Source organism: Equus asinus, chromosome 17 (genome assembly GCF_041296235.1).
Source record: "Equus asinus isolate D_3611 breed Donkey chromosome 17, EquAss-T2T_v2, whole genome shotgun sequence".
Lineage (NCBI taxonomy): Eukaryota > Metazoa > Chordata > Mammalia > Perissodactyla > Equidae > Equus > Equus asinus.
The window spans coordinates 41,591,328-41,662,436 of NC_091806.1; the positions used below are offsets into that span (position 1 = coordinate 41,591,328).

The 71,109-nt window shown below is 46.4% G+C and overlaps 2 protein-coding genes and 1 long non-coding RNA gene across 6 annotated transcripts; 1 reads left to right on the top strand and 2 right to left on the bottom strand.

The window, feature by feature from the left end:
• Positions 1 to 4,123: 4,123 nt before the first annotated feature.
• LOC139040806 (uncharacterized) lies at positions 4,124 to 13,488 on the bottom strand. Of its 2 annotated transcripts, none has more exons than XR_011495139.1 (3): positions 13,417 to 13,488; positions 6,600 to 6,685; positions 4,124 to 6,053 (listed from the first exon to the last, which is right to left on the bottom strand). It is a non-coding gene; the product is annotated as an uncharacterized lncRNA (long non-coding RNA). The 2 variants fall into 2 exon arrangements; XR_011495140.1 differs by lacking the exon at positions 13,417 to 13,488 and adding an exon at positions 8,668 to 13,395.
• Positions 13,489 to 17,260: 3,772 nt separating this feature from the next.
• On the bottom strand, positions 17,261 to 32,437 carry PLAAT4 (phospholipase A and acyltransferase 4). Of its 3 annotated transcripts, none has more exons than XM_070488051.1 (5): positions 32,181 to 32,437; positions 29,227 to 29,335; positions 27,158 to 27,426; positions 18,861 to 19,010; positions 17,261 to 18,348 (listed from the first exon to the last, which is right to left on the bottom strand). In XM_070488051.1, the coding sequence occupies exons 1-5, from the start codon at positions 32,187 to 32,189 to the stop codon at positions 18,202 to 18,204; spliced, it is 684 nt and encodes a 227-aa protein (XP_070344152.1). In that variant the 5' UTR covers positions 32,190 to 32,437; the 3' UTR covers positions 17,261 to 18,201. The 3 variants fall into 3 exon arrangements, with proteins under 3 accessions (XP_070344152.1, XP_044605748.2, XP_070344153.1); XM_044749813.2 differs by having other exon boundaries at positions 18,861 to 19,094; XM_070488052.1 differs by lacking the exon at positions 18,861 to 19,010.
• An 858-nt stretch (positions 32,438 to 33,295) lies between these two features.
• LOC106827942 (phospholipase A and acyltransferase 2-like) lies at positions 33,296 to 51,286 on the top strand. The gene is made up of 5 exons (XM_070487460.1): positions 33,296 to 33,348; positions 33,448 to 33,596; positions 37,914 to 38,021; positions 45,511 to 45,779; positions 49,787 to 51,286. The coding sequence occupies exons 1-5, from the start codon at positions 33,296 to 33,298 to the stop codon at positions 49,898 to 49,900; spliced, it is 693 nt and encodes a 230-aa protein (XP_070343561.1). The 3' UTR covers positions 49,901 to 51,286.
• The last annotated feature ends 19,823 nt before the right edge of the window (positions 51,287 to 71,109 follow it).

The window sequence follows — 71,109 nt, forward strand, 5'->3', positions numbered from 1 at the left end:
ATACATTATAGTTCACATTTAGATCTATGATCCATTTTGAGCTGATTGTTAATTATGATGTGCAGTTTGCGTTGAAGATTTTTGGTTTATTTTGTTTCTTGATTTTGCATATGGATGTCCAATTCTTCCCATAACTGTTTTGAAAAGACTATCTGTCTTTCTCTGTTGAAGTGCTTTTGCAACTTTGTGAAGACTCAATTGGCCATATTTGTGTAGCTGTATGTCTGCACTCTCTATTTTCTTCTCTTAATCTATGTATCCATCTCTTTGCCAATACCACACTGTCTTGATTACTGTACGTTTATAGTAAATCTTGTTATTGGATAATGTAATTCCTTCAACCTTATTCTTCTTTTCAAAATTATTTTAGCTATTCATGTCCCTTGTGTTTTCATGTAAATTTTAGAGTCATCTTGTCCATATCTACCAAATAGCCTGCAGGATTGTGATTGGAATTGCATTAAATTAATAGAACAACTTGGGAAGAGTTGACCTCTTTTTTATGTTGAATCTTTCAATCCATTGGCACCATATATCTTTCCAGTTACTCAGATCTTTGATTGATTTCATCAGCATCTTGTAGTTTTTGGTATATAGATCCTGTATATGTGTTGTTAGATTTATAGCCAAGTATCTACTTTTTTTAGGGGATTGGAAATGGGTTTTTTTTTTGAGGAAGATTAACCCTGAGCTAACATCTGCTGCCAATCCTCTTTTTGCTGAAGAAGACTAGCCCTGAGTTAACATTCGTGCCCATCTTCCTCTACTTTATATGTGGGATGCCAGCCACAGCATGGCTTACCAAGTGGTGCCATGCCCTCACCCGGGATCTGAACCAGGGAACCCCAGGCTACCGAAGGGGAATGTGCGAACTTAACCACTGCGCCACCTGGCTGGCCCTGGAAACGGTATTTTTTAACTTCAGTTTTGAAGTTGTTTACCGCAATTATATAGAAATATGATTGATTTCTGTGTGTTGACTTTGCATCCTGTTACCTGTTCATTCCAAGGGCAGGAGGGAGACTAGAGAATAGCTGGACTCAGAGTGACAGGATCTGTGCTGATGAACCTTAGGTAGATCATGTGACTCCTTTGAGCCTCAATTCCCTCCACCGTAGACCAGAGATGATAAGTCATTTTCTGATCACCCCCAGGGCTGTGGGGACAACAAGCCGTTCATAACAGCGGCCCACATATGAGCAGCACTCTCACTTTTCCGGGACTTCCCATACACTTCATTCTCGTGAGACCCCTGGGATGCAGATGGGATAGAGGGATGAAGGATGGCAGACTGGCTAATAACGGCTCAGAAGTCACACAGCTGGGCCGTGGGGCACCAGAGTCAGAACCAGCTCTTCTGCTTGGTCAGTGTGTGCTCTCAGGGTTGCCCACTGACCATCCTCGTGAGCACAGTTCCCCAAGCAAGCAGTGCTGTCCTGGGGGAAAAACACCACCACCACACCTCAATGAGCTTAGATTTCATGGGTTTAGGTGAATTCAGGGTGCTCACATGGGAAGGTGTGAAATGACATCAACCTAGCGGGGTGGTTGTGAGAACCTATGAGTTTAAATTACTAAAAATGCCTCATACTGAGTTGGAACTCAATAAATAGTGGCTCTTCCCAGTATTGTGAGAAATAATGTGTTGGTCCTACCGTTGTTGCCAGCGCTCCCTCCCCCAGCACGAGCAGAACCCTAAAAAGTGAGGCCTCCTGCCAAATGTGTCTCACCTGTGGGCACCTACCGCAGATCAGTGAGAAAGAGCTCACCTTGCTTTCCACATGGGGGGGGGGGGTACTCCATCCATTCAACAAACTTCTCCTTTGCAGAACTGATGCTCACAGCTGCGGGCCGGGGTCTGTTTTGTACATAGTCCGGGGGTTGTTGACCTGGTTGCTTAAGGATGAAGAATTCACCTGGGAATCACAGACTGAGAATCTCTCAGCTCTTGACAGTATCAGGGTGCAGGGCAGAAAGAGGGGGGAAGGAGCAGGACACACCAGTTGTCTGTCAGTGGCCATTCTGTGGCAGGGGCTCGTATGAAATAAAAGAGGAAGATTGGCAGCAGATGGTAGCTCAGGGCGAATCTTCCTCAGCAAACAAACAAACAAACAAACTCAAGTTCTGCTATTTAAGCTGAAAATCCTTCCCTATTCGCAGGGGCCAGATGGACCATATTCTCATCTCCCATGTAGAGGGCCCAGTGCTCATAGCCACTCCAGAGTCTCCACGAGCCCTCCAGGTGTGGCGTTTGGCTTCCCTGTGACAGAACTACCAGATGTACATGAACTGGAGCCCCAGCCCCTGTTCAAGAGAGTGGCTCCTTTTGGGGAAGGGGTGATGCTACAGCTTCATCGCTGCATAGGAAACCAGGGAGATGGGAGCACTTGTCACATGAAGGAGGCCAGGCCCTGCTGTCGCTCTCACAGCATCTCCACTGTGCAGGCTCCGGGGACCTGAGCATGGGGAACCCCTCTTCCTCCCTCCCCCTACCCAAGATGTGGGAAAGGAGAGCGGGTCCAGGGAGTGTGTCTGATTCATTCAGATGTGTGTTCACATGCTTGTGTCTGTGTTTCTGCACATATGTTCTCACGAGGTCGTATGTGCCACATCTTTCCTATATGTCCACGCTCCAGGGCCATCCAAGCTCCAACATTGGAAAGTCGGTCTTGAGTCTCTTCTCTCCTTGCAGACTGGCCCTGGAGCCCAGCACCCTCTACTCATGGTGTCCATAGTCACATCGAGTCCTCTCCTTAGATCCCCTTGTGGCCTTGGGATGACCTTCTCTCACAGCTGATGTTCCAAGAGATGCAAATTGAAGGGATCTTATTGTGACCCAACGGGCAGTCTGGCCAGGGACCAGGATCTTGTGGGGTCACACAGCTGTCAGCAGTTGCGTAGACACCTGCCATCTGGCTCTTCAATCCACACAGCAACCTGAAGAAGAGGGGTTATTATCCCCTTGTACAGGTGCAGGAACCTGGGTTCCAAGAATTGATGATTTGCTCAAGGTCACTTGTATGAAGAGGCCTGATTGGCTCTTGTCTTTGCCCACATCTCTCACCAGTCACCCCATAGTCTTGCCTTCCTCCCTTTCCACACCCCATTCCTCAATCTTTTGGGGGATCAGACTTGGCCATCTCAAAATGTGTCTCTCTTCCTTGATTATTTTTAAGGACAAAAGACTCTGAAAGAAATTTTGACCTCTCCTACAACTGCCTAAAAGAGTTTAAGATAGAAGGCCTGTTCCAGGAAGGATCTAATACCATAAGATAACTACAGTATAATGTAAAATAGCTATGATAGACAGAAAGGCACCAGTAAGCCCTTTTTTATTAAAGTTCTATCTCTCGGGTCGCGTTATCTATAGATGGCTGAGCAAACACTTGTTAACAAACACTTAGGTTTCCTTCTCTGTGTAAATTTTATTTCTCCCCTTTGAAGTCCCAAACCACTACCTCTCACATCTTCCTTTGTCTTTAGCTGAAGATGGTATTTAAGGTGGTGACTTCAGCCATTCTGGCAAGCTACTCAGTTTTCCTGGGTTTCTCCCATATGTACATGTTATTAAACCTTGTTTTACTCTGTCCTCTTATTCTGTCTCACGTCAGTTTAATTCTAAGGCCAGCCAGAAGGACCTAGAGAGTAGAGGAATTGTCTTTCTCCCCTACAATGTCTATGGGCCACTGCAGGTCACCCAGGTTGCAAGAATTAATTCCTTTTCTGACCCCCTTTTCTCTATGTTCTTGATCTGGGGAATAACATCCCCTGCTCCAACCCCTCATTCTAGGTTTCCCAGCCCCAAAAGAGGGCCATCCTATGTCCTCCAACTCCCTCCCTCATCCCTTCCCTCTGCCCCACCTACCCCCAGCCACTGCCACCTGCAGCCAATCACAAAGTCCAGTCAATGCTAACTCTAGAAGTTTCTCCTGACTTTACTTCCTCTCCCATCTCCCACCCACTGACTTTGATCAGGGCAGTCTGTTACTGCCTCTGTGACCCCCGTGGCCTCCCAACTAGCCCCACTCTTCCTATCCCTGCCACTCCACATCCAGTCTCCCTGATGCGGGATCGTTGAGCCGAGGAGTCGAAAGAAAGATTTCTTGAACCCTCAAGATCTGGCAGTACTGCTCTTTTATTTAGAGAATAGTGTGGAATAGCATGGGGACAGGGCCCAAGGGCAGTCAGAGCTGCTGCTGCTGCCGGCATGGAAACAGGACCCATGGGCAGCCAGGCTGCTGCGTGGAGACAGGGCCCACAGACAGGAGGAGCCACTGCTGCTGCCCCGAGTTGAGGGTTAGGGCTAATTTTATAAGGCATGGGTATGTGAGTCATCTCTTTACAAGACAAAGGAAAGAACATGAAAAAAGTTAAAATGGTATCAGTGCAGGTGGGGTCTGGTCATTGGGTGATCCCATGACTTTTAGACAAGAATCAAATCGGATTAAGTAAAGGTCAGAAGCCACCACCCCAAATCAGTTACATGAGATTGCCAGACAGCAACCAACCCAAGTTCTTGCCTTCCCCATTTAGGGTTTCTAGGGACAAGGTCATCTCTCTTCTTCTTCCTGGTACAGAGAGGGAGGCACCTTTTACAGATAGAGATTTACCTTACAAATGTAAATGTGTCCCAACAAGGGCAAGTTCCATTCCCCAGAGCCTCCCTTCCTGTCCCAGTTTATCAAAAGCAATCAGCCCCAAACAATCCCGATGCCAAAGAGACAAATCCTGGGGTGGCCAATTTCAGGTCCCTACAAGGTCATCCCCCCTTCCTTCACAAATGCAAATATCTCTCAAAGAGCAAGCAAATTCCAGTCCTCAGGGCCTGCTTCTCATCTGTAGTTTTAAAAGTAACCAGCGTAAAATCCTCATCATAAACCCCCCTGAATCCATTTGGCCCCAAAATCTTTTGGCGATATGGACGATGGTCAGTCTTCAGTAACTACTTCCAGCTGTACAAGGTTGTAGAGCTGTCCCTAAATGGGGCCATAGGTACAGGTAGGAGGTTCAGCGGACCAGAAGACTGCGCCCGTGGAGCCCAAGGCTGACAAGGTATACAGAGCCTCTGGAGACAAGAGAATCATTTGACAAGAGGTGGTCTAGGAGGTGAAACTTTGTTGATAGGCAGAAGACAAGCAACGAAATAGACAACAAGTTATAATAAGAAATACAAGCAATATGATTAACCCAACGAATAGGGTTTTGATATTAGTCCAGAAACCTGGTTCTGACCAAGAGTTCAACCAATCATTTAGAGATAGGGTAGGGTCAGACATGGACTTAATTTGGTGGTTCATATCAGATAGGAAGCCAGAGATATTTTGATGGTAGTCAGGAATATAAACACAACATTCAGTTTTTATAATGGCACAAGTGCCCCCTTGCGCTGCTGTCAAGACATCCAGTGCCATTCGGTTTTGGAGGACCGCCTTACGCATTTGGGATACGTCTAAATCAAGCAGCAAAAGGCTATGTTGTGTATCATTTAATGCTTTCATAGTAAATTTGTTTAGAGCTTCCATGTGCCAGATGACACTTTTGATTCCTAATTGAGGAAGGAAAATTGAGGCAACGTGGTCATACCAGTGGAAGACAGAGCGGGTCCAGCGCTGTTGCAGGTTGGGTAGGTTAGCAGGAGGGGATATAGTAAATGTAGTTCTACCCTGCATCCAGACGAAGCCTAGGGTGCATCGTCCAATCCATCCAGTTGGCAGCCAAGGCCAGAAGTTGGAGCCACATAACCACTGAGTGCCATTAGGGGCTAACCAATGTACGCTGGGCTGTCTATTCCAGTCAGTCCCAAACCAATTGGTATTTCTTAAGGCTATGCTGTGAGAACACATGTAACGGGGAATTTTTCCCATAGGTTGGGGGCTATTAAGCCATGTATCACGGGTGTGATGGGTTTGTTCCCAACATAGACTGGCCTTTTGACTGAGTTGACCACTAGTTGGAGTGAGCTAAATATATTCGTCCCAAATTTGATATTGTCCATCCTGTGTGTATCGATAAGTTGGGGACTTTACCTCTGGAACTTGTTGTTTATGATCCACCTGTGATAAGGCAAATCTAGTTAGTATTTGGGCAGTAGTGTTTAAGGAAAAGGTTTGATTGTGGCCAGGGAACTCCCAGGTGTCAGAGATGGATGGCCACAAGGAGACATTATGATTAGTAATAGATGAATCTTGTAGAAAAGAAGAGCTAGAATCTAATATCCATGAATGCATACTATAGCTTCTACTGAAACATAATTTTTCTCTCTAAAATCACCCTCATTTTTACAAAAGATAGCCAAATTAAGATTAACTGGTTTGAAAATAAAGTGTAGTTTCAATACAACTTGGTCCAATTATTTACATAAGTGCAGCAAGAATAGCAATTGATTATACAGGCTCTTTTAAATCTGCTTTGCTGGAATTTTTGAGGAATCTCAGATTGAACTGTAAAGGCCTCTCGAGGCCAGAAAAGCCAAGCCAAGGACATGCTGTCAGATTTTGCCTGCGGCACCTACAAATTTGGGTGGATTTCTTTCTTCTCGAGCTCCCCAAAATATTCTGAGGTTCCTTGCACCTGCCAGATAAGCAAGCTTCCTTACTTACCGGGTAAGATTGCCAGAATCTCTGTAAACAAGGTACCAGGCCCATGTTTCCAAGTGGCTGTATTCCAGAAAGTCCAATCTTTGTTCCTGAATAAAAAAAAGTCCAGTCTTTGTTCCTGAAAAAGCTGTCTTGTCATATCTGAGCCTGTATGTTTCAAATATGACATTCCAGTCAAAGCCTTAGTAATATAACCAGTGTGTCCTGTTATAAGGAGAACAGATTCTTATTGAACTTATGCAAATAACTATATTGCCACGAAATAACCATACTCACAGAGTTTCTAATTCTGGAGGGATCAGGTAGGAAGAAAAAGATAAATGTTTCAGTTCTGCTCATAAAGGTATAATTTCACCAAATTGCTATAAGTCATAGTTAGCATAAGAGAAAAGATTTCCTTAAACCTGAGAAAACAAAACAACACTTCAAAAACAATATTTCAAAGTCATAAAACATTATAATCATCCTCATCAGTTCACACAGTCCTGTATAATCTTCTGTTAGCAGATCCATGATCTCAGTTTCTGTTAGAATTCTGTAATTTCTTACCCAGTTCAGTTTTACACTCTGAAAGTTTATCAAAAGCCTGTAGTTTAGAATCTTGAGTCAGAATCCTTTCCGGGAATTTCTCTGAAGACGAAACATATTTGCAAAAGCAAAAGTGCATCACAGCAACTATCTGCAAATGGACAAGTCTCAAAAGGGCAATTGACAAAGAAACTTGGCTACTTCTGTGACATATAACACTTCAAGATAATAACTGGAATTATGACCGATAACCAGGACAGATCAGAATTTTAGAAATGTTATATAATTTTAAGACACATATATCAATAACATTTACCCACATAATACCACCTAAGAAAGTTTATCATCACTTATTTGACAATGCTTCCCACGTAATTTAATAGACCAAATAAGCCTAATTAGTTTAGTATTTTCCTCCTTATAGGAAGAGAGAGCAAATTTCTTTGAGAAGTCTCAGGGGCCCTCTGAAAATCCTCAGAGAAATTTTTCTTCCTTCTACCAGGTCAAAAGAAAGCCTTCATCCAGGATTTGAATATTTTTGAGGGAGAAGCTTGTCAAAAAATATCAAAAGTTTTTAAAATGCTTGTTCAAATAGGAAACAACGCTCACTGTTAAACAATGCTCAGGTAACCATTCAAAGTGACAACAGAGACAGTGAAGAACAAACAACACAGTCAAAAAATTTTAGAAGAGACCTCTTTCTTTGTGAATATAAGAAATTGTTTTAACAAAACATAGATTTTTGTCTTTTAGGTAGAGTTAGAGCAGGCCAAAAGTTCAAGAAAATTATCCTTTGAGAGAAAACCAAATTTTAATTTCTGTACCAGCTTATTTTTAACATTAAAACTCATTCACTTAATTGGATTTACTTTAATCTTAGTCTACTTGACCAGGCATAAGACTCCTTTCAGAATTTCTCCTTCACAAACCTTCTACAACTTTCTTTTTGCCTTCAGAATTTGTCCCAAAGTCTTTCTTTTTCCTTTCTAGTACATTAGGACAAATTTATCTTTCTTAACCCATCAAACAAAACATTTCCATTCTTTATACCTTCTTTACTGAAAACATACATTTTAATTTTCCTTGAATACAGAGCTGTTTTCCTTATTAATTCCCAGTAGCTTTAATCATATAGGTTAATAAGAACTTTTAACCCTTAACAGACCTAGTAAACACTAAAAAGGTAAGCAATTACGAATTGTCTTTTATATAATTTCAGAAACACGTCGCTTTACAGTAAAACACAAGGCATGCTTTTTAATAGACCCAAACGCTTTTAGCCTCTTTACAATAAGAAGCCAAAAGTAGATAACTTATATACGTTTAGCAATAATGTTTGTGTTCTATCCAATCCAAAAATGACCCAGATACTCAGACTTTTGTCATTTAACTTAACTTGGCAAAACTCAAGGTTGCTATCAAAAAGAATTTGGAAGCTGTTTTTCTTTTTTTCCAAGTATACACAGACAAAACTGTTATTGTACCCACTTTTATCTATTTAAACCGTTTGTTTCCAACAATTATGTTCAGATTACCTACTTACCTACAAACCTCATGAGACATTAGACAAAACCGGTCATCATTTAAAGCTATTATTTTGCTGATGAATTTCTAAAAGACAACATGAACTTTTTTGACTAGGAAACCCAGGCTGCATGCCTGCATCATATGCAAATACCGACAACTCTGACAACAAGACTATTTTTAATCAAACCAACAAACTTAAACAAGCTTTCATTTACCAAAGGTTAATTCACATCACGTTAACTTGAAAGACATTGGATTAATTTCTACTACATTTAGAATTTATGTAAGCGCTTACTTTAAGCCAATTAAACAGAGCTCTTAATTTTGGCAATACCATCCGGAGGTAAAATATCACACATATAACGTACACACAGACACACGTACACAGAGACTGCACAGCTATTGTGTTTTTTACCAATATTTGTGGAGAAGATACTCAAGATGCTAGATTTTTTTTTGACAAGGGCACGCTTATGGCCGTTTTTCCTCTCCCCTCCTCTTTTCTTTTTTTCTTTTTTTTCTTCAGTCTTAGGAATTAGTGATGGGCTAGATAGTAGTTCCTGGAGAGGGGAGATGATAATCCTTTTCGTGATAAAGGAACTAGGTGGAATCTGAACTGCCTCTAGAGCTGTATTTCCAGTCTTGCAAGGATTTCCTAAGGACAGTTGCTCTTGATTTCCCAGAAACTGGATTGTAACTCAAATTACATTCCAGGTTGATCTACCTGTCCAACTGCATCACAAAGGCACGGAGAAACCCCTCAAGTTTTCTCCTGGCTGAAGTTTCTGGGGCATAACCCACCCAATTGCAAGTGTTTCCAATTGGTTAGAATGCACCAAGCGGTTAGTCTCTGGGGATGCTTAGGGCATTCCCCAGGGCAGTAAAGCCAGTGTCTGACTGACAGCACCTGGAGAAAGGGTGCAGAGGCCGATTGCAGGTGTTGACATAGTTATAAGATTTAGTTAAGTTTCGCTCAGCCTGGGCACTTTGTCTCCAAGCCAGCACGGTTGAGGCAGGGAAGCAGGAGGCAATGGCCTGGAACTGGCTGGAGGCTGGGGCTCCCAGCGCCAGGGTTGAGAGTTAAGTCCCTGGCAAAAGGCTTGAGTTTTGATTTGACAGAAAGTCCAGGTTCTGCTCAGGTCCAGCCTGAACTTAACCTCCCTTTGGTGTCAACAGAGGAGATGATGAATGAAACAGACAAAGAAAGGAAAAGAAGAGATCAGACCTCGCCCTCATGGCCTCTTCCAGAGGGTTATCAAGATAAGAGTCACACAACAGTTCCCATGCTGGGGCACACAACCCTAGCACCACAGTTCACAGAATGAATCACAGGTCTCCTACCCTCATAACTGACTCAGTAGGTGACTAAAATACTCAATGAGTCAACCGCCAAGAGAGAGCACCCCACTTGGGGTCACCGGGATGATCAGGCCCAGAAACCCAAAGTTGGGGCTCCCAGGGGTGGAGCCTTTGACTCTTTAAAGATTTCTTTGTTTCCTGGTTGCAAAGCTCAAAAGGAGACGAAAATGGCCATTGTAACTCCAAGAGAGATGAAAGAAACAGGTCCATTACCTTGAAAATCCTCCCTGAACCTAGGGCAGCGTCCTACCCGTTGTTCCTACTGTGGGGTTCCTATAGCAAGGGGTGATGGGGGCGTCCCCCGGCATTGCAGCCCTTGTATACCTTCCCTGCTATGCCTGGCAGTAACAGGTGCCTGGTGAATGGTCCCCGAGAAAAAAAGAGAACTTTAAGAGAGATGAAAGAAAGGGAGCCAGTACCTTGAAAATCCCCCCATTGGGGTTCCTGTAGCAAGGGATGATGGGGGCATCCCTTGAACATCTTCCCTATTATGCCTGGCAGTAATAGGTGCCTGGTGAATGGTCCCCAGGATAAAAGGACAAAGACAGTGAGAAAGAGAAAAACAGTGAGGAATTTTCCGCCAGTCTGGGGGACATTCTACCCAATTGCATCCTGGAGCCATTCTCCCAAGAAGGGGTTCCCATACTCAGCCGAAGGTTAGAGTTTGGTACTTTCCTTGAACTGGAGTCCTGATTGGGACTTTCCTGCAGTTCGAAGAGTGGTCAGGTGCCATGGGAGGGATACCAGTCCAGCCTTAGGAAAAGAAACCTTCCATGGGAGTCTTGGAGATTGGCGACCGTCCTAATGATTTAAGTGGCAGACCCGTGCCCACGTAAACTTTGTCTATTAGAGATAGAGTCAAGAAGGAATGGATTAATTCATTCTTCATCACCCTGAGGCTTAAGTTACTGATTCTCTTCAAGCTGAATGCCACGATTTGCCCCATAGAGTAGCCATGGGCAGCAAACGTGGATTCATACAGCCATCCAAGAAAGTTCCCTATGCAGAAGTGAATTTAGATCCATCCCCGAAAAAGAGAAAGGCACAAGGAAAAAGGGCACTGACCAGAACTCGAGCTAACAAGCCGATGAAGCAAATCCCCGTATGGGCCACCAGAAATGATGCGGGGTCCATCAGCCGAGGAGTTGAAAGAAAGATTTCTTGGACTCTCAAGATCTGCCAGTAGTGCTCTTTTATTTAGAGAATAGTGTGGCATAGCACGGGGACAGGGTCCAAGGGCAGTCAGAGCTGCTGCTGCTGCCGGCATGGAAACAGGACCCATGGGCAGCCAGGCTGCTGCGTGGAGACAGGGCCCACAGACAGGAGGAGCCACTGCTGCTGCCCCGAGTTGAGGGTTAGGGCTAATTTTATAAGGCATGGGTATGTGAGTCATCTCTTTACAAGACAAAGGAAAGAACATGAAAAAAGTTAAAATGGTATCAGTGCAGGTGGGGTCTGGTCATTGGGTGATCCCATGACTTTTAGACAAGAATCAAATCGGATTAAGTAAAGGTCAGAAGCCACCACCCCAAATCAGTTACATGAGATTGCCAGACAGCAACCAACCCAAGTTCTTGCCTTCCCCATTTAGGGTTTCTAGGGACAAGGTCATCTCTCTTCTTCTTCCTGGTACAGAGAGGGAGGCACCTTTTACAGATAGAGATTTACCTTACAAATGTAAATGTGTCCCAACAAGGGCAAGTTCCATTCCCCAGAGCCTCCCTTCCTGTCCCAGTTTATCAAAAGCAATCAGCCCCAAACAATCCCGATGCCAAAGAGACAAATCCTGGGGTGGCCAATTTCAGGTCCCTACAAGGTCATCCCCCTTCCTTCACAAATGCAAATATCTCTCAAAGAGCAAGCAAATTCCAGTCCTCAGAGCCTGCTTCTCATCTGCAGTTTTTAAAATTAACCAGCCTAAAATCCTCATCATCCCCAAAACCTACTTGGCTTTCCCAAAGGACACGTCTGGCAATGACCTTCCTCTGGCCTTAGGGCACAGGGCATACCCTTTGGGCAGCTCACAGGCCCTTTATGACTGGTCCTTCCTCACCCCTCCTTGCCTTCCCTGTGCTCTGACCCCCAGGTTCACTACATCACTTCCTTTCCCTCATCACAGAGCTTGCTCTTGTCTCTGATGCTCTGCACATGAGTTATTTTTATCCCCAGCCATCTTCCTCATACCCACTCTTCCTTTTCTTCCTCCATCAGACATTCCTTCTCTGAGAAACTGCCCTGAAGGCCCCACCTGAGCTCAACTTCACTCTCTTGGTCCGTAGGCCACAAATACCTCTGCCTCTCCCTGCATGGGTCATGTGTTGCAATTCTCTATGCCTGTCTGCACCCCTCTGGGCTTTGAGCTTCATTCAAGCAGGATCCTGTATGCTCTTCTCCTTCTCTCCCTGTATCTCCAGGATACAGCAAAGGGCCTGGCTTGGAAAGGGGGACAAAGAAATATACATGGAAGAGGGCTGGAGGACCAGTGGGGCCAAGACTGCTGCCTAGCTCCTCCTCCATCTCAGCCAAGGCAGGGCAGGCTCAGAGACCATCTCCACTTTGGAATCACAAGGGAATTTTTTCACTCTGAAACTGTCTAACTAAGGCAAGGCCTGGACCCTGTCGAAACAGCTGGTGATAGATGAACTATGAGCTTGATCCCTGCCTGGATAAGGAGACAGGTTCCCCAGGCAACAGAGCCCTGATTCATTTTGGCAGCAAGGAAGCCCTTCTCAGAACCAGGCGACACACAGGGCAGACTGCCCTCTGGAATGTGCAGTGTGTCTTGCCACAATTGCCCCGTTTCCAGCAATAGCCCAAGTTAGGTGGTTTCTTTTCAGCTGCACACTGCTGAACTCTGTCTGCCCCTCCCTGGAACTTGCATTAACCTGGAGATCAGGGCTGATAAGAGGGGAGGTTTAAGAGTCAGAACGCTGAAGTTCGAATGCACTTAGTAAGGGAGGACAAATGCCGTGGGGGAAAGAGGAGAGAGACAGGACTGGAGCTCAGAAGGCCCCAAACTCCAGCTGGCAGCTGAGGCAGACAAGGTGGGGGTTCACTCACATCCAAGTTCTGGGTCCTGCCATGGCCCACACTCCAGCTTCTTTCTCAGCTCAGCCAGCCACAGCTCCAAGACCCCCACAGTTCCTCCCACACTGGGGTCCCTGCGCCCCCCTTCCCCATACTGTGCCAGACACAGAGAGGAGGCTCACTCTGCCTGAAGAGCTCACAGCCCTGTAGGAAAAGGGACTTTTAAATCACAAATACAGTTTTCTGTGAAAGCCTTCCAAAGCCTTTCAAGCTCTAGAGTCAATTGTGTTCAAGGTCAGCAACCCAGACTGAGCTCTCTGTAGGAGCAGAGTGGCCCCTCCACTGTACAGCCACTGATGGAAATGTCCCAGGGACTGACCTGAGCCATGGTGTCCGGGGGTTCTGCTGCTCATGGATCAGCTTCATACCAAAGTTGGGAATTTCACTTTCACTTTCCTTCTGACACTCTTTAAAAACTACTCAATACTAAACTTTTTTTAGAGAGAGACTAAACATTTGCTCTAGATGGAAAGGCCAATGACTACGTACCTCCAAACATGGAATCACTGGTGGCTTTAAGCACTGGAAACCATCAGAGCAGGAGGGGAGCCTGATAATCTGCCCCTGCTTGAGAGACCCCAGGTCTCTTCCAACAGAAGCCCTGGGCAAATGTTCCTGCTGCTCGAAGGGGCGGCATTTAGAGGCACAGAGGTGTCAACCCCTCATGCACTACTCCAGAAAATATTGGGTCAGGAGCCAAGAGGCAGGCCAGATGGCTACTGTGTTCCATGGGGAAAGCCTTCAGATGGTGGGCACCTTGGATCATGTGGGGCCCAGGAGCTCATTTTCCCCACAGGATGCACGTGGCTGCAAGAAGCAGAAGAGGGGTTTCAGCAGCCAGAGTGTTCACTGTCTCTGTTACAGGAAGTCAGGAAGCAGGTAACTCAGGTTCAGTTCAGCAGCTCAAAGGCCGCTGGGGACCCAGGCTTTTCCCTCACACAGGACCTGTGTCTGTGGTCACACCCTGCGTGGTCCACTATGGCTGCAGCAGCCTCAAGTGGCACATTTTCACCTGGCAATGTCCAAAAGCAGTAGAGGGAGATATTTCTCATCAGTTGTCCCTTTTTCTCAGGGAGTCACATCTTTTGCATAGTCCCCTGGCTGTCTTGATCCCACCTTTCACTGTCCAGATCTGGGTCACATTTCCCAAACCAATCGTGGGCAAAGGGGAAGCAGCTTCCTGGCAGGCTCAGACCATCACGATGCATCGGCTAGATGTGTGGAGAGACTCCTGCTGCCCTGTGAACAGCAGGGCTCTGTAGCCTGGGAGGAGGTGAGTGACACTGGTGTGGATATGGGGGCGGGGCAGTGGCTATTGACCAGGCAACCAGCACATAAGATGCACTCACCTACTTCCCATCCACCATAACTAACAGCTTTATTATAAGGCGGCAAAGAGGATGAAACCAGTTCTCAAACAATCAAACTGGTTCTCTATAGGATCTGGCATGAAAGTGGGGGTGATTGACTCACTGTAAGAGACTGTAAGAGTACACAGCAGGCTTGTGGATGTCGGCAGAGCCCCCATCAGAAAGAGCTTGCGCCCAGGGCACTCAGGAAGGGAACGGCCTCTCCCAGCATCAGCCCCTGCCCCAGGTTCCTTTGACCAGACAGAGCTCCAGACACAGTGGTCCAAAGTCCCTTGGCTCCTCTGTTCTTGTCCCCAGGCCTGGCACTGCCCGTTCTGTTTCCAAAAGAGCTTTATTTGTAAAAGAAGTAAAAGGGTCACTGACTGTTCACCTCCTTGCATTAAAGTCATGTTCAAAACGGAAAAAGAAAAAAAAAGCAGCCAGTCCTTGTCTCTTTCAAGTAGTGTCACTTTGGGTGGTCGCCTCACCTCTCCTGGTCTCAGTTGTCTCCTCTTTAAAGTGGGGGCTTCATCTTTGTCAGCAGAGAGGCAGCTAGTCTGTGGACCCGGAGGTCCAGAAGGTGGTGACTCGAGTCATTGCTGGCCCAGCTGGAGCCACCTCTGTCACTGGGCTTCAGTTACCGAGGCCCATCTTCAGGGTAGAAGCCGTCAGGAGGATTCTGCCGCTGAGCTCTGTGCCTCTCCCCTCAGCTGCTCCTCTCGTGCTTCCCACATCTGGGATGTGACTCTTGCCTCACCTTCCAGCCTTCTTTCCTCCTCAGCGGCTCTGCTGTCAGGTTGGCTCAGCTCTTGAGCAGTTTGGGGCATTGTTCGTCCCTGAAAAATGTTAAGCTAGCTCTGGGATTTATTCCACATCTTATTTTTGGATTGAGGTAACATTGGTTTACAACACACAAATTTCAGACGTGCATCATTATTTTTCACTTTCCGTGTAGAATGCATCATGTTCGCCAGCCAAAGACTGATTACCATCCATTCACATTTGTCTCACAGATATTTCTAGGGTCATCCCTCATGGTAGCCAGTAACAGATGCAAACATAACCTCCCATGTCAACCAGAAGGGCAAGGAGGACAAGGCATTGAGGGAAGAGGTAGGGCTAGTCATCGAGGTTGCACTGTTCCCCAGGTGAGCAAGTGCCGGGGGTTGTCAGGGGGTCTAACTCTGAGATGACCACCTGATGCAATACCCAGCACTTGGTGGAGCCTCACCTTGGTCCTTTATTCAACAGGTATCAACTGAGTGCCTACTGCATGCCAAGCACTGTTGCAGGCACTTGGGGATGCACCTGTGAAGAAGGCTGATAAGAATAGGTGCCATTGTGGATCTTATCTTCTTGTCCAGGAGACCGACAAAAATATAGTGAGATGGACACTATATGAGATGGTCAAAGCTGAGAAAAATGGAGACGGGAATGGGGATGCGGGTGGTGGGGAGGTGCAGGTTCAGATAGTGTGTTTGGAGACGGCCTCACCGAGTAGGTGACTTTTGGGTAATGAACTCAAGGAGGCAGGGAATGAGCCCTGGGCAAATATGTAGAAAGGTGTCCTGGGCGGGGAAGCAGCTATTGTCATGGCCCTGAGGCTGCACGTGTCTGCCAGGGTATCTGGAGCCGGGGAGTGGGTCATAGGAGATGACAGCCGAGAGCTGACAAGAACCTGATGTACATGGGGCTACAGGCCATTGTAATGGTGTTGATTTTTACTCTGAATTAAGTGGGAGCCGCTGGAGGGTTGGAGCACAGCAGTGACATGATCTGACTTATGTAGTTTTCGTAGATTCACTGGTTCCCCTGTTGAGAATAGTCTGTGGGGTCAAGGGTCGAGGCGGGAAAAGCAGGTTGCAGTCTTCCAGGCAACAAGAAATGATTCGATTCTTGATATGTTTTGAAGGTAGAGTGTATTGCTATGGCTTCTGTAACAAATACCGCAGACAAGGTAGCTTAACCAAAAGAATTTTATTTTGTCATGATTCTAGAGGCTAGAAATCCAAGATCAAGATGTCAGCAGGGTAGGTTCTTCTGAGGCCTCTCTCCTTGGCTTGTAGATGGCTGCCTTCTCCCTATGTCTTCACAAGATTGGTCCTCTGTGTGTGTCTGTGTCCTAATCTCTTCTTCTTTTAAGGACACCAGTTGGATTAGGACCCATCCATGTGACCTCATTTTAACTTAATTGCCTCTTAGAGACCCTATCTCCAAATATAGTAATATTCTGAGGTACTGGGGGTTAGGACTTCAATATATGAATGGGGGGCACAATTCAACCTATAACACTTCCTTTATGTTGTAGCAGTATAATCCAGGTTTGTCTTGTCCATTGATCCTACTAGTAGGTATTAAACCTAGAGAAATGGAAAGTTATGTTCATACAGAGACTTGTACATAAATGTTTTTAATAGCTCTATTCATAATTGGCAAAAACTGGGAACAACCCGAATGTTCTTCAGTGGGTCAATACGTAAACAAATTGTGGGACAATGGAACACCATTGATTAATAAACAGGAACAGGTCGCTGATACACACAGCAACTTAGATGAATCTCAAAAGGATAATGCTGAGTGAAAGAAACCAGTTTCAGAAGGCCACGTTCTATATGACGTCATTTACACACCATTCCCAAACAGGCAGAACTGTAGTAATGGAGAAGAGATTGGTGGGTCACCTGGGCTCAGGGAGGAGGTGGAGGAGGTTTGACGACAAAGGGGTGACTAAGGGCGTTTTTGGGCTGAAGGAGTTCTTACACATCCTGATGGTGGCGATGGTTACACAAATCTATATATATGTTAAAACTAGAATTTTACACACTCCAAAAAGTCAATTTTATTGTGTTAATAAAAAAATAAAATATACAGTAATGATAACCACCAGAGGTGTAAAACCATATCTATAACTTACAAATCAGTCTAAACAAAAAGCGAGGATGATAAAGAGATCTCATCAATCCAACAGCAAGCAAGAAAGCTGAAAATATAAGCTGAAAAAATAGCATGGTAAATAGAAAACACACAATAAGAGGGTGTAAATAAACCTAAAGATACCAGGAATCGCAGTAATAGAAGTGTGACTGGGCACCCGCCCTCCCCCCAGAGAACATTGCCAGCCTCCCTTGCAGACAGCATGCCTATGTGACTGCGTGCTCACCCCTGAGAGAATGAAAACACTGTGTGCCAATCCCAGGCCCTGGGCTTAGGAAATCAGGGGCCTTGTCCACATTCCCTGTTTGCATTCCAGTGGCTGAAACCTAAACATGGCTGCCACTGAGCATCAGCCTGGGAGATGATGCTGATGCTCTGGGAGTGGCGGGACGATGACCAGGATGACCCTGAAGGTCCATGGGGAGCAGAGCTGCCTCACTGACCTGGACCATTTTCTCCTAAACTGTTAGAGGAGAATGAAATAAACGTCTAAATTCTTTAGGCTACTGTATTTTTGGGTGTCTTTGTTGGGCTACAAAACCAGCCTCCTGCTCTAGGTCCTGAAGGCAGATGAGACACATCTCAGGCTCCTGGTGGAGGGAGGGGCAGAGTTTGAGGAGCCTTCACCCCCTTGTGCCTTCCTTCTGCTGTGGGGCCCAACACTCCTGCAGACATAGGCTCATGGTCCCAGAAGCGAGCCAGGCGTGACATGGTGGTGACAGGTGGACAGTCCAATGAGAGGAGGAGAGCCATGCCATACTGTGTAGCTCCAGGCATAGGTTGGCCTTCTTCTTCCCTGGTCAGGCCCTCTGGATCCCTCCTCAATGGTGGACACAGTAGAGCTGCACGCTGCCACTGATCCGGAGCTCCCGCAGCCGCTCCAGGGTTGGCTGGTCCAGGCTGGTGGTCCCTATGCCCTGTCCATTGAGCGCCAGCTTCAGCCCTCCCTCCTGGCACAGGAGCAGCACCTGGAAAACGAGGCCATGATGTGCTGCAGGCTTCCAGATAGACCCTCCATCACCTGCCTGATTCCCCACCCAGAGAGCCCCTCCTTCCCTCAGAGGACACAAGGACTGGACCCATGTGGTGCAAAAGCACAGGACAAGAGGCCCAGCTTGTCACCAGCCCACTGGGACCTTCCACAAGGATCTTCCCAGCCCTGGGTGTCAGTTTCACCATCTGTGACAGGGGTTGCTTCCCCTGGAGGAGTGATTCTCAACCCTGGCTGCATGTTGGAGTCATCAGAGAGCTTTTTAATAATGCTGTTGCCAGGGCCACCTGATTAATTAAATCTGGGTTTCTGGGTGTGGACTCCCTGGTGCCACCATGGAGGGTTGAGAGCCATGGCATGGGTGTTCTCTCCCCCAGTGGGTTCTGGCTTCCCCACCTCCCCAGTGACTCCCAGTCTCCAGGATGGGAATGCTGCTTTGCACTCCACCCCTGTGGGGCGAAGGGACGAGGCCACTTGCTTCTGACCGACCTCGAAGAATCGCTGGGGGTAGAAGAGGAAGGGGGCCGAGATCAGCTCCTCCGTCCCCAGGGCGAGATCCAGGCCAGAGTCCTGTCTGCAAAGGGAGCCCTGAGTGTCACAGGAACATGGGCGGCCTTGTCCCGCAGGCTCAGTGTGAAACTGTGGAAGGGCCGAGAAGGGACTCAGCTTCCATAGCTGCCAGGCCATGTCTCCCTGACTCCACTGGGCTGTGGCTGCTGGACCCTGATGGGAGGATGGAGGTGGGAGAAGGGCTGGAAGATTTGGAAGATCCCCTCGCAGAAACAGGCAAGCCCTTGGACACCTAACAGCTCAGAGGGGTGGCAACCGCTGATGGAGTCTTAGGATGAATCCCCATGTTATCACCTTCTGGCTGGAGGACCACTGGGAAGCAAATTACCTTGCCTGAGCCTCAGTTTCCGCTCCTCAAAATAGGGATAATTATGATAATAATAATAGCTAACATCTGTTGAGTGCTAACTTTGTGCCAGATATTGTCTTAAGTATTTTGCAAATAGTCTAAGTGTTAGAGCAAGGCTGCCTGCGTTCAACCTGGCTCTGCTACTTTCCAGTCCTTTGACCTGGAGCAAGTGACTTACTGTTTCTGTGCCTCAGTTTCCTCATCTGTAATGTGGGGATAACAACAGTACTGTACCTACCTTGTGGGGTTGTTGTGAGAATTAAATGAGTTAACAGGAGTAAGAGGCTTAGAACAGCACCTGGAATATAGTAAGCACTCAAATCAAATCATACCTATTTTAAAATATATATTACTATAGCAAGAAATAAAAGGGATCCAAATTGGAAAGGTAGAAGTGTAACTCTCATTATTTGTGGATGATATGATTCTATATATAGAAAACCCTAAAGAATCCACCAAAAAACTATTAGCCATAATCAACAAATAGAGTAAAGTAAGCAAGATACAAAATCAACATACAATAATCAGTGGCATTTCTATACACTAATAACGAACTAGCAAAAAGAGAATTCAAGAACATACTCCTATTTACAATCACAACAAAAAGAATAAAATGCTTAGGAATAAACTGAGGAGGTGAAAGACCTATACACTGGAAACTATAGACATTAATGAAAGAAATGGAAGAAGTCATAAAGAAATGGAGAGATATTCCATGCTCCTGATTTGGAAGAATAAACACAGTTAAAATGATCATATTACCTAAAGCCATCTACAAATTCGATGCAATCTCAATCAGAATCCCATCAGCATTCTTCATAGAAATAGAACAAAGAATCCTAAAATTCATATGGAACAGCAAAAGACCCCGAAGAGCCAAAACAATCCTAACGAAAAAAGAACAAAGCTGGAGGCATCACAATCCCTGAATTCAAATTATACTACAAAGCTATAGTGACCAAAACAGCATGGTACTGGCACAAGAACAGACATACAGATCGATGGAACAGAATTGAGAGACCAGAAACAAAATCACACATCTATGGACAGCTAATCTTTGACAAAGGAGCCAAGAATATGAAACGAGAAAGGAAAGTCTCTTCAATAAATGGTGTTGGGAAAACTGGACAGCTACATGGCAAAGAACAAAAGTAGACCATTATCTTACATCACACACAAAAATTAGCTAAAATAGATTAAAGAGTTGAGTTAGGCTTGAAAGCCTAAAACTCCTAGAAGAAAATATAGGGAGTACACTCTTTGACATCAGTCTTAGCCGTATCTTTTCGAATATCACATCTACTCAGGCAAGGGAAACGAAAGAAAAAGTAAACAAATGGGACTATATCAGATTAAAAACTTCTGTAAAGCAAAGAAAACCATCAATGAAAGACAGCCCACCAACTGGGAGAAAATATTTGCAAATCATATATCTGATGAGGAGTTAATTTCCAAAATATATGAAGAATTCGTACAACTCAACAATGAAAAAATAACCCAATCAAAATATGCTCTGCATATGAATAGACATTTTTCCAGAGAAGATATTCAGATGGCCAACATGCACACGAAAACATATCCAACATCACTAATTGTCAGGGAAATACAAATCAAAAACTGCTGTGAGGTATCACCTCACAACCTTTAGGATGGCTATAATTACCAAGACAAGAAATAACAAATGTTGGAGAGATTGTGGAGAAAAGGGAACGCTCATACACTGCTGGTGGGAACGCAAACTGGTGCAGCCATTGTGGAAAACAGTATGGAGAGTCCTCAAAAAACTAAAAATAGAAATACTAGACAATCCAGCTTTTAGGTGCTGTGACTAAATCTTGCATGAAAGCTTCACTCAGAGCAGGATTCTGTTGCAGGAACAGTCAGCCTCAGGTAACCAGAAATGCAGACCAGAGGGTGGGCACCGGCACATTTAGGGATCAAGCTTCAGGTGCCGCCCCTAAAGAACATTCTGCAGGCTTCTCTCTCACACTCTGCTCCTATACGGGTGGGGAGGGTCTAAGATATTTTAGCCTCCCATGAACAGCACCCACTTCACCAACAAGAGATCATTTCTAGCCCTGGTTATGCTGGTCATCAAGTCCTTAATTTTTCCAAGGACAAACTATCTTCAACATTCAGTGTGCTAATCTGGAAAACATCCAGTGATCAGAGATACAGAGATTGTGGTAACTGCCTCTTTCAGACACAGCGCCAGCCTGCTGCCCTGGGTATGGTTTCCTGAGTAGAAGCTGGCCATACCTGGGAGTCTTTGGGGGAACCCAGCCTCTATCCCTCTTGTTTCTGAGGCAGCAGGAGAATGTGCCTAGGGACTGAGCATGACTCCTTTCTGGAAAAGTCTAAAGGAAAGAGGCCGGCTAGGGCTGCCCACAGAAAGCAAAGCAGACAGGAGGGTGTAGAGAGCAGTCTGATGGTGCCAACATCTGCCCTGAGGGGTGGGCATGGAAGAAAGGCGGAGGGATCTTCCACCTCCAATCCCATCCAGCCCCTCCCCGAGGCGTGCATGGAGCCCTCTGCCTCCCTGATCACCATGAAGCTTCCAGAGAAGGACTGACACTCCTGCTGTGTAGGATGGAGGGGGCTCCCAGGAAAACTGGGGAGGGCTACGTCTTCGTGTTCCCCACCTCCCACTTCAACATTCCTCTTTCCTGACCCCTGCAGTTTCCCCCATTCCCACCCTGACCACTTATTTCAAAGAACCAACCCACCGCAGTCACACCCACCTCCCCACCACCCTGGTTGCAGGCTACACACACCCTCACACACAAACACACACCAAGACTTACCCGTCCAAAGTCCCATTTCTTCCATGTCCTACCAGTGATCTAAAAGCCATGATAGGACTCATTTTTACTAAAATTCCAGTACCTTAAGAAGCGATTGAATGCAAATGTTGTCTGGGAAGGCAAATGTTAAAACCTGAATTCAATATGGCAAATTTCAGGCACCAGGTGGGCAGATAGAAACAGACTGGGGTTAGGAGGCCGTCCCCCCAAAACCTGCAGAGAGACTGATGGGAGTGGCCAGTGCTGACTGTGGCAGGTCTCCAGGTGACTCGGCCACAAGGAGCTGGGACACTGGCCCTTTCTCTGCCTCAGGAGGGACTGCTGAGGGGTACAACTGCTCTCAGCACTGCTGTCACCCTGGCAGATGGCTCCCCAAGCACCTGACCCCCATCCAGGGCAGCACAAGGGCTCTCCCCTGGAGGACATCTCCATGGGGCATCCAGTCAGCTGGCAGCCTGAGAGCTCATTTGTACCATTCATGTCCCTGTCGTCCCAGATCCCAACCATCTTCAGAACATGGTGATTCTGCTGGATGCACACAGAGGAAAATGCCTAGCCATTCATGAGGGCAGCATTGGGGACTTCCCTATGTCCTGCCAGCTGTCCTACAGCTCCGAGATGGGGACCGAGATGCTGTCCTAGAAAAGTAACAGAATGATGTTGAAAGAGGAATCAGAGTCATACTATACAGGCCTCAGGATTCTTGCTTCTCCAGCACCAGTCACAGTTTTCTTAAACTTTTTTTGAGCTGAAATACAGTCTGTGGAATATACGCATATTCTCTAAAGCAATTTACAGTCCTAAAAAAAAGGTTTTGCTGACACCAAGGGATGTCCAGTTGTAGCGCAACCATTTTCTGAGCTTATCACAAGAAAGTAAAGTATGCTTTTATTAATTATATATATTTTTCACATTTTAGAGAAATCCTGTTCACAGAAGTCAGTGCAGACAGCAGGGGCCTGCAACTGGCCCCATGTATTTGTAAACTTCACAGCAGCACACTTCTGGCGAGTGTTCACATTCACAGGGAAGGTCACAACTTTTTTTTCATATGCAAGTTTTTCTCCCAATCACAGAGAGTTGTATTTTCTATGTATTAGATAATGAAATTGTTAATTAAGTAAACAACTTTTTATTGAGCACTATGGTAAGCCAGGCATTGTGAATAATGGGGTCCCAGTGTAACAAATTCCAACAGTCCCAGCTCTTGGGGTCCCTGCAGGTCTAATGGGGAGAGGGAGATTTTTAAAGAACCACATGGATCAGTGTTCAATGGCAGCTGTGAGAATCGCCATGAAGGGCAGGTACGTGGACACCCGAGAATCATAAGGGGGATGTGACCTGGTAGCATAGGCCAAGCTCCCCCTGGAAGGGCCTGGACGCTTCCCCTGTCTATCGCGCTGGAGCAATTGATCCTGGACAGGTCATGAGGCCCAGGAGGCGAGCCTTAGACAGCAGGAAGGGAGAAAGGCTCTCTCTCAGTTCTCTGCTTACTGGGCCTGGACTCTGCACAGAGCAGCGGGGCCCTCTGACCAAAGGTAGCCCTGGGACAAGGCAGGCATGGACCTTCTGGAACTTCAATATGGAGGCAGACATTTCAACCTGGGGATTTGAGCAAGGCCCCCTTTGGTAGAAGCAATTTCAAATTACTCTCTTTGTTCTTCAACCTTCTGAAAGCCCTGAGCCTCCAGGGGAGTCTTGTGAATGGTTCCAGCCTCATCTCTACTGTGCTGGGGGCATTAAGGGGCCCACCAGCACTGCATGCTTGGGAAGGTACCGCTCAGGGGAGGGTGACATCTGTAATCCTCAAGGCAGAGTGGTAGGGGCTGTGGTGACCACGGGGGAGGATGCCCAGAGGGAGTGGCCATTCAGTAGGGTCACTGGTGGCAAAGGCTGGGTGAAGACGCACAAGAATATGTGGATCCAACACTTCTGAGACCACACCCAGGGCATGCTGGGAAGTAGCAGAGGGACATTTTGAGGTGGCCAATTTTTTTTGGAAAGACTTTATTGTTTAGAGCAGTTTTATATTCTTAGCAAAATTGAAAGAAAGTTACAGAGATTTCCCATAGGCCTCCTGCCCCCCTACATGCATCACCTCCCCCATGATCAACATCCTACAGCAGAGGATGCATTTTTGTTACAATTGGTGAACTAATATTGACACATGATAGCCACCCAAAGGCCATAGATGACATTAGGGTTCACTCTGGGTGCTGTACCTTCTGTGGGTTGGGACAGATGTATGATGACGTAGCCCTCACTTGGCATCATACAGAGTATTCACAGCCCTAAAGACCGAGGGGGCTAATTTTCAGCATTCAACCCAGGGGCAGCTTGAGCCGTGGCCATCTGCTCATGGAAAGCTACATAATTGCATCTGGTAGTCACAGCTGGGTAAGGATTAGACATTCGAGCTAAAAAAGAAAAACACTATCTAAAAACAGGGCTGAGGGAAGGAGGTCAGTGGAAACGTGCTGGGAGATGTTTATGTGTTGTCAGGGGATTCGAGCACCACGTGTTGTGACAAACCGAGACATAATTAAGCTTTTTTCCCCCCCGAGAGTGAAATGAAAGCTTTATAATTACAACAATGGTCAGTGTGCACGGAATGATATAGACAATCCACTGAGTACCTGCCAGGTACCAGACATCGTGCAGGGGTCTGCTACACATCATCTTATTTGATCCTCACAATGTCACCATGAAGTGGATCATGACCCACATCTCAAAGAAGGAAGAACTGAGGCTCTGAGAGTCAAGAGCTCCCCTCAAGGTTACATAGCTAGACATTGCTGGAAGTACCAACAGGCGCTGAGTCAATGGTACGTTCTTCCTTTCTGGGTCAGAAGTCTACAAAAACACAGTGAAAGTGTGTCCCTTTCTGAAGGGACAGATAGATACATGTATCGATTCTTCAGTCTTGGTACAATTACCCCATCCTCCAGCCAGTGAGAGAGGAAAAGCGAGGGAGGGAACTACATGCTGCCCAAGTGTGAGGGTCAGGCAGACAGAGTTGCTGTGGGAGGCCCTCTCCTCTGGCCTCCACAGCGGCTTCTAATGCAGGATTCTGTGGCTCCTTCAGGCTGTCATTGGTTTTGATATCGTTTCTTCAAAAGAGAATATCCAATGACACCCAGGATTCCAAGTCCCAGGGTCACCTCTCCTCCAATCACCACCTGTTTCACCTGGAAGTGAGCAGCCCGTGTTCAGAGTCCACAGCAAGTCCAGGCACTTCTCCCTCCCTCCCCAGGGCCTGGAATCCATGCTCATTCTCCCGTCCTCCCCGGGGCCTGGCCTCTCAGCTTTCCTCTGAGCTGGCCAGCCCAGAGTCCTCTCCCAGGGAGGGAGCCGGCTGTGTCCCAGAGGCCCCATTTCTGGGACAACAGGAAGTCGTGACCACTTAGTGGTGGGCTTGTCTGGGCTTGTCCTGACAACCTGCAGGATGGGCTGATGGACTCCTTTTGTGTGAGCTTCTGGGTGAGGACATTCGTCCCTGACTCGGGGTGGGTAGGGAGCAGGCTTTGTTCTTGGTTTTCTGGAGCCACTGCTCCGGGGGTGAGACTGGGGACTTGTTTGTGGTCTGGGTTCTGCCTGGGCTGCTCCCCTGCGAGGGAGGGGCTGTGGGGGAAGCTGAGGGGAGGTTTCGCGAAGCCATGGCACTTTAGTTCACTGTGCACTCTGTACTGTCCACAAGTGCAGCCTGGAAACTTCCATCTCCAGCCCCACCTCAGCCCTGAAATCCAGACTCAAGTGTCCAACTGCTACACTATCTGCACCTAGATGTCTAACTGGGGATAAATAAATGATGAGCAATAAGATATGCTGGAGTCTATGAGGAAGCCATTCAGTGTAAAACTAATCAGTCCTGACCTTGTTTTTCCAGAAAGGGCTGACATGGACAGTCAAGCATGCATTGTACACCTGCTTTAAACAGTTATAATGTCCCCAAGCCAAGGATGATGCCCTTAAAGATAGCAATGTTGCCTCCCCCATATCAACATTTCTTTATAGATAAGCATTTCTTCCCAGAAACTAAAGATTAGTTACTGACCTGTCATGCTCATCTCATGACCACAGACCTGCTGACCACTGACCTGCTGTGCCAGAAAAGCATCTCGTGCTGGTAGTAAAAGGCATCTTCTTGTCATATTTGATGTATGTTCCTTGTCCCAAGATGGCATATAACCACTCTGTACACCCCATTGCTTCGGAGTGCTTCCTTCCTTGGTAAAGGTTGCTTTCTCCCAGGTCATCATCCTCCAAACTGACTCATGTAATAAACTCACCCCAGCTTTGTTTTATACATTGATTATGAATTATTTGCTCTGGCCTCCTCAAACATCCCGTTATTGTGTCCAAACTCTTGATTTCTCCCCCTAAACCTGCTCCTCCCGCCCTCATGCTCATCTCTTGCAGGGTCGCCCATCTACCCAACCACTTGGGCCAGGAGCCCTGGAGGTGCTGTAGTGTGGCAGGAACAAACAAAGACTCTAGACAGGGACAGCTGGGGTTTGAATCCTGCTGCTGCCACTTATTAGCTATGTGTTTTGGGATAATGAATCTGGAAGACTATGAAAGCATCTAGAGTAGAAGCTGTGCTCCAGGATCTGACATAAAAATGTTCCTGAGCTCTTACATAGGCCCCCTAACCTTGAGCATCCATTGCCTGAGTGCTTTTGGGGGCCTTAGGAGACCTGCCATGGTCCTGGGTTGGCCCAGACAACCCTGGGGGCTTCAGTAGCTGCCTGTCAGGGTGGACCTTAGAGCTGAAGAGTCCCAAAATGTCAGAAGTGGCCAGGACTCCAGAGACCCTCCAACTAACTCTTCCTCCTGCACTTGCGGAAACTGAGGCCCAGAGAGGAAGTAACCTGTCCAGAAACACTCTGGCTTAGAAGCAGATCCCAGATTTGAGCTCAGATGTCCTTGCTCCCAGCCAGAGGGTCCCTGAGAGCCCATTTTGCATCCTTCACAGTGATTCTCCCCTCTGGCTGCACAGCTGCTCACCCCCACCCCAAGCAGACTTCCAGGAGGGACAGGGACCACCCCAAAGAGGGCCTTACCTGCCTGCTGCTGGCTGCGCCGTATCTCAGTTCGGTGACAAAGTGCTCACAGTTCCTGCTCAGAACACTGTACTCTATCTCCTCACCAATCTTCTCCTTCGCAGCACCGATGATCTTGTTCACAGGCTGTGGTCTGTATTTGTGGTCCAAGTAGTTATTGACCCGATAGCGGCAGCCCCCCGCTACATCCCTCAGCGGCTCCTGTTTCACCACCGCCCTGCTGCTCAGAATGGAGAAGATGCTGGAGGAGCCAGCCCCAGGGTACTCACCTGGAATCAGAGAGAGTGTCACCCAGAGCTGTAAGTGAAGGTTAGGTAGTGAGAGAGAGGGGCAGGACGAGAAAGAAAGATGAAGGGAATCCACTATTGAGCTTTCCATGTTTGTCGTTTCACAAATGCGACTGGAGGAGTCACAGATTTTTCTCTTTTAACTCAACGACCTTTGAGTATTTTTCAACTCAATGACTGATGGGATTGTCATGGCTGCCGTCGCATTCCATTAAATGAATGTACATCTATTTGACCAATCCCCTGTTAGTGAACATTCAGGTTGTTCACAAAATTAGCCATTATACTCAATGACAGTAAATCATATTTGTTCTTTGTTTACCTTTATGTATTTGTGAATTTCAGAAAAACATCACTTTTGTGTCAGTACCCACTGTGTTTCAGACACTATGCTGGGAAACTTTTCACATATTACCTAATGTCATTTCCTTTTTCACTTTCAAAATAAATATTATCATCTCCATTTTACGAACAATATTGGACCCAGACAGACATTTTCAGACTTTTCTGTGCTGTGGAAAGTCCCAGAACCCGAGTGTGAAGCTGCCTCTCTCAAGCTCCAAAGGGCAGGCTCCTTCCACGGCGCTGAGCTGAGCCTTAGGGAATCCCTCACGTGAGTGTCTTCTCTCCTAGGACCGGGCACCGCTCTGGGCACATGGCGAGGCCCACAGAAGAGCCATCAGCTCATGGAATCCAAATTCCATCCTAGGGTGAGTCCAGGTTTAATTTTCCAAGAGGGAGAGTCACTAATGAGCTCGCTAATAAGCATCCTTATTGTATGTTTCTAATCTAAAGTCTGATATTTGCACTTAGAAGCAATGTCCTTAAAAAACAACTGTCCACACCCTGGAAGTTAGACACAAAAAGGATCAAACATCCTCCCTGTGACGCTTTCTCTGGCAGGCCCCCCTCAGGGTCATCTGGATGAAGTGGACTTGTTTTACCATTTACCATCAATTCAGATATTTTTACAATTCTACCAAGGTAGATGACAACCTGTAGAAAACCGATAAGAGGCAAATATATTATTCAGATCATCACGACAATGATTTTTGTCCAGTAAGAATGCAGACGCTTAGTGGAGAAGAGAACATCAAAGTTTGTGGTACCACTGCTCTGTAGGACACAAACAATTTGCATCTAATTTGACAGGCTTATTCCAGCTTTTTTTTCTTTCATTGACTATACATACATCTGTTCCCTGCATTCTCCTTCCAACTGACTTTATCATCTTTCTGCTTCCGTTATCAATGAGTTAAATAAATAGTTCAATGTACTCACTATGTGCTTGTATGAGAAATTTTTTTTATGTGTAAACCTCTGAGAGCTGCTTCTCTTCAGGAATGTTAAGTAAATACTCTCAAGACACCTTGTCTGTGAAACCAGATGAGTACAAATGACACAGCACTGAGAAACATGCCTCTTTCTTTAAGACCATAGACCTTAAAGTTTCTTTAAGAGAAACCTTAAGACCATGGACCTTCAGAAACTTTGCTGGTTAAAGTCATATGAGAGTCTGCATACCAAAGAAAACTGGTCAGCTGGACAGATCCGAAGGCTGAAGGCCCCCAGTTTCACTGGATGAGTCCACGAAGCTCTTTTCCTGCTTCTGTCAGGACCTATGGGACCCCCTGTGATGACTCAACAGGACATGGATGTGGGGTCTGCTCAAGTGCTGCTCAGGGAAAATCCAACTCAGGGTTCCCCTGCTCAGCTCTTTCTTCCCATTGATCTCGTGACATTAACAAATATTTTGAAAGTTATATTTTCAACAGTCCTTACTTGGAGGAGCTAGATGGATCACATCACCACCTCCCACGTAGATGGCCCAGTGCTCGTAGCCAATGCGGAAAATCTCAATCAGGTCTCCAGGTTCAGGTTCCACACAAAACTGCAACAGAAAAAACCGAGATGGTGTTGACAGGCATCTAGGCAACAGCAGATTCCTCACTGGTGAGCTGCAGCTCAGACCAGGGACGTTCTTGCTGTTATTCATCACCTGGTGAGAGCCTAGGGTGGCGGGAGGAGCTCCTGGTCCCTCTGAGGTCCTCAGCCTGCTGTCACTTTTAGAGGTCCCCCCACAACCAGGAACTGGAAGCCTAGAAAAAATGACCTTGTGAAGTGGGAGAGTGGGGATCTGTGCAGTGTGTATATTATGCGTGTGTGTCTTGTGCGATGTGTGTGTGTGCACACACACTTATATATGTGCATGTAATGCCTATATGTAGGTTTGTTGTGTGTATGTGTGTGGTGTATGTGTGTGTTATGTGTGCATGTTTGCATACTGAGGATGCAGACACATATATGCAGGTACATTGTACCTGTGCTCCTGAGAGCGTTGACACGACAGTCTGCATGTGGCAGCCCCAAGCACATCCCCAGCAAAGTCGGGCAGGTGAGTCCTCAGTTTCCCTATCCTTCCCAGATGGACCCTCAAGTCCTCATCGTGCCTCCTGTCCCTGGCTGTGCATGGCTGCACCAGGCACCTCCTTCTCCTCAGACTCTGTTTCCTTCATCCTCAGGACGCCCATCATTGGAGATACCCACCTGAGAGACACCAACTGACATCATCCTAACGGGAACTGAGCCTTTGGGGGGACCCTGAGGGGCCGCCCAGCTTCCAGCACTGAGGGGGCTGCTGCACGCACACAGCCGACCTCTGTGGGCCCTTCTCCTACAATAACTGCAACATCCACCACTCCTCCAAGGGAGGGAGCATCCCTCTGCCGCTCAGGTGGGAAGCTGAGGATCAGAGAGGTGAAGGGACTTGTGTGAGAACAGTCAGCTGGGAAGCAGCCGAGCTGGGTCTTCTCGGCCGCGTCTCCCCCGGGTCTGACTCATCCCTGCCTTCCTCCCCTTCCACAGCCCTTCCCCTCCTCACTGTCCTGGCCCAGGGCACTGCAGCTTCGTGACTGGAGAATTTTTTAGGTTCTCTCCCTCTCTGTGCCTGATCTCAGGGAATGACAAACCTCCTGCATCCCTCATTGCAGGCTGCCCCATCTGAGACCAGGGGTCAGCTGACTTTGATCGTCTTCCTCACGCCAATACCAACAACCAACGCTGACCCGGGAGGTTTCTCCTGAACTCACTTCCTCGTCCACCTTCCACCCACTGACGTGGTTCAGGGCAACTCTGTCCCTGCCTCTGGGGAACTCTGGGAATTGCCCAGATTCTGGGTACTGGGAACTCTGGGAATTCAGGGAACTCCCCCACAGTTATCCAGACTGGCTCCTCTCCCCCTGTCCCTCCCTGCCACTCCACATCCGGTCTCCCCAGGACCCACTGTGGCCCTCCCAGAGGGCCCATCTGGCCACGACTTTCCACTGGCCCCAGGGCACAGGGCACAACTTTGGGCAGCTCCCAGCCCCTTCATGACCAGCGCCCCCTCATCCCTCCTCACCCTCCCTGTGATCTGTGCTCCCCCCAGGCTGACTGAGTCACTTCCTGTCCCTCACCCCAAAGCTTGCTCTTGTCTCTGATGCTCTGCAAATGAGGTATTTCTGTCCCCAAACACCTCCCCCACCCCCACCCACCCGCCCCTGCACTGAACGTCTCTCCTCCCATCAGACATCAGTCTTCTGGGAAACTACCCAGAAAACCCCAGCCTGGCTTGGCGGCTGCTCTCTGGGTCCCCAGGCTCCCCGGCACCTCCACCTCTCCCTGTATGGACTGTGTGCCTGTCTGCACACCCTCTAGGCTTTGAGCTCCATTCAAGCCGGATCCTGTATACTTGTCATTTCCCGCCTCCCTGCATCTCTGGGATCCAGCGATGGGTCTGGCTTGGAATGGGGGCCAAGGAAATGTATGTGGAAGAGGCCTGGAGGGTCACCGGGACAGGTCTCCCGCCCAGCACCTCCTCCATCTCAGCCAGGCGGGACAGGCCCAGAGACCGTCTTCAGTTTGGAATCACAAAGAGATTTTTCACTCTGAAGCTAACAGGCTAAGGCAAGGCCTGGGCTCCGTCCACAGCAGCTGGTGGGAGATGAACTGTGAGCTTGGGCCCTGCCTGTAGGGAGACAGGTTCCCAGGCAACAGAGCCCTGATTCTGTTCTGGCAGCAAGAAAGCCCTTCCTCAGAACCCGGTTATACCCAGGGTGGTCTGCCCTCTAGAGTGTTCAGTGTGACCTCCAAGATTTCCCCCGTTTCTAATAATAGCCTGAGTCAGCTGGTTCCTTTTCAGCTGCACACCACCGAGCTCTGCCTGCCCCTCCCTGGAATTTTCCTCAATCTGGACATAAGGGCTGATAAGAAGGGAGGTTTCAGACTCGACATGCTAAAATTAGAATGCAGTTAACAAGGAAGGACAAATTCCATGGAGGAAAGAGGCGAGAGAAAGGACTGGAGCTGAGAAGGCCCCACACTCCAGCCAGCAGCTGAGCAGACAAGGTGGGAGGTTCACTCACTTCCCAGTTCCAAGGTCCCCTTATGGCCAACACCCCCCAGCTCAGGCAGCCACAGCTCCCAGACACCCACAGCTCCTCCTACACAGGGCTCCCAGCTGCCCACACACACTGTGCCAGACACAGAGGAGAGGCTTACAGTGCTAGAAGGCTTCTCAGTCCACAGGAAAAGGGACTTTTAAATCACAAATACAGTTTTGCACAAAAGCCTTCTAAAGCATTTCCGAGCTCTGGAGTTAACTCTGCCCAAGGCCAGGAACCCAGACTGAGCTCTTTGCAGCAGCAGAGTGGCCCCCCGGCAGTAGAGCCATGGATGGAAATGTCCCAGGGACTTACCTGAGCCATGGTGTCCCGGGGCTCTGGGGTTCTGCTGCTCCTGCATCAGCTTTTATACCAAAGTCGAGACTTTCACTTTCGCTTTCCTTCTGACACTCTTTAAAAACAACTCCACACTAAACATTTTTAAACAGACACTAAGTATTTGCTCTAAAGGGAAAGGCCAAAGATTACTTATATGAAAACATGGAATCACTGGTTCTTTAAAGGCACCTGGAAGCAGTCAGAGCAGGATGATATCGAACCTGAATGAGTCTGCTCACCCATTGCACAGCAAGCCAATCTCTGACACCGGTTGTAGTGGAAGAAAGCAGGAATTTTACTATTGCACAGCGCTGAGCAAGGAGAAAGAGCAGCTAACGCTGAAATCCCAAACTCCTCAAAAAGCTAAAAGGAAAGGTTTTTACTGGGGGTTTTAGGTAGGGGAGGGGGAGCATATGGCCTCGCTGGTCAGCAGCTTTCCCACCAGCCTGTAGCTCCTTGCAGGGAGGAGATAGCGAATCCAGGTGCTTGTCCTTGGCTGTGACTGTCTCCATGGAGGACAGTGGATTCTGGAACCAGGAAGCCAGGGAGTAAGCAGGGAATGAGTGCTTTGGTTTTAACCCCATATATGCTGGGTTTAATGTAGGGAAACTGATATTAGGGTTGGTATCAGGAGGGGAGCCTGATAATCCGCCCCTGCTTGAGAGACCCCAGGTCTCTTCCAACAGAAACCCTGGGCAAGTGTTCCTGCTGCACGAAGGGGCAGCATTTAGCGGCACGGAAGTGTCAATCCCCCGTGGACCCCATAGGCCATTGTATGGTAACTACTCCAGAAAATATTGGGTCAGGAGCCAAAAGGCAGGCGAGATGGGTGCTGTGTTCCATGGGTAAAGCCTTCAGATGGTGTGTGCCTTGGACCATGTGGGGCCCAGGAGCTCATTGTCCCCACTGGATGCATGTGGCTGCAAGAAACAGAAGAGGGGTTTCAACAGCCTGGACGTTCACTGCCTGTGTAATAGGAAGCCAGGAGGCGGGTGACTCAGGTTCAGTTCAGCAGCTCAAAGGTCACTGAGGGCCCAGGCTTTTCCATCACACTGGACCTGTGTCTGTGGTCACACCCTGCACAGTCCACGATGGCTGCAGCAGCCTCAAGTGGCACAGTTTCACCTGGCAATATCCAAAAGCAGTAGGGAGAGATGTTTCTCATCAGCTGTCCCTTTTTTTCAGGGAGTAAAATCTTTTCCATAGTCCCCTGGCTGTCTTGCTCCCACCTTTCACTGTCCAGATCTGGGTCACATTTCTACTCCAAAACCAATCATGGGCAAGGGGGAAGGGACTTTCTGGCAGCTCAGACCACTCGTGGTGCCTCGGTTGGATCTGTGGAGGGGCTCCTGCTGCCTTGTGAACAGCAGGGCTTTGTGAGCCTGGGAGAAGGTGAGTGACAGTGATGTGTATGGAGGGGGGTGGCTAATGACTAGGCAACCAGCACATGAGATGAACTCACCTACTTCCATCCACCATAACAAACAGCTTTATTATGACATTACAATGAGGCTGGAACCAGTTCTCAATAATCACCTGATTCCCTATAGGATCTGGCATGAAAGTGGGGGTGGTTGACTCACTGGAGACTGGAAGAGTACGCAGCAGGCTTGTGGATGTCGGCAGAGCCTCCATCAGAAGGAGCTTGCGCCCAGGGCACTCAGGAAGGGAACGGCCTCTCCCAGCATCAGCCCCCGCCCCAGGTTCCTTTGACCAGACAGAGCTCCAGACACAGTGGTCCAAAGTCCCTTGGCTCCTCTAATCTTGTCCCCAGGCCTGGCACTGCCCATTCTGTTTCCAAAAGAGCTTTATGTGTAAAAGAAGTAAAAGATTCACTGACTGTTCACCTCCTTGCATTAAAGTCATGTTCAAAACGGAAAAAGTAATAAAAAAGCAGCCAGGCCTTGTCTCTTTCAAGTAGTGTCACTTTGGGTGGTCGCCTCACCTCTCCTGGTCTCAGTTGTCTCCTCTTTAAAGTGGGGGCTTCATCCTTGTCAGCAGAGAGGCAGTGAGCCTGTGGACCTGGAGCTCCATAAGGTGGCGACTTGGGTCATTGCTGGCCCAGCTGGAGCCACCTCTGTCACTGGGCTTCAGTTACCGAGGCCCATCTTCAGGGTAGAAGCTGTCAGGAGGATTCTGCCGCTGAGCTCTGTGCCTCTCCCCTCAGCTGCTCCTCTCGTGCTTCCACATCTGGGATGTGACTCTTGCCTCACCTTCCAGCCTTCTTTCCTCCTCAGCGGCTCTGCTGTCAGGTTGGCTCAGCTCTTGAGCAGTTTGTGGCATCGATCCTCCCTGAGAAATGTTCAGCTGGCTCTGGGATTTATCCCCACAGATATTTCTAGGGTCCTCCCTCATGTCACAACATAACCTGCCGTGTCAACCAGAAGAGCAGGGAGGACGAGGCATCTGAGGGCAGAGGTAGTGCCAGTCATCGAGGGTGCATTGCTCCCTAGGTGAGCAAGAGCCAGTGGCAGTTGAGGGTCTAACTCTGAGATGACGATCTCATGCAATACCCAGCACATGGTAGGACCTCACCTTGGACCTTTAATCAACAAGTATCGACTGAGCACCTACTGTGTGCCAAGCACTGTTGTGGGCACTTGGGGATCCATCAGTGAAGAAGACTGATAAAAATCGGTGCCATTGTGGTTCTCACCTTCCTGTTGGGGAGATAGATTTAGTAAGTTAGTAAGATAGATATGATGTGAGATGGCCAAATGCTGAGAAAAATGGAGAAGGAAGGGGAATAGGGATGATGGGGAGGTGAGATTTCAGATAGTGTGGTTGGGGACGGCCTCACTGAGGAGATGACCTTTGAGTCATGAACACAAGGAGGTGGGAGGGAGCCCTTCACATATCCATAGAGAGAGTGTCCCAGGCAGGGAAGCAGCCATTGCAGAGGCCTTGAGCCTGCAGGTGTCGGCCAGGGTATCTGGAGCCAGGGAGCAGGTCATAGGAGATGACAGCCAAGAGGTAACAAGAGCCCGATGTACATGGGCTGCAGGCTGTTGTCCCGGTGTTGATGTTTACTCTGAATTAGATGGGAGCCAGTGGAGGGTTGGGGCACAGCGGTGACGTGCTCTGACTCATGCAGTTTTCACAGGCTACGTCTCGCTCCCGTGTTGAGAACACCCTGTGGAGCCAAGGGAGGAAGCGGAAGAGCAGTTTGTAGTCTTCCAGACAACAGAACAGCTAGAAGTGATTCGATTTTTCATAAATTTTGAAGATAGAGTGTATTAGTTTGCTAGGGCTGCTGTAACAAATACCACAGACTTAAACAAGAGAATTTTATCTTCTCATGATTCTGGAGGCTAGAAATCCAAGATCAAGGTGTCAGGAGGTTTGGCTTCTTCTGAGGCCTCTCTCCTTGGCTTGTAGATGGCCACCTTTCTCCTATGTCTTCATATGGTCAGCCTTCTGTGTTTGTCCTAATCTTTTCTTCTATAAGAACACCAGTTTGATTAGCACCCATCCATGTGACCTCATTTAACTTATTTACCTCTTAGAGACCCTATCTGCAAATACAGTCATATTCTGTGGCACTAAGGGTTAGGACCTCAACATCTGAATTGGGGGGGGGGGGACACAATTCAACCTATAACATTGACTGTCTGGCATAGCAGTATAATCCGGGTTTGTCTTGTACTTTCCCTGTCCCTACTCGGGAATCAGTCATTTCTCCAAGAGTCTGGTTCCTTTCAGTGGATAATGGTATGCAGAACGCAAAATCGGATCATTTAATGAACTTCTAATTAACTTCTATACCTTGGAGCCAAAAATATTCCGATAGGGACATTGAGCCTTTCTCTCTAAAACACTGTAACACACCCCACCGACAGGATTTTCCTTTGGGAGTGCAGGGTCCCCTCCAATTTGCAGCCTTTCCCTACTGCCCAACATCTGGGAATTGCAGTTACCTGATGGAGAGAGGGAGAGAGGCTCCTTCTGGCGGTGGTTGTGGGAGACCAGCAGTACGTTCCCATTAATTTTTGTCTCTCTGGGTGTCAGCTCCTAGGGATGGGTGTGCCGGGGCTGGAGAGGGAATCTGAGGAAGGAATCCTTGTGTCATGTGGCCACGGACGCAGTGGGCAGGAGGAACTTGGTCTGGCCCTGAGGTCAGTCTGAAAAGACGGAAGGGGAAACAGCAAACTCCCACGTCTCCTGGGTTGTGCATGGTGCTCACACTGAATGTGCTTGCTCATGGGGCACATGTGTCCACCTGCACAGAAACAGAAAACACCTCACACACGCAGACAAAGTGAGTGCACACACAATATACTCATGCACATACACACCTCCCTGGACAAACCCTCGTCTTCCACATCTCTCAGAAGGCATTTCCCTGGGCTCCAGTCCCCGAACCCCTACAAAGGGCAGCCCCACATGAGTGACAGCAAGGCTGGGGCACCCTCCATGTGACACGAGTTCACCCCTTGCTGGATTTACCCAGGAATAGCGGAACCTGGTCGGCGAAGCTGCAGCTTAGTCTACACACTTTCCTTTCTGTTCGTCTCCTGGTTTCTCTGTGGCAGAAAATCCCAAAATCTGGGCAAGTGATGGCAATTTTTACCCTGGCTGTGATCAGTGGAGGATGGTCATTGGTTGATGTGGCTTCTCCAATTAGGGACACTTAGTCAAATAAGCTCTAGTTCATCCAGGTGGGACCAACAAGGAGCTCAATGACACTCTGCAGGTGTCCGCTCACATCTGTGCAGGTGGACGTGCACATCCACTCAGACACACATGGACACAGTCACTCAAAACACATACTCTAGACATATGGTCATCCCAGGGCCACAACGGGTTACACATCCAGAAAACCCCTTCACTCCCTCTGTCCCCGAGGGGATCTTTTCCAGTCTCAGCACTGTCAGCCATTAGTGGGCATTAACTGGGACAGTGGGGAACAATCCTATCTGCGAGGAGCATTTTCTCCTTCCTGTCACTGAGCCACAGATCCACTTCAGCCAGGGGAGCTGACATTTCCAGAGACTCCTCAGATTTATCTATACCCATTTTTTCACATAATCAACAGCGTACCAGAGCCAAATTCTAGAGAGCTGATTGAAATTTTATGTTCTGACAAAGGGCACTGGGTCATGAATGTGGGAAATGAGAAAGTGGTCTGTGTTCCTTATTCGGATAAGGCAGAGCCAGCTCTCCATGTCACTGCCCACTCAGGAACACATTGGGTATTTCAAACAGTGGAATTTAATACAGGGAATGGTTACATAGGTGTTGGAAGCAGAGAGGGTAAAAATGGGGACACCGAAGTAACATTGTATGATCAGGAAGTATCCTCGGTTATTCTTATTAATGCTTTGGGTCTTGATTACTATTTTATCTGATATTCTAGAAACTCAGTGCAATAACACTAACACATCCACACAGGCACGTGCATGTGAACACACAACGGAATGAAAGCGTACTCAGCAGGCACACTCCCTGCTCCCTTCCTCCTTCCCCTCATCTTGGGTGGTGGGGGAGGAGGGGTGAGCGGGTGGGTCCTTGGGCTCAGGTCTCCAGGGCCTCCACAAAGGGGATGCCGTGAGGGTGACGGGGGGACCTGGCTTCCCTCATGTGACAAGTGCTCCCATCTCCCTGATTTCCCATGAGATGAAGCTGCAGCATCACCCCTTCACCAAAAGAAGCTACTCTCTTAGAGGGGCTGGGGCTCCAGTTCATGTACATCTGGTTGTTCTGTCACAGGCAAGCCAAACGCCACACCTGGAGAGCTGGTTGACACTTTTTGGAGTGGGTATGAGCACTGGACCATCTACATGGGAGATGAGAATGAGGTCCATCTGGCCCCTGCAAATAGGAAAGGATTTTCAGTTTAACTATCAGCCCTTGAGTTTAGAAGCATGAACATGTGCGCACTGAACTGTAATACTGTATTGTTTCCTACCGAGAACCTTGGATTCCTTGGAAATAAAAGACTCTGGACCTTTATTCCCTATAGGATGGAATTTGTTGTACATCACTTGTGTTGCTTTTTTTTGGGTAAAACCTCTCATGTGTCCCAAACACAACTTGTTTGCAAAAGGTCCACACAGTGTCAGCCTGGCTCCATGGAGAGAGCAGGCCCTTCAGAGTTTGTGAGTCCTGGTTCCAAATCCTGGCTCCATAACATCTAAGCAGAGACCTGGGTGTGCTGCTCCATCTCCCTGAGGCTCAAGAGACAGTTTGATAAAGGGAGGATAACACTTACCCCTTTGCGATGAGGAAGGGATGAAATGAGATAGCATGTCAACCACCAGCATGGGGCCTGGCACAAAGGAGGTAGTTAAGAAGAGCTGCCTCCTTCAGAATAATCAAATGAAAAGAGCAGGATTCATTGAATCGTTGAATCCCATACATAGTGAGAGAGAAAGACAACGTGTGGCAGTGGAGCACCTGAAAGGTGAGCATGGAGCTCCCTGTCCTGCTCCTTTCCCTCCTCTGTCTGCCCTGCACCCTGATACTGTCTGGAGCTGAGAGTCTCACAGTCTGTGATTCCCAGGTGAGTTCTTCATCTTTAAGCAACCAGGTCAACAAGGCCCTGGACTACGTATAATACAGACCCTGGCCCGCGGATGTGAGCATCAGTTCTGTAAAGGAGAAATTTGGTGAATGGATGGAGTACGCCCCTGTGTGGAAAGCAAGGTGAGCCCTTCCTCACTGATCTGCGCTAGGTCCCACAGGTGATACACCTTTGGCAAGAGGCCTCATTTTCCAGGGTTCTGCTCGTGCTGGGGGAGGGAGTGCTGACAACATCAGTGGAGCCAACAAATTATTTCTCACAATACTAGTAAGAGCCATCATTTATTGGGTTCCGACTCAGTATGAGTCATTTTTAGTGATTTTTGACTCATAGGTTCTCACAAGCACCCTGCTAGGTTGATGTAATTCCATACCTTTCCATGTGAGCTCCCTGAATTCACCTAAACCCATGAAATTTAAGCTTGTTGAGGCATCAGGATTTGAACGCAGGGTGCTGTTTTTCCTCCTGGGACATCACTGCTCACTTGGGGAACTGTGTTCACGAGGATGGCCAATGGAGAACTCTGGGAACGTGCACTGGCCAAGACATAAGAGCTGGTTCTGACTCTGGTGCCCAATAGACCAGCTGTGTGACTTCTGACTAGTTATTAGACAGTCTGCTGTTCTTCACCCCTCTATCCTGTCTACATTCCAGAGTTCTCATAGGAATGAAGCATTTGGGGATGACATCAGCAACATGGCGGAGTGAGCTGTTCCCTTTGTCTGTCCCCCTTTTGAACTACAACTAAATGGACATCCACTGACCAATGGAGGAAGCCCACGCAGCACCACAGGATGCCTGAGAGACACACACAGCTATACATCAACTGGATGGACTGGACCCCAGGGAAGTGGCAGAGGTAAGTGAGCATGCTCTGCTCTCCCCTGGCAGCCATGTGCATGCACCCGAATATTTTCCAACCTGGCATGCAAGCATCCTGAAAGTGGGAACATGCCCAGGGCAACTGTAGGAGGAGGCAGCGGTAATCCTTTCCCGTGCCTGTGATCACTCTCACTCTCCCGGGGAGCAGGGGGAGCCCACCGTGCTCCTGTGCCACCTAGGAGCGGCCCTAGCCTGGGTCCCAGGGAGTAAGCCCTGCCTGCCAAGCAGTGGACCCTCAGACCTCAGGCAGAGACTGCAGCAGGTCTACACACTGGGGTAAACACAGCCCAGGCCCCACGTGCCTGTGCGCTCACAGTGCTGCTGAGCCCCCAAAGAGGGAACACCTAAAGTCTATCTCATCACAAATATCTTTCATACTATCCTCACAGTTAACCACTAAACAAAAAATCAGAGCACAGCCACAATTCACAAAAAGAAAGAAAACTGAGAAATCTCCCTCAGAAAACCACCAAAGTGAAATGGCAGTCAGAAATACAAAGGAAGAGAAACAGTGGAAACATAGAACAACCAGAAAACAAGAGATAAAATGGCAGTATTAAGCCCTCGATATCAGTAATCACCCTAAATGTAAATGGATTCAATTCTCCAATAAAGACGCAGAGTAGCTGGGTGGATTAAAAAACAAGACCCAACAATATGCTGCCTCCAGGAAACGCATCTCAGCTCCAAAGACAAACATAGGCTTAGAGTGAAGGGATGGAGGACAATACTCCAAGCTAATGGCCAACAAAATAAAGCAGGAATTACCATACTTTTATCAGCCAAAGCAGACTTCAAGTTTAAAAAGACAACGAGAGACAAAGAGGGACACTATATAACGAGAAAAGGGACATTCCACCAAGAGAACATAACACTTATTAATATACATGCCCATAACACAGGGGCACCAAAGTACATAAAGCAATTATTAACAGACCTAAAGGGAAAAATTAAGAGCAACACAATAATAGTCGGGGACCTCAGCAGCACCCCACTCACCACAATGGACAGATCGTCCAGAAAAAAAGTCAACAAGGAAATAGTAGATTTAAATGAAACACTTGATGAGATGGACTTAATAGATATATATAGAACATTCCATCCAAAAAGAGCAGAATATATGTTCTTCTCAAGTGCACATGGATCATTCTCAAAGATAGACCATCTGGTGCGAAACATGGCAAGCCTCAATAAATTTAAGAAGATTGAAATCCTGTTGCCGTTAAAGGAATTAAATCTGTAATGAACATTTTTCCCACAAAGAAATGGCATGCCCAGATGGTTTTATAGGCGGGTTTTACCAAACATTCAAGCAGCCCATGCGTGAGGTCTCTATGGAGAAAATATTGACGGACATTGAAGAAAATCTAACAAATGCTTAGAGATACATTATTCATGGATAGGAAACCTCAATATCATGAGTATGTCAGTTTCTTCCCAAATTCACCTGTAGATTCAATGCAATTCCAAACCTAATCCCAATAGGGTCTTTCCTGGCATTTGCAACCAGATTCTAAAATGAATATAGAAAAAGTAAAGAGAGAGGGTTAGCTTTTTTGATGACCACGAAGGAACACCAGGCAGGGAGACTTGTGCTCTGAAACATTAAGATTTATTATCGATGATCACTGTGATGAGATAGTGCATTTTTGGTGCAGGGAGAGTTAAGCTGAGAGAGGAAGAGAGTGCAGCCACCAAAACAGACCCGCAAATATATGAGCCCTTAATTCACAACAGAGGTGGCTCTGCAGATCTGTGGGGAAGGAGAATTACTCAGGGGCTGGCAACTGTGTGTGTAAAGAGCCAGGGAGTAAACATCTTAGGCTTTGTGGGCCTCAAGGCGTCCAATGCAGCAATTCAACTCTGCTGTTGTAGCGTGAAAGCAGCCCAAGGCAATACTCATCTATGTATTGTAATACACGGCTGTGTATCCAATAAAACTTTATTTATAAAAAAGCCAAAAACATAACTTTATGTGCGCCAAGATTTAAATTTCATGCACTTTTCATGTGTCATGAATTACTATTAGCCTTTTTGGGATTTTTTTTTTCAAACATCTAATAATGCAAAACCATTCTTAGCTACCAGGCTGTATGGAAACAGGTGGAGGGCTGGATTTGGTCTGTGGGCCATGGTTTGCTGATCCTCAACCAATAAATGGGACTCAAGCAACTGGGTAGCCATATGGACTCTGCACTGTACAGAAACAGTCAGTTTGGGGAGGATTTCAGACTTAAATGTGAAAGGCAATGTGTTAGTCAGGGTTCCCCAAAGAAACAGAACCAATAGGAGATACGAGGAGATGTATTGTAGGAATTGGCTCACACTGTATGGAGGCCAAGAAGTCCAATGATCTGCCATCTGCAAGGAGAGAACCAAGAAAGCTGGTGGTGTCATTCAGTCTGAGTCCAAAGGCCCAAGAACCAGGGGAGCAGATGGTTGAAGCTCTGGAGTCCAAAGGCTGGAGAACCAGGAGCTCCCATGTCTGAGGGCAGGAGAAGATGGTAATCCCAGCTCAAGATGAAAGCATTTGTCCTTCCTCCACCTTCCTTGTTCTATTTGGGGCCCTCAGTAGATTGGATGATGCCTACCCACACTGGTGAGGGTGATCTTCTGTCCTCAGCCTACTAATTCAAATGTTTGTTCTCTTCCAGAAACACCCTCACAGGCACACCCAGAAATAATGTGTTACCCCAGGCTAGAGGACATCCCTTAGGCCAGTCAAATTGACTCATAAAATTAACCATCACAGGCAAAAATAAAAAATTTTTAGAAGGGAAGATCTTTATGACATTGCTGTAGTTCATAAGCACACACCCCCCAAAAAAGGACAAAAAGAAAGTAAAGCACAAAAAGATAAATCTGATTCCATCGAATAAGAATATCTGTTTATCAAAATACACCATAAAAGTAAATGAGAAGGCAAGGGAACACTAGATGTTTGTAACACAAAAACTGACAAAGGATTAGTATTCCTAACATATAAATAACACGCAAATCAATAAGAAAAAAGACAAACAACCCAACAGAAAAGTAGACAAATATGTTAATGGCCCCTCCACAGAGGAGTAAATACAAACCTTCAATAAACTTGTGACAAAGTGGGGCACTTCATAAGCAATTATAGAAATGTGAATTAAAAGATCCTGTGCTACAGCTACCGTGCTGACAAACATTGAAAAAGATGTTGAGCAATCGCCATTCTGGTCTGCTGCCGGTGGGAAGCTTCATGTTGCATCCTTTCTCTAATGAAGCTGGAGACAGCCGTACCGTACCGCCCAGCAACTCTGGTTTGGGACCCTTGAGTGATAATGTCAATTTAGTGAGTAACAGTCAATATTATTAAAAACATTAAATGAAACAGAATGATAGAGAATAGAATTTATCAGAGTGTATCTCATCTAGTTTTTTGGTAAATTTTTGGTAAGACTTTTGTTTACATCCTTCAAGTCTATGTATATCCTGACGCATTGTGAAATGTATTTCTCACTGTGGGTCTTGGTCACAAGAGTGTGAAAGCGTCTGCCTAGAGAAGAGCCTCCAGGTGCACCAGGAGGCTTGCGCGAGGATGCTCCTGGCAGTTTGGTCAGTAATGGCGACACGCTGGGAGAACCCATGCTGCTCATTGACATGACGCAGGATAATTAAACTGTGCTGCATTCTACAGCGGGAATATCGGGAACACGAATGAACAGTGGCTACAGTCCATCAACATGGAACTTAATCTGGAGCAAAAATAATGTGGAATGCGTGATTTTTGATTCTGTTTTTACCAAATTCAGAAAATGCAACCTAACATATATTGTAAAGGGATATATTTACATGTGTAAATGTTTTCAAAAAGCAAGACAGTAAAGGACACAAAATTCAGGAGAGTGGTTACAACCATACTAGGAGGCAGAGGAACATGGGGCCAATGTTTGTTTATAACAGCTTTCTGGAGAAATGATTCACACAACATACAGTTCACACATTCAAAGTGTACAATTCAGTGGTTTTTAGTATCTTCAGAGTTGTGAAACCATCACTGCAATGAAGTTTAGAACATTTCGTCACCTCAAAAACAAATCCATACCCCTTACCTGTCATCCCCCAGCCTCGCTAACCCCCTCAGCCCTAAACAATCACTAATCTGTGTTTTGTCTCTATATATTTGCCCATTGTAGTATCTGGACATTACATATAAATAGAATCTTGTAATATGCGGCTTTGGGAACTGGTTTCTTTCACTAGCATGCTTTCGAGAATCTTCCATGTTGTAGAATGAATCTTCCTTCCTTTTTATGGCCACATAATATTCCATTGTATCAACACACCCCATTTTGTTTATCATCAGTCGATGGAAGATTGGGTTCTGTCCACCTTTCTATAATTATAAACAATGCTGTTATGAACATCTGTGTACAGATTTTCTTGTGTCATGGGACTTATTTAAGATCCTGAATATTTTCTATTTCTGCAACTAGGTTGTTGCTACATGGTGTTTCATTGTTATTTCTTACGTCTTACACTTACAGATATTCTCCTATATAGATATAAGATTTAACAAAGCTCATTTAAAAGTATGCATAGTCTAAGATATTTCTGGAAGGATACCAAGAAACTGATGTTTTCCTCTAAAGGGGGAAAATGGGTGGTTGGGGGTTGGAAGTGGGGGATATGGAGGCTGACCTTTCCCTTTATGACCTTTTACAATTAAATATATACAACTTAGTGCTATCTCCTCAAGATGGTGGCATAGGCATGCTCTGAACTCATCTCCTCCCATGAACACAACACAGGGCAGAGAATTTTTTTTTTCAGGAAGATTAGCCCTTAGCTAACTGCTGTCAATCCTCCTCTTTTCACTGAGGAAGACTGGCCCTGAGCTAACATCCATACGCACCTTCCTCTGCTTTATATGCGGGACACCTACCACAGCATGGTGTGCCAAGCAGTGCCATGTCGGCACCTGGGATCTGAACCACCGAACCCCAGGCTGCTGAAGAGGAATGTGCGCACTTAACCACTGTGCCACCAGGCGGCCCAGAGGCATTTTTTAAAATGCCCTTTGAAAAGAAAATAAAATCCAGTGAAGTAAAGTGTCAACACACACACACAAGTGTACTTAGAAGCTGGTCATTAGATGAATTGGCTGTTCAGAGACTGACGTTACACCAACAGGCTTTCTGTGAGCCACACTGCATCCGGCAGGTCCACAGCCCCAGCCTGAGGGTTCTGGGGGCCATCACTTCACCATGTCATTCCAGCTTCCCTGGGTGAGGCAGCAGGCCAGGGTCCCCTTTAGAAGTGAATCGGAGAATTTAGATCTAGGACAGTGTGCACCCTCCTGATTTAATTTGTAGATGGTAAAAGTGGGTGAGAGGAGAAGGGACTTGCATGAGGCCACACAGTGGTGAGCCAGGGCTGACCCTGGGCCCTGGATTCCTAGGTCAGGCCTCCATCCTGCTCAGCGGCTTCCTTTCCTACTATTTCCCAATGCCACCCTCGCCTGCGGGCCCCACGGCTCTGGCTCAGGGAGGCCCAGTGACGGTTTCCAGGCCACAGGCTAGCGAGGGGAAGCTGGGACGAGGACCTGCGTGTCTTCTGCCTCCTCTCATTGCCCTGCACGGCTCTGCCTTGACCTGACTCTGTCGGGGACGTCACGTGGTCCTTCAGAACAACTCATGTCCTTTGCTTTAGAAATGAGGAAACCAGCGCCCAGGGACTTCTGGTGACTTCTCCAGAGTCACCCAGGCTGGAGTCTGACTCGTTCTTGAGGCCAGGCAGGATGGCCAGGCCCTCCTAAAGCTCATCCTTATTGATGGTGCCAAGGGCATTGGGGCGGCCTGCTGGGCCCGCTCTGAGCCCCTGTTGGCCTGCCTGGGTCGGACTCCCTGTTTCCTTTGTGTGAATCCACAGATGACATCGTGGGAGCTGCTGCCTCCAGCATCATGTGCACCCTGACTGACAAGGCCATAGTGAAGAAGGAACTGCTGTATGATGTGGCCGGGAGGGACAAGTACCAGGTCAATAACAAACACAATGACAAGTACCGGCCGCTGCCTTCCAACAAAATCATCCAGCGGGCAGAGGAGCTGGTGGGGCAGGTGTGGCCCTACTCGCTGACCAGCGAGAACTGCGAGCACTTTGTGAACGAGCTGCGCTATGGAGTCTCCCGCAGCGACCAGGTGCGTCCTCAGCCTGTGTCCCGTCCCCTGGACCCAGACTGTTCCCTCAGCTGACAGTCGCTGGGTGTCAGCCTGGGCTGGGGTGGAGACAGGGGCATGAACAACACAAAACAGCAGAGACAGAACCCTGTCCTTGAGAACGTCACTGTCAGGGTGGGGACGAGGGTGGGAAGGCACAGCAGACCAGTGCAGTTAGAGGGCAATGGCCCAGGACGTGAGTCGCAGAATGATGGTCAGCCCCGTTGCCGAGCCCTCCCTGGCCGCCTGGCCCTGAGATGGACCCTTCCCACAGCCCCAGAGGCAGGTGTTATTATGCCCGCTTTAGAGATGGGGAAACTTGAGTCTCACAGCACTTGAGTAGCTTGTCCAAACTCACTCGACAATTAGGTATTGAGTCTCTAGGACGCGACTGCCACTGTGCAGCGGTGGGATTTGAACCCAGGTCTGCCCTGCTCCCAAGGCCTTGAGCAAGGAAGGCTTCACAGAGGAGGTGACACCTGAGCTAAGTCTGACTTCATTCTTTTGATTAATCTGAAACTGGAAAATGAGCTGGAGATTACCGGGGAATAGGGGCAGTGAGAAGTGTAGACAGAGGGAACAGTGTGAGCCGGGAGGAAGAACAGCCCAGGTTATGTCAGGCAAACTTTTTCTGTGAAGGGCCGGATGGTAAATCTGTGAGGCTTTGTGGCCCACATGGTCTCGCCGCTCTGCTCTGCCGTGGTAGCTTTGTAGCACAAAAGCGGCCTCAGACAATATGTAATTGAAGGGGTCAGACCGTGCTCCAGTAAAGGCATTTTCACAAAGACAAGCGACAGGCTGGATTCGACCCACATGCCGTAGTTTACGGACTCCTGGTCTAAATTAATGTGAAAAACCACGTACCCCTGCACACATTTTTAGGTGATGTCAAGCATTTTAAAAAATCATAAATACAAAACATTTCAGAGGATGGAATTTCTGATACATTGTGCATGGTGTACATGCTTTAAGTACATATTTTCCTCATATCCTTGGAGTTGCACGTTTAGCTCATTCAATTAATGAAAACTGTTGCGTGTAATTTAAATAGCCAAGCCAGGCAGTATTGTCAAACCAATCAGTCAAACTTAATTTCTTTTAGAAAAAAAGGTGACAAATTTTTGTCAAATAGACATGTTAAAGCATATTTTTACGACAACTGTCTCACTTCAGAATTTGAATCTAAAACACTAGATGGATAAGAGGGAGCTTCCCAGGAGGTGGGTTTGTGGTGACATATTTCTCCCTGAAGTCCTGTCTGTTTGGGAGCAGAGCATTCCCGAATCGTCCCTACTGGCATCCAGGAAGGCTTACACCTTAGGCCATGCACTGTAGATGCAGGATGGCTGAAGGTTAGGCTTCTTTTGTAAGGTAGGAGAAGGGCTCTGGTGAAAGGGGAGGTGGGCAAGGAGAGCCACACCTGCTGGAAATGAGGACCCCAGGATGGAGCCCGGGCTATTAGCTGAGGCACCGTTCCTGGCCCCGGGGCCCAGTGGGAACTGCTCCAGGGTGCCGGGCAGTCACCCTGCTGATGGGGTCCCCCTCCTTTTAGCTGGGGAGGGTAGACCTGCCTCTGGTAGGGAGGGGTGGCAGGCTGGGGGGTGGGGCTGAGCTGCCGTATCATGCATCTAAAAGCTTGCCCAAAGGCTGTGCTGAAGCCCCCAGGATCAACGTGGGAGACCCCAGCTTTTCGAGGGTGGTTGGCCCTCTGCTGTGCTTCTGAGGGGTTACAAGTCGAGACAGCAGGAGGGACTCGGGGGAGGCGGGTCTTTTCATCCAGTTAATGTGCCCCTTGCCCTGCCGCCCCTCTTTCTGAACTCCTTCCACTGCAGGTAACTCATTAGCTTACCTTTCTTTCTCCCTCTCACTGCTTTGTCAACTTAGAAAGAAAATTTGCCTGTTATTTTATCTCAAAATGAGTTTACTCGGGAAAAGCCAAAAGAACTGTAACTCAGGATGTGCATGCTAGGTAGAGCACAGGCAAATCTGGAAAAGAAAGGAGAGGAGCTGCTTTTATAGAGAAAAGGGGCGGGGGGGGGGGGGGGGGCGTGGGGCCTTTCTAAAGGAAAGTCCATGGGGGGAAAGTAAGAGTGCAGGGCAGCAACAGCTTCCCATTGGCTGAGCTGTGGTGTTTCTCATTGGCTGAGCTGTGGTGTTTCTCATTGGCTGGGCTGTGGTGTTTCTCATTGGCTGAGCTGAGGCGTTTCTCATTGGCTGAGCTGTGGCATTTCTCATTGGCTGAGCTGTGGTGTTTCTCATTGGCTGAACTGTGGCGTTTCTCATTGGCTGGGCTGTGGCGTTTCTTACTGGCTGGGCTGTTGCACTTCCTTCAGTAGTAAAGCAGCTTTATTTCCTGTCCATCTTTTCCCTTATTTGGTCTAAGTGACATGCGTGACAGGGCATGAGAGCTCCCCCTACAGGCCTTCCTCACTCCAATTTAGTTAAGATTTTTTGAAATTAATTTCCACTCCTCTTCTGACTCTGTCTGTCTAGACTCTCCTCTGTCCGCCTCGTTCTCTGTAAGAAAGTGGACTTGTGAGAAGGGCAGAGCTCTTCGCACAGAACGACTCCATCCGAACTTCTGCGCTAGAGACGACCAAACTCTAGCAGGGCTTCCAGCAACAGGAGGCCACGTCCCTAGGGTGACCCCAGCTCCCCTTAAATGCCTGCCTGGAAAAGCTCCTGCTGCCAGGAGAACTTACTGTTCCTTCCAGCCAACGTCTGAGGATGGGGCCATGACCTCCCTGTCTTAGAGCCTTTACTTAAAAGGGGCTTACAGCTATGAATCCCGCCTCTGCCCCTGTGAGGTGTAGTGTATCTCCTACAACGCAGAAGCTCTCCCTCCGGGACCTGGAAGCCATTCCCTTGAATGTAGTCATTAGGAAGGACCAGCCCGTCCCCTGTCTCGTGGGAGGGTAGAATCCTAACTTCCGTATTTGCCAACTAGCAGACACAACTGGCCTAATCACATTTACACTGACCAATTCTTTACAGTTTTTCACTTCCCTGGCTGTGAAGGGCTTAAGTGTGTCTGCTAGGATGTCAGGCAGCTCTGGGCTCTGTCACTTGCCAGCTGTGTGGCTTTGTGTTCCTTACACTGTCCATCCTCAGTCTTCTCCTCTGTACAGTGGGAATATACTACGGTTATAAGTAGGGCTGTTGGGAAGATTAAGAAAAATACGGTGACTGTTAAGTGCCCAGCCCAGTGCTGACAGCTGGAAAGCAGCCATTCTCGTGGACTTTGCTGGTCCCCTGACACAGTGATGTGGGCAGGGTGGGCCCACAGGCTCCCACCAGCTGTGCCAAGTACACTGACGCTCAGGGATCAACCTTATGTCTCTACTGCATCGTGTGTTTTTTTCAGAATGACCACCTCCTTTATCAGAGCCCTTTTCCTATCAGATCACAAGTGTGGTCATCTTATTTCATAGAAGCACAGCCTCAGTGCTACTAATAGTGAAGACATTTGTTCAGCAGACGAATCTTGAGTGCCTCCTTTGCCTGGAGGTGGGCTGAGTGAGTACCTGGGACTCCGAGAACAATCCAGGCGCGCTCTCTGCCCTCAAACCCTGGGTAGTGAGAATTCACAGGGCTGGTTTCTCAGCTTCACACTTGCTTCAAGGTGCCCAGTTGGCCAGCCCTGACCTGGAACATCCGGGCACTGCCCCTCTGTCATTTCCACAGCCATTCCTTGAAGGGTTATTATGCCTTAAATCCCCACAGGGGGATCGAGTCTCTATTCGAGTCTCTATTTCACACCTACAGCTCCTTCCTCCTCTCATTCTTTCCCCACCGGGCACCTCCTCCCCTCTTTCCTGGGTGGCTTGCCCTCTTGGGATCTGCCCTCCTTGCCCATATTTGTTCCCTCTGTGGTTCCACTAAAGAGAACAAGGGCCAGAGAGATCGTTCCTGAGATGAAGGTTCTTGGTGTATGTATCTGTGGTCAGACGCCTGATGCTGAGTGTGACCCCTCCTCTCTTCTGCCGCAGGTCACTGATATGGTCACGGCAGTAGGTGTGACAGCAGGCATCCTAGTGGTAGGCCTGGCTGCCGCAGGCCTCATCAGGATCCTGAGGACCAGAAGCAAGCGGGAAAAGCAATAAGGCCAGGGAATTGCCCTGAGAGCAGCCCGTTTTATGGAGAAATCTGGCTTGGCCAGCAGGCATGGAGTTTGGTTTATTGATTTCACTCTTTGTGATCATTTAGATTTATTTTAATGGAGCTAAATAAAAGTGCTGGAAGGTTTTATTTGGTGAAATGCAGGCTAGCGTGAACTCTATTGAAGACACAGTTGGGCTCTGGTATGGACTGAACGTTTGTGTCCCCCCAAATTCATGTTGAAGCCCCAACCCCCAATTGGATGGGACCTGGAGGCGGGGCCTTTGGGGGATAATTACCATTAGGTCATGAGAATGGGGCCCCCATGACGGGATTAGTGTCCTTACAAGAAGACAGAGAGAGACCAGAGCTCTCTCCCTTTCTCTCTCTCTCTCTCTCTCTTTCTCTCTCTCTCTCTCTCTCTCTTTCTCTCTCTCTCTCTCTCCCCTCCATGTGAGGACACAGGGAGAAGGCAGCCATCCGCAAGCCAGGAAGAGGGTCTTCACCAGGAACCAAATCTTGATCTTGGAATTTTCTGCTTCCAGAACTGTGAGAAATAAACATCTGTTGTTTAAGTCACCAGGTCTGTGGTATGCTGTTATGGCAGCCTCCAATTCTAATACCAAATTCTAGTGTCTGTGTGTGTGTGTGTGTTTTCCACACACCATCGAGCAATTCTCTAACACCAGCTGGGTGTCCTACAGTTCAACTCAGTTCTGACTCCAGCTGCTGGGAGATAGGTCAATTCCACAGCTTCAGGGTTCAGTCTTACAAGACTGTCCCCCCGCCCAGATGCATAGGGCAGGGTACGTGGGAAGGGGCACGGAGCTTCCATGTTCTCTGAGTGTGTCACTCTCCCCAAATCTCCACAGCTCATCCACCCAGAAGATCTCTGGACCCTGGATTTGGGGTTTCTAAGGAGGCTTCAGTACATAGGCTGATTGGTTAAATCATTGGCCATTGGTGATTGAACTCAATCTCCAGCCCTTCTCCCCTCTTTGTCCATCACAGTTCTGTCTCCTCCTGGCCCTCGCACATCCTCCACCATATAAAGCTTAGGGAGGTTAGGGAGCAGGATGGAAAGTTCCAACCCTCTAATCACATGGTTGGCTCCACTGGCAACCAGTTCCTTAGGTGACCTAGGGGCTTTCCAAAAGTCACCTCATTAACATAAAAGACACCTTTATCATTCTCACCGCTTATGAAATTCCAAGGGTTTTAGGAACTCAGAATCCGGGATAAAGACTAAGTATATATTTCTTATATAAGTCACAATATCACACAGCTGGAGCTCACTGATACAGGCTCCTTCCCAGCTACACAGAGGTGGGTCCCAGCTAGTCACTGCTTTTCTTAGTTTTCTCTTGGTGGGGCTGTGCTCTTTATGTGATGTGAGGATAGGCGAGGGGCAGGAGGAGACAGAACTGTGATGGACAGAACAAGGACCATTGGCCTGCCAGGGACTGGGGCCTCATCACCTGGAATTGTGTGGAAGATTCCCGGCCATGAATGTGACTCAGCCACCCCCAAGTCTCTGATCCCACATCCCCTCCTGTGGTTTCTCTTCCTGCATCAGCTCAGCTCCATCTCTCCAGCTGCCTCTGGTTCTCCCAGGTCCAGTTCCTGCTGCCTGTGGGCAAGAGAATCCAATTGGCTTGACTCACCACATCCTAGCTAAGCCTACGGATTTGCTGCTGTTGGGTCAGGTGACCCCCACTAGGCCAATCAGCTCTGCCCAGTGGGGTGGGGTCACATGGTTCCAACCTGTCCCAGAGGCACTTTCACTTGGAGGGGACTGTGGGTGAGCCCAGTGTGAGTGACACACCCGCTACAGGGGCTCAGGGGAGGGGCCAGAGCCAGCACCAGTCTTTGGCCCATCAAGAGCTGCTGGGAGCCTGGGTCTTGTCCCAGGGCAGATTCAATGGCTGGAATTACAGGGTGGAACTCACATCGCTCATAAGGCCTCATTCCCCAACCTACCACTACTATTTGGATAATAAACTGTTTGATTCCAAACCTTTTATTTATCTTTTCGTGTCTCAAATGCCCATTTCATTACGAGGCATCAGGAGCAGTGAGAAGGAAGACAGCTCTGTCCCCTCTGTTCCTACCCCTCACCTGGCCAGACCTTCTGTCTCCGCTGAGGACCAAAGGTGTGAAGTGGAAGAGGGCCAGCACCTGTGAGGGCCACTGTAGGTACAGAACCGGTTCTCTGAGCCAGAGCCTGTCACCCACTGCAGCAAAGGCGGCTGAACTCTCACCAGCACGCACAGCTCCTGGGTTCCCATTTGGGAATAATGGTCACCACTGAAACATTTGCCTGAGCTCACCTTAGCTCTTCCACAAGCCTCACCCGCAGCTTATAATGAAAGCAAATCTCACCAAATTACGTCACTCACACAGGCATTTATTAAACATGTTCACCACAGAGGCACAGAGCTGTCATCCATCCTGTTCTGAAAGCTGAATGAAGACACAAGCCTCTGTCCTTTTAGGTGCTGTGACCCCATCTTGCATGAAAGGTTCACCCAGCGCAGGATTCTGTTGTCCGAACTGTCAGCCTTAGGTAACCAGAAATCATCCCGCAGGGAGGGCACGGGCATAGCCAGAGATCAGCTTCGGGTGTCGCCCCTAAAGAACGGTCTGCAGGCTCCTCTCTCACACTCTGCTCCCACAGGTGAGGAGGGTCTGAGATGCAGTAGCCAGTCCACCTCCCGTGAACAGCGCCCACTTCACCAGTGAGAGGTCATTTCTACCCCTGTTACGCTGATCATCGAGTCCTTAATTTGTCCAAGGAAAAACCATTTTGAATATTCACTGTGCTGATTCAAAACACATCCGGTGATCAGAGATAAAGACATTGTGGTAACTGCCTCTTTCAGACACAGTGCCAGCCTGCTGCCCTGGGTGTGGTTTCCTGAGTAGAAGCTGGCCACACCTGGGAGTCCTTGGGGGAACCCAGCCTCTATCCTTCTTGTTTCTGAGGCAGCAGGAGAATGTGCCTAGGGACTGAGCATGACTTCTATCCAGAAAAGTCTAAAGGGAGGAGGTCAGTTGGAGCTGCCCAGAAAGCAAAGCAGACAGGGAGGGCGTAGAGAGCAGTCTGATGGGGACAACACGTGCCCTGAGGAGGAAAGGCAGAGGGAATCCCCACAAACCTGGCCTCCTGCCTTCACTCCTCACTAGCCCTCCTGAGGAAATCCACAGAGCCCTCCGCCCCCCTCATCTCCTGAAGCTCCCAGAGCAGGACTCACCCTCATGCTGTGTAGGATGCAGGGGGCTCCTGGGAAATCTGTAGTGGGCTTTGTCTTCACGTCCCCCACCTCCCACTTCAGCGTCCCTCCTTCCTGACCCCTTGTTGCTTCCCCTACTCCCACCCTGATCACTTATTTCAAAGAATCCACCCGCCACAGCCACACTCACCTCCCCACCACCCTGGTTCCAGGCCACACACAAACACACACCAAGACTTACCCGTCCGAAGTCCCATTTCTTCCATGTCCTACCAGTGATCTGAAAGCCATGATAGGACTCATTTTTACTAAAATTCCAGTGGCTTAAAAAGAGATTGAATGCAAATGTCACGTGGGAAGGCAAATGCTAAAACCTGAATTCAATATGGCAAATTTCAGGCAGAGGTGGGCAGATAGAAACAGACTGGGGTTAGGAGGCCGTCCCCCCAAAACCTACAGAGGGACTGATGGGAGTGGCCAGTGATGACCCTGGCAGCTCTCCAGGTGACCCAGCCATGAGGAGCTGGGACACTGGCCCTTTCTCTGCAGCGAGAGGGGCTGCTGAGGGGTCCTGTGCTCTCAGCACTGCTGTCACCCTGGCAGGTGGCTCCCCTGAGCACCTGTCCCCTCACCCAGGGCAGAACAGGGTCTCTCGCCTGGAGGACGTCTCCATGGTGCATCCAGTCGGCTGGCAGCCCTGAGAGCTCACTTGTTTCTCTCACAACCCTGTTGTCCCAGATCCCAACCACCTTCAGAACATGGTGATTCTGGTGGATGCACATGGAGGAAAACACCTAGCCATCCACAATGCAGGAGGTCAACACTGGAGACTTCCCTGTGTCCTGCCAGCTGTCCCACAGCTCTAAGATGGGGACAGAGATGCTGTATTACAAAAGTAACAGAATGACATTAAAAGAGGAACCTGCATCATACTACACAGGCCTCAGGATTCTTGTTTCTCCAACAACAGTCTGGATTAACTTTTCCTGAGCTGAAACACAGTCTGTGGAATATATGCATGCTCTCTAAAGCAAGTTATAGTCCTAAAACAAAGTTTTCTTGAGACCAAGGATTGTCCAGAGGCAGCACAACCATTTTATGAGCTTATCAGGAGAAAGTACAGAGAGTGACATCAGCATTGTGGCAGAGTGAGGTCTCTCAAACATCCTTCCCCTAGAATACACAATGGAAAAAACATCCATACTCCAACAGAGGACACCCAAACACAACACAAAAACATCAGATATATCCACACAGCTGTACAACAGAGGGCGGAGAGGCTGGAGCCCCTCTCAGAGGAGGTGTAACAGGGCATGAGAAATCTTCACTCCCTCCCCTAAAGACTGTAATCTGGGACCCCAGGAGGCCTCCTAGAGGGAAGGAATGGGGGAGGGGACGTTCATTCTCGGAAACATCAGGGACTCCCAAGGGCCCTTGCAGCCTAGAGGGAAGCCCTCTGCCAGGGTGAAAGCTTTCCCCGGGGGATGGCCTCGTCAAGCCAACATCCCAGGAGAGTAGATAACAAGAGCAGAGGGAGAAAACCCTGAGAGCTCACAGGAGGAAGCACTCCTCCCCTCACCTGCCCAGCACCCGGCTCCAGCCTCTGGGATCTTGGCTGAAGGCAGAGGGCTCAGCATACACGGCTCTTGACCCCCACCTAGTGGCAACAGGCAGTAACTGTGACCAAATAATGCCAGATGCAAAAGAACAGAGCCACTCCCTCTAGCAATATCAAAAACTATATTAGACCTCCAGACCAGAAAGAAAATGACAAGTACCCAGAAATCACTCCTGAGGACGCAGAAATATGTAATATAAATGACAAAGAATTCAGAACAGGTATCATCAAAAAACTCAACGAGGTAAAAGAGAAGGTAAGGAAACAATTCAATGAGTTCTGGAGCCACTTCACAAAAGAGACTGAAACTATAAAGAAGAATCAATTAGAAATATTAGAGATGAAAGACACAATGGAAGAAATAAAACAAAATATGGATTCCCTGAATGCTTGAGCAGACACCATAAAGGAGCGTATCAGCATAATTGAAGATAGACATGTTGAAATGCTCCAGATAGAGGAGGAGAGAGAGCTAAGGCTGAAAAGAAATGAAGAAAGTCTCCGAGAAATATCTGACTTAATTAGGAAATGTAACATAAGAATTATAGGTGTTCAAGAAGGAGAAGAGAAGGAGAATGGAGCAGAAAGCGTGTTCAAAGAAATAATAGCAGAGAACTTCCCAAACCTAGGGAAGGAAATTCATGTGGAAGAGGCTGCCAGATCTCCTAAATATGTCAATGTAAAAAGACGTACTGTAGGGGGGCTGGCCCCGTGGCCGAGTGGTTAAGTTCGCGCGCTCCACTGCAGGCGGCCCAGTGTTTCGTTGGTTCGAGTCCTGGGCGCGGACATGGCACTGCTCGTCGGACCACGCTGAGGCAGCGTCCCACATGCCACAACTGGAAGAACCCACAACGAAGAATGCACAACTATGTACCGGGGGGCTTTGGGGAGAAAAAGGAAAAAATAAAATCTTTAAAAAAAAAAAAAAAAAAAGACGTACTGTAGGGCATATAGTAGTGAAACTGGAAAAACTGAATGACAAAGAAAGAATACTAGGGGCAGCAAAGCAGAAGAAAATAACCTACAAAGGAACCCACATCAGGCTTTCAGTGGATTTCTCTGCTGAAACTTTACAGGCTAGGAGAGACTGGAATGACATATTCAAATCATTGAGGGACAAAAACTTTCAGCCAAGAATACTCTATCCAGAAAAAATATCCTTCAGATATGATGGAGAAATAAAAACTTTTGCAGACAGACATAAGCTAAGGGAGTTAGTAGCCATGAGATGCCTCGCCCCACAAGAAATCCTCAAGAAGGCCCTCATACCTGAAAAAGAGAAGGGAGAAAGGGGTTACAAAGCACGGAGTAAGGAGTTAAATAGGTAGACAGAGTCAGAGCAGGATAGCAAATACTCAAGTATAGCATTAAAGAAAAAGGGAAGGAAAATACCAAAAACAAAGATAATCTTGTCATTTTAACCACAAACTCATAACACAAGATGGAATAAGATGTGAGAAAAACAGCTTAGGAGGGGAGGAGGAAAGGGTTTAGTCTAAGGAAATTAGAGGCCATCAGAAAAGGGACTATCTTATCCACAAGATTTGGAATACAAACCTCAGGGTAATAACTAAGCAAAAAAGCAGAACAGAGACACAAATAATAAATAAGGAGAAAACAAAGGAACACGATGCAAAAAACTACATAACTTGATTGGTAGACCAAAATACACAGGATGAGAAACAGAGGAAATGCAGGAGAACCAGAAAATGAGTGATAAAATGGCAACATTAAGCCCTCATATATTAATAATCACCCTAAACACAAATGGATTGAATCCTCCAACAAAAAGACACAGAGTGGCGAGACGGATTAAAGAACAAGATCCAACAATATGCTGCCTCCAGGAAACACATCTCAGCTCCGACGACAAACACAGGCTCAGAGTGAAGGGGTGGAACATGATACTCCAAGCTAATGGTAAACAAAAGAAAGCAGGTGTTGCAATACTTATATCAGACAAAGGAGAATTCAAGATAAGGTAGGTAAAGAGAGACAAAGAGGGGCAATATGTAATGATCAAAGGGACACTCCATCAAGAAGAAATAACGCTTATAAATATCTAGGCACCCAACACAGGAGCACCAAAGTTCATAAACCAACTATTAACAAACCTAAAAGAAGATATTAAAAACACCCAATAATAGCATGGGACCTCAATACCCCACTCACATCATTGAACAGATCATCCAGACAGAAAATCAACAAGGAAACACTGGAATTAAATGAAAAGCTAAACCAGTTGGACTTAATAGACATATATAGAACACTCCATCCATAAACAGCAGAATACACATTCTTCTCAAGTGCACATGGAACATTCTCAAGGATACACCATATCTTGGGAAACAAGGCAAGTCTCAATAAATTTAAAAAAATTGAAATAATAGCAAGCATCTTCTCTGATCATAATGCTATAAAGCTAGAAATTAATTACAAGAAAAATGCTGAGAAAGGGACAAAGATATGGAGACTAAACAATATGCTATTGAACAAGCAGTGGATCATTGGAGAAATTAAAGGTGAAATAAAAAAATATCTGAGACAAGTGAAAATGATAACATGCCATACCAACTCATATGGGATGAAGCAAAAGCCGTATTAAGAGGGAAATTCATCACAATATAGGCACACCTTAACAAACAAGAAAAATCCCAAATAAGCAATCTCAAATTACACCTAACTGAATTAGAAAAGAAAAACAAACAAAGCCCAAAGCAGAAGAGGGAGTGAAATAACAAAAATCAGAGCACAAATAAATGCTATTGAAACAAAAAAGGCAGTAGAAAGGATCAATGAAATAAAGAGCTGTTTCTCTGAGAAGATAAATAAAATCGACAAACCCCTGGACAGACTTACAAAGAAAAAAAGAGAGAAAGCTCAAATAAACAAAATCAGAAATGAAAGAGGAGAAATAACAACAGACTCCACAGAAATACAATGGGTTATAAGAGAATACTATGAAAAGTTATATGCCAACAAAATGGATAACCTAGAGGAAGTGGATAAATTCTTAGACTCTTAAAATCTCCCAAAGCTGAGTCAAGAAGAAGCAGACAATTTGAACAGACCAATCACAAGGAAGGAGATTGTAACAGCAATCAAAAGCACCCAAAGAATAAAACCCCAGGACCAGATGGCTTTCCTGGGGAATTCTACCAAACTTTCAGAGAGGATTTAATACCATCCTTTTCAAGCTATTCCAAAAAATTAGGGAAGATAGATTGCTGCCTAATACATTTTACAAGGCCAACATCACTCTGGTACCAAAGCCTGACAAGGACAGCATGAAAAAAGAGAACTACAGGCCAATATCGCTGATGAACATAGATGCAAAAATTCTCAACAAAATTTTGGCAACCCGAATTCAGCAATACATCAAAAGGATCATACATCATGATCAAGTGGGATTCATACCAGGGACACAGGGATGGTTCAACATCCACAAATCAATCAACGTGATACACCACATCCACAAACTGAGGAATAAAAACCACATGATCATCTCAATAGATGCAGAGAAAGCATTGGACAAGATCCAACATCCATTTATGATAAAAACTCTGAATAAAATGGGGGTAGAAGGAAATTACCTCAACATAACAAAGGCCATATATGACAAACCCACAGGCAACATCATACTCAATGGGCAAAAACTGAACGCCATCCCCCTGAGAACAGGAACAAGACAAGGATGCCCACTATCACCACTCTTATTCCACATAGTACTGGAGGTTTTGGCCAGAGCAAACAGGCAAAAGAAAGGAATAAAAGGAATCCAAATAGGGAATGAAGAAGAGAAACTTTCGCTGTTTGTAGACGACATGATCTTATACATAGAAAATCAAAAAAAAAATCCATTGGAAAAGTAATAGAAATAATTAACAACCACAGTAAAGTTGCAGGGTACAGAGTCCATTTACAAAAATCAGTTGCTTTGCTATACTCCAATAATGAACTTACAGAAAGAGAACTCAAGAATATAATTCCATTTGCAATCGCAACTGAAAAAATAAAGTACCTAGGCATAAATTTAACCAAGGAGATGAAGGAATTATACAATGAAAACTATAAGACATTACTGAGAGAAATTGATATGACTTAAAGAGATGGAAAGAGATTCCTTGCTCATGGATTGGAAGAACAAACATAGTTAAATTGTCCATACTACCCAAAGCAATCTACAGATTCAGTGCAATCCCTATCAGAATCCCAAGGACATTCTTCATGGGAATAGAGCAAAGAATCCGAAAACTCATATGGGGCAATCAAAGACCCCGAATTGCTAAAGCAATCCTGAGAAAAAAGAACAAAGCTGGAGGTATCACAATCCCTGACTTCAAAATGCACTACAAAGCCATCATGACCAAAATGGCATGGTACTGGCACAAAAACAGGCACACAGATGAATGGAACAGAACTGAAAGCCCAGAAATAAAACCACACATCTACGGACAGCTAATCTTCGACAAAGGTGCCAAGAACATACAGTGGAGAAAAGATAGTCTCATCAATAAATGATGTTAGGAAAACTTGACAGCCACATGCAAAAGAATGAAGGTAGACCACTGTCTCACACCATACACAAAAATAAACTCAAAATGGATCAAAGACTTGAAGATATGACCTGAAACTATAAAACCCCTGGAAGATAATACTGGTGGGACACTCTTTGACATCGAACTAAAAAGGATCTTTTCAGATACAACTTGTCCTCTCAGACAAGGGAAACAAAAGAAAAAGTAAACAAGTGGGGAGTTCATCAGACTAAAGATCTTCTGCAACGCAAAAGAAACTAGGATCAAAACAAAGAGACAACCCGCCAATTGGGAGAAAATATTTGCAAATCATATATCTGACAAGGGGTTAATCTCCATAATATATAAGGAACTCACACAGCTGAACAATAAGAAAGCAAACAACCTGATCAAAAAGTGGGCAGAGGAGATGAACATTTTTCAAAAGAAGATATACAGACGGCCAAAAGGCACATCAAAAGATGTTCAACATCACTAATCATCAAGGAGATGCAAATCAAAACTACACTAAGATACCAATTATGCCTGTTAAAATGGCTCTAATCGCTAAGACTAAAAATAACAAATGTTGGAGAGGGTGTGGAGAGAAGGGAACCCTCACACGGTGCTGGGGGGAATGCAAACTGGTGCAGCCACCATGCAAAACAGTATGGAGATTCCTCAAAACACTAAAAATAGACCTACCATATGACCCAGCTATCCCCCTACTGGGTATCTACCCAAACAATTTGAAATCAACAACCCAAAGTAACATATGCACCCCTGTGTTCATTGCAGCACTATTCACAACAGCCAAGACATGGGAACAATTCAAGTACCCATCTACCAATCATTGGATAAAGAAGATGTGGTGTATATAGACAATGGAATACTACTCAGCTAGAAAAAAAGACAAATTCATCCCATTTACAATAACATGGAAGGACTTAGAGGGAATTATGCTAAGCAAAATAAGCCAGACTGAGAAAGACAAACTCCAGATGATTTCACTCATATGTGGAATATAAACAAGTACTGGGACAATGAAAACAGTTCAGTGGTCACCAGGGGAAGGGGGGGCACAGGGAGTGAAGGGGAGCACTGATGTGGTGACAGTCAAGAAATAATGTACAACTGAAATCTCACATTGATGTAGACTATTATGAACTCAATAAAAAAACATTTAATTCTCACAACAATCCATGAGGTAGGCACGTACTGTTGTTATCCTCACATTACAGATGAGGAAACTGAGTCACAGAGACAGGCGGTCACAGGACTAGAAAGCAGCAGAGCAGCGTTGATCCCAGACAGCTTCACTCTAATCTCTCTTATTTGTTCTAATTCACTATTGGAAAAATACTTAAGACAATACCTGGCACAAAGTTAGCAGGCAACAAATGTTAGCTGTTAGTATTATAATTATCCCCATTTCAGGGAGGGGAAACTGAGGTTCAGGTAAGGTAATTGGCTCCTCTGGTCCTCCAAGCAGTGGGAGTTAATCTCAGGTCACCTCAGGTGTGCCTAAGACTCCATGAGCGGTTGCCACCCCTCTGAGTTGTTAGGCGTCCAAGCGCTTGCCTGTTTCTGGGAGGGAACCTGCGGAATCTTCCAGCTTTTCTCCCACCTCCGTCCTCCCCTCAGGACCCAGGAGCCACAGCCCAGTGGACCCGGGAGCTGTGGGCTGGCGGCTATGGAAGCTGAGCCCCGTCTCGGCCCTTCTACAGTCTCACGCTCAGCCTGCGGGACGAGGCCGCCCTCGTTCCCGTGACACTCAGGGCTTCCCTCACAGACAGGACTCTGGCCTGGATCTCGCCCTGGGGATGGAAGAGCTGATCTCGCCCCCTTCCTCTTCTACCCCCAGCGAGTCTTCAAGTTGGTCAGAGCGAAGGGGCCTGTCCCTCCGACCCTCCAGGGGGGAGCAGAGAGCAGGCTTCCCATACCAGAGACTGGGGGTGTTATGTCCCGGGCCGTGGAACCCAGAGCCTGCTAGGGGAGAGAACCTCGTGCTGTGGCTCTCAACCCACCATGGTGGCACCAGCGATCCCACAGCCAGAAACCCAGATCTAATTAATCAGGCAGGCCATGGCAACAGTATTATTTAAAAGCCCCTGTAATGACGCCAATCTGCAGCCTGGGTTGAAAACCACTCCTCCAGGGGAAGCAGCCCAAGTTAAAGATGGTGAGACGGAGGCCCAGGGCTGGGAAGATCCTTGTGGAAGGTCCCAGTGGGCTGGTGACAAGCTAGGCGCCCCGTCCTGGTCTTTTGCACCACATGGGTCCAGTCCTTGTGTCCTCTGAGTGGAGGAGGGGCTCGCTGGGTGGGGCATCAGGCAGGTGATGGAGGGTCTATCTGGAAGCCTGCAGCGCGTCATGGCCTCGTTATCTGGGTGCTGCTCCTGTGCCAGGAGGGAGGGCTGAAGCTGGCGCCACGAGCCTGGACCAGCCGGCCCTGGAGCGGTTGCAGGAGCTCCAGATCAGTGGCAGTGTCCAGCTCTACTGTGTCTACTACTGAGCAAGGATCCAGGGTCCCAGCCAGAGAAGGACCATCCTACCCCTGGGGCCCTCAGTATGGCCTGGCTCTCCTCCTCTCCTTGGACTGTCCACCTGTCACCACCATGTCAGGCCTGGCTCACTTCTGGGGCCATGAGCCTGTGTCTGCAGGAGTGTTGGGCCCCACAGCAGAGAGAAGGCACCAGGGTGCGAAGCCTCCTCAAACTCTGCCCTTCCCTCCACCAGGAACCTGAGATGTGTCTCATCTCCCTTCAGGAGCTAGAGCAGGAGGCTGGTTTTGTAGCCCAAGAAAGACACTCAAAATACAGTGGCCTAAAGAATTTAGATGTTTATTTCATTCTCATCTAACAGTTTAGGAGAAAATGGTCCAGGTCCATGAGGCAGCTCTGCTCCCCATGGACATTCAGGGTCATCTTGGTCATCGTCCCGCCTCTCCCAGAGCATCAGCATCATCTCCCAGGCTGATGCTCAGTGGCAGCCATGTCTAGGTTCCAGCCACTGAGAAGGCAAATAGGGAATGTGGACAAGGCCCCTGATTTCCTAAGCCCGGGGCCTGGGATTGGCACACACTGTTTACATTCGCTCTCAGGGGCGAGCACACAGTCACATAGCCACGCTGTCTGTAAGGGACGCTGGCAATGTTCCCTGGGGGGAGGGCGGGTGCCCAGTCACAGTTCTATTACTGCGATTCCTGGTATCTTTGGGTTTATTTACACCGTCTTATTGTGTGTTTTCTATTTACTCTGCCTATATTTTCAGCTTTGTTACTTGCTATTGGATTGATGAAATCTCTTTATCATCCTCCCTTCTTTTTAGACCGACTTGGAAGTTATAAATATCATTTTATGCCTCTAGTGGTTATCCTTACTTTTTATTTTATTTTTTTATTAACACAATAAAATTGACCTTTTGGAGTGGGTAAAATTCTAGTTTTAACATATATATAGATTTGTGTAACCACCACCACTGTCAGGATGTGTAAGAACTCCTTCACCCCAAAAACGCCCTTAGTCACCCCTTGTCGTCACACCTCCTCCACCCCCTCCCTGAGCCCAGGTGACCCACCAATCTCTTCTCCATTACTACAGTTCTGTCTGTTTGGGAATGGTGTGTAAATGACGTCATATAGAACGTGGCCTTCTGAAACTGGTTTCTTTCACTCGGGATTATCCTTTTGACATTAATCTAAGTTGCCATGTGTATCAGTGACCCGTTCCTGTTTATTGCTCACTGGTGTTCCATGGTCCCACAATTTGTTTACGTATTGACCCACTGAAGAACATTCGGGTTTTTCCCAGTTTTTGTCAATTATGAATAGAGCTATTAAAAACATTTGTGTACAAGTGTCTGTATGAACATCACTTTTCATTTCTCTAGGGTTAATACCTAGGAATAGGATTGATGGATCATATGGTAAATGCCTGTCTAACTTTATAGAAAGCTTCCAAACTAATCTCAGAGTTGTTTCACAGTGGCTGTACCATTTTGCATCCCCACCAACAATGTATGAGATTTCCAGTTGTTCTGCATCCTCGTCAGCACTTGTTGTTGTCAGTGTTTGTTATTTTAGCCATCTCCTTGGTGTGTAAGGGTATCTCATGGTGGTTTTCATCTGTATTTCCCTAATGGCTAAGGATGTTGAGCATCTTTTCATGTGCTCATCTGCCATTCGTGTATTCTCTCTGGTGTAGCACCTATTCAGATCTTTGTTCATTTTTTTATTGAGTTCATATAGTTTACATCATTGTGAGATTTCAGTTGTACATTATTTCATGTCTGTCACCACATAAGTGCTCCACTTCACCTTCTGTGCCACTCCCACTCCCACCCCCTCTTCCCTTGGTAATGACTGAACTGTTTTCTTTGTCCATGTGCCTGTTTATCTTCCACATATGAGTGAAATCATATGGCGTTTGTCTTTCTCAGTCTGGCTTTTTTCGCTTAACATGATTCCCTCCAGGTCCATCCATGTTGTTGCAAATGGGACGATTTTGTCTTTTTTTCTGGCTGAGTAGTATTCCATTGCATATATATATACCACATCTTCTTTATCCCGTTATCAGTCGATGGGCACTTGGACAGTTTCCACATCTTGGCTATTGTGAATAGTGCTGCAATGAACATAGGGGTGCATATGTTACTTTGGATTGTTGATTTCAAGTTGTTTGGGTAGATACCCAGTAGTGGGATAGCTGGGTCATATGGTATTTTTATTTTTAGTTTTTTGAGGAATCTCCATACTGTTTTCCATAGTGGCTGCACCAGTTTGCAACATTTTTTATTTTTAGTCTTAGTGATTACAGCCATTTTAACAGCTGGAGGGTGATGTCTTAGTGTAGTTTTGATTTTCATCTCCCTGATGATTAGTGATGTTGAACATCTTTTCATGTTTCTATTGGCCATCTGTATATCATCTTTGGAATAATGTCTGTTCATATCCTCTGCCCATTTTTTGATCAGGTTGTTTGTTTTTTGTTGTACAGCTGTCTGAGTTCCTTATATATTATGGAGATTAACCTCTTGTCAGATATATGATTTGCAAATATTTTCTCCCAATTGGTCGGTTGTCTTTTTGTTTTGATCCTAGTTTCTTTTGCGTTGCAGAAGCTCTTTAGTCTGATGAGGTCCCACTTGTTTATTTTTTCTTTTGTTTCCCTTGTCTGAGAAGACATGGTACTTGAAACTATCACTTTTAGTTCCATGTCAAAGAGTGTACTACCTATATTATCTTTCAGGAGTTTTATGGTTTCAGGACTTATCTTCAAGTCTTTGATCCATTTTGAGTTTATTTTTGTGTATGGTGTAAGATAGTGGTCTACTTTCATTCTTTTGCATGTGGCTGTCCAGTTTTCCCAACACCATTTAATTCTCCATTCCATGTTTTCAGCTCCTTTGTTGAAGAGTAGCTGTCCATAGATATGTGTTTTTATTTCTGGGCTTTCAATTCTGTTTCATTGGTCTGTGTGCCTGTTTTTGTACCAGTACCATGCTGTTTTGATTAATATGGCTTTGTAGTACATTTTGAAGTCAGAGATTGTGATGCCTCCAGCTTTGTTCTTTTTTCTCAGGATTGCTTTAGCAATTCAGGTCTATGGTTGCCCCATATGAATTTTAGGATTCTTTGTTCTATTTCTGTGAAGAATGTCATTGGGCTTCTGATTGGGATTGCATTGAATCTAGAGATGCTTTGAGTGGTATGGACATTTTAACTGTGTTTATTTTTCCAATCCATATACATGGAATCTCTTTCCATCTCTTATATCATCATCTCTTTCTTTCAGTAATGTCTTATAGTTTTCAGTGTATAAGTCCTTCACCTCCTTGGTTAAATTTATTCCAAGATACTTTATTCTTTTTGTTGCGATTGTAAACAGAATTGTATTCTTGAGTTCTCTTTTTGTAACTTCTTTATTAGAGCATAGAAATACAACTGATTTTTGTAAGTTGATTTTGTACCCTGCAACTTTACTGTAGCTGTTAATTATTTCTAACAGTTTTCCAGTGGATTCTTTAGGGTTTTCTATATATAAGATCATATCATCTGCAAACAGCGAGAGTTTCACTTCTTCACTCCCTATTTGGGTTCCTTTTATTCCTTTCTCTTGCCTAATTGCTCTGGCCAAAACCTCCAGTACTGTGTGGAATAAGAGTGGTGATAGTGGGCATCCTTGTCTTGTTCCTGTTCTCAGGGGGATGGCGCTCAGTTTTTGCCCATTGAGTATGATGTTGCCTGTGGGTTTGTCATATATGGCCTTTATTATGTTAAGGTAATTTCCTTCTATACCCATTTTAAGAGTTTTTAATGGAAATGGCTGTTGGATCTTGTCAAATGCTTTCTCTGCATCTGTTGAGATGATCATGTGGTTTTTATTCCTGAATTTATTGATGTGTATCACATTGATTGATTCGTGGATGTTGAACCATCCCTGTGTCCCTGGCATAAATCCCACTTGATCATGACGTATGATCCTTTTGATGAACTGCTGTATACGGGTTGCCAAAATTCTGTTGAGGATTTTTGCATCTGTGTTCATCAGCCATATTGGCCCGTAGGTTTCGTTTTTTGTGTTGTCCATGTCAGGCTTTGGTATCAGAGTGATGTTGGCCTCGAAGAACGTGTTAAGAAGCAATCCATCTTTCCTAATTTTTTGGAATATCTTGAGAAGGATAGGTATTAAATCCTCTCTGCAAGTTACCTAGAATTCCCCAGGGAAGCCGTCTGGTTTTGGGCTTATTTTGGGGGAGGCTTTTGATTACTGTTTCAATCTCTTTCCTTGTGATTTGTCTATTCAGATTATCTATTTCTTCTTAATTCAGCTTTGCGAGGTTGTAAGAGCCTAAGAATTTATCCATTTCCTCTAGATTGTCCATTTTGTTGGCATATAACTTTTCATAGTATTCTCTTATAATCTATTGTATTTCTGTAGTATCTGTCATTATTTCTCCTCTTTCATTTCTAATGTTATTTACGTGAACTTTCTCTCTTTTTTTCTTTGTAGATCTGGCCAGGGGTTTGTCAATTTTGTTTATCTTCTCAAAGAACCAGCTCTTTGTTTCCTTGATTCTTTCTACTGCCTTTATGTTTCAATAGCATTTATTTCTGCTCTCATTTTTATTATTTCTCTCCTTCTGCTGACTTTGAGCTTTGTTTGTTCTTCTTTTACTAATTCATTTAGGTGTAATTTGAAATTGCTTATTTGGGATGTTTCTTGTTTGTTAAAGTGTGCCTGTATTGTGATGAATTTCCCTCTTAATATGACTTTTGCTGCATCCCCTGTGAATTGGTATGGTGTGTTTTCATTTGCATTTGTCTCCAGATGTTTTTTCATTTCTCCTTTAATTTCTTCAATGATCCATGGCTTGTTCAATAGCATGTTGTTTAGTCTCCACATCTTTGTCCTTTTCTCAGCTTTTTTCTTGAAATTAATTTCTAGCTTCATAGCATTGTTGTCAGAAAAGATGCATGTTATTATTTCAATCTTAAATTTATTGAGGCTTGCCTTGTTTCCCAACATATGGTCTATCCTTGAGGATGTCCCATGTGCACTGGAGAAGAATGCATATTCTGGTGTTTTGGGATGGATTGTTCCAATGTTTCCTTGTTGATTTTCTGTCTAGATGATCTATCCATTGATGTGAGTTGAGTGTCGATGTCCCCTAATATTATTGTGTTATTCTTAATGCCCTCTTTTAGGTTTGTTAATAGTTACTTTATGTATTTTTGTGCTCCTGTGTTGGGTGCATAAATATTTATGTGCTATGTCTTCTTGGAGGAGTGTCTCTTTAATTATTATATACTGCCCCTTTTGTCTCTCTTTACCTGTCTTATCTTGAAGTCTACTTTGTCTGATGCAAGTATTGCGACACTTACTTTCTTTTGTTTGCCATTAGCTTGGAGTATCGTCTTGTATCCCTTCACTTTGAGCCTGTGTTTGTCGTCGGAGCTGAGATGTGTTTCCTGGAGGCAGCACGTTGTTGGGTCTTGTTTAATCTGCCTCGCCACTCTGTGTCTTTTTATTGGAGAATTAAATCCATTTACATTTACGGTGATTATCGATATATGAGAGCTTAATGCTGCCCTTTTATCACTCGTTTTCCAGTTCTCCTGCATTTCCTGTTTCCTGTCCTGTGTATTTTGGTCTACCAATTGAGTTATGTATTTCTTTGTTTTCTCCTTATTTATTATTTGTGTCTCTGTTCTGCTTTTTTGTTTAGTGATTACCATGAGGTTTGTATTCCAAATCTCATAGATAAGGTAGTCCATTTTTTGATGGCCTCTTATCTTTTAGACTAAATCAATGGAGTCCCTTTCCTCTTCCCCTCCTAAGTTGTTTTGCTCACATCTTATTCCATCTTGTGTTGTGAGCTTGTGGTTAAAATGACAAGATTATCTTTGTTTTTGGTGTTTTTCTTCCCTTTATCTTTAATACTATACTTGAGTGTTTGCTAACCTGTTCTGATGTATAGCTACAATTTTCTAATTTTGTCTACTTATTTATCTCCTTACTCCATGCTTTGTAACCCCTTTCTCCCTTTTTTTCAGGTGTGAGGGCCTTCTTGAAGATTTCTTGTGGGGGTGGAGTGTCTTGTGGCTGAAAACTCCCTTAGCTTTGTTTACCTGGGGAAGTTTTTATTTCTCCCTCATATCTGAAGGATATTTTCAGTGGATTGAGTATTCTTGGTGGAAAGGTTTTGTCCTTCAAAGACTGGAATATGTCATTCCAGTCTCTCCTAGCCTGTAAGGTTTCTGCAGTGTAATCTGCTGAACGTCTAATAGGGGTTCCTTTGTAGGTTATTTTCTTCCCGCTTGCTGCCCTTAGTATTTTTTTTTTTTGTGATTCACTTTTGCCAGTCTCACTACTATATGCCTTGCAGTAGGTCTTTTTACACTGACATATTTAGGAGATCTGATATCCTCTTCTATATGGATTTCCAACTCCTTCCCTAGGTTTGGGAGGTTGTCTGTTATTATTTCTTTGAACAAGCTTTCTACTCCATTCTCTTTCTCTTCTCCTTCTTGAATACCTATAATTCTTACATTGCATTTCCTAATTGAGTCGGATATTTCTCAGAGACTTTCTTCATTATTTTTAAGTCTTAGTTCTCTCTCCTCCTCTATCTGGAGCATTTCAACATGTCTATTCTTGATTATGCTGATTCGCTCCTCTATGATGTCCACTCAAGCATTCAGGGAATCCATATTTTGTTTCATCTCTTCCATTGTGTCTTTCATCTCCAATATTTCTGATTGATTCTTCTTCATAGTTTCAATCTCTTTTGTGACGTAGCTCCTGAGCTCATTGAATTGTTTCTCTACATTCTCTTTTATCTCATTGAGTTTTTGGATGATAGCTATTTTCAATTCTCTGTCATTTTGAGTACATATTTCTGTGTCCTCAGGACTGATTTGTGGGTACTTGTCATTTTCTGTCTGGTCTGGTCATTTAATATAATTTTTTTTATCCTGCTGGAGGGTGTGGCTCTGTTTTTGTGCATCACAGTATTATTTGCCCGTAGTTACCGCCTATCACCACTGGGTGGTAGTCAAGAGCCACGTATTCTGGGCCTTCTGCATTCCACCAAGATCCCAGGCACTGGAGCCAGCGCTGGGCAGATGGGGAGGAGGAGCACTTTCTTCTGCATGCTCTCATGGGCTTACTTGCTCTCTTCTCACTATCTGCTCTCCTGGGGTGTTGGCTAGACGAGGTCAGCCCTGCATTAGCTTCCACCTCGGGAGAGGGCTTCCCTCCAGGCTGCAGGGGCCCTCCGGCATATTTGACATTCCCGTGAACGAATGTCCGCTCCCCTGTTCCTTCCCTCTTGGAGGCTGCCCGCTGTCGTGGATCACAGTCTTTTGCGGAGGGAGCAAAGTTTTCTCTTACCTCGTTCCACCTCCTCTGAGGGGGCTCCAGCCTGTCCACTCTCTGTTGTATGGCTGCGTGGGTCTCTCAGACATCTTTTGTGTTGTGTTTGGATGTCCTCTATTGGTGTATGAATGTCTTTTCCATTGTGCTGTGGAGGGTAGAGATTACCAGGAAAGCTCACTCTGCCATGATGCTGAAATCACTCCTTTCTCTAGTTTTTAATTGAGTTATTTGTTTTCTTATCATTGACTTTTACACGTGATTTTTTTCTTTGTGTTATTTTGTTTTTAAAAAAGATTGGCACTTGACCTGACATCTATTTCCAATCTTTTTTTTCCTTCTTCTCCCCAAAGCCCCCAGTACACAGTTGTATAGTCTAGTTGTAGGTCCTTCTGGTTGTGCTGTGTGGGACCCCACCTCAGTGTGGCTTGATGAGAGGTGTCATGTCCGTGCCAAGGATCCAAACTGGGGAAACCCTGGGCCACCAAAGCACAGTGTGTGGACTTAAGCACTCGGCCTTGGGGCTGGCCCCATCATTGACTTTTAAGAGTTCTTTATATATGCAAGATAAAAGTCCTTTGTCAAATATGTGATTTGTAAATCATTTCAAAATCAGTAAATCAGTCTTAGCTTGTCTTCCTACACTGGAAACAGTTTCTTTCACAGTGCAAAAGTGTCTAATTTTGATGAAGTCCAGTTCATCAAGTTTTTTCTTTTCCAGATTGTACTTTTGGTGTCATGTCTAAGAATCCTTTGCCTAACGAAGATTTTCTCCTTTGTTTTCCTGTAAAAGTTTCATACTTTGGAGTTCACGTGTAGGTCCATTCTGAGTTAATTGTTCATTATGTTGTGCAGTTTGGGCTGAAGGGTTTGTGTTTGTTTTTTGCTTTCGCATGTGGATGTCCAATTCTTCCAGTAACTTTTTTTTGAAAGACTATCTTTCTCCATTGAAGCAAGTGCTCTTACACCTTTCTCAAAAATCAACTGGCTATATTTGTATAGCCATATTTCTGGACTCTCTATTCTTTTCTGTTAGTCTGTGTATCCATCTTTTTGCCAATACCACACTGTCTTGACTACTGTATCTTTACAGTCAATCTTGATGTTGGGTGATGTAATTCCTTCAACTTTCCTTTTCAAAATTGTTTGTGCTATTCGTGTTCCTTTGCCTATTCATATAAATTTTAGAATCAGCTTGTCCATACCCACCAAAGATCCTCAGGATTGTGATTGGAATGGAATTAAATTTATAGAACAACTTGGGAAGAATTGGCCTTTCTATTATGTGGAATCTTTGAATCCATTGGCACCATATGCCTTTCCATTTACTCACAGCTTTGATTGATTTCATCAGCATCTTGTAGTTTTTGGTATACAGATCCTGTACAGTGTTGCTAGATTTATAGCTGAGTATCTCATTTTCTTAGGGTTATTGGAAATGGTATTTTTTAACTCCAGTTTGAAATTGTTTACTGCAGTTATGTAGAAATTTGATTGATTTCTGTGTGCTGACTTTGTATCCTGTTACCTGTGCATTCCAATGGCAGGAGGGAGACTAGAGAACAGCCGGACTCAGAGTGGCAGGATCTGTGCTGGTGAACCTTAGGCAGATCATGTGACCTCTCTGAGTCTCAGTTCCCTCCACTGTAGAACAGAGATGATAAGTCATTCTCTGATCACCCCCAGGGCTGTGGGGACAACAAGCCGTTCATAACAGTGGCCCACATATGAGCAGCACTCTCAGTTTTCCGGCACTTCCCATACACTTCATTCTCGTGAGAACCCTGGGATGTAGACGGGATAGTGGGATGAAGAATGGCAGACTGGCTAATAACTCGTCAGAAGTCACACAGCTGGGCTGTGGGGTGCCAGAGTCAGAACCAGCTCTTCTGTCTTGGTCCGTGCCCGCTCTCAGGGTTCCCGACTGACCATCCTCGTGAGCACAGTTCCCCAAGCAAGCAGTGCTGT

Bases quoted from the DNA above. Each gene is read 5' to 3' on its own strand.
- PLAAT4 (XM_044749813.2), bottom strand. The intron at 27,427-29,226 runs GTAAGGACTGTT...CTCTGATTCCAG, and splicing joins GATCCATCTAGCTCCTCCAA to GTGAGTACCCTGGGGCTGGC. The intron at 18,349-18,860 runs GTCGGTCAGAAG...CTCGTTTTCCAG, and splicing joins ACCCCCAGCGATTCTTCGAG to GTGCTGCTCCTGTGCCAGGA.
- LOC106827942 (XM_070487460.1), top strand. From the start codon at position 33,296: ATGGCTGCAGCAGCCTCAAGTGGCACAGTTTCACCTGGCAATATCCAA. The intron at 38,022-45,510 runs ATAGGAAAGGAT...GTGAATCCACAG, and splicing joins GGTCCATCTGGCCCCTGCAA to ATGACATCGTGGGAGCTGCT. The intron at 45,780-49,786 runs GTGCGTCCTCAG...CTTCTGCCGCAG, and splicing joins GAGTCTCCCGCAGCGACCAG to GTCACTGATATGGTCACGGC.